General features: G+C 42.2%; 3 protein-coding genes across 6 annotated transcripts in view; 2 read left to right on the forward strand and 1 right to left on the reverse strand.

Annotated features, from left to right (window-relative positions):
• The first annotated feature begins 410 nt into the window (after positions 1-410).
• Positions 411-7,224, forward strand: myclb (MYCL proto-oncogene, bHLH transcription factor b). The gene is made up of 3 exons (XM_046417341.1): positions 411-664; positions 1,495-2,183; positions 3,822-7,224. The coding sequence occupies exons 2-3, from the start codon at positions 1,547-1,549 to the stop codon at positions 4,610-4,612; spliced, it is 1,428 nt and encodes a 475-aa protein (XP_046273297.1). The 5' UTR covers positions 411-664; positions 1,495-1,546; the 3' UTR covers positions 4,613-7,224.
• Positions 7,225-7,808: 584 nt separating this feature from the next.
• On the forward strand, positions 7,809-39,124 carry trit1 (tRNA isopentenyltransferase 1). Its single transcript, XM_046417340.1, has 11 exons — positions 7,809-8,026; positions 19,822-19,962; positions 22,597-22,695; positions 22,922-23,079; positions 24,560-24,702; positions 24,871-24,982; positions 28,449-28,561; positions 28,670-28,747; positions 36,684-36,793; positions 37,697-37,814; positions 38,579-39,124. Exons 1-11 carry the CDS (start codon positions 7,868-7,870, stop codon positions 38,806-38,808), a joined length of 1,461 nt encoding a protein of 486 aa, XP_046273296.1. The 5' UTR covers positions 7,809-7,867; the 3' UTR covers positions 38,809-39,124.
• An 8,754-nt stretch (positions 39,125-47,878) lies between these two features.
• Positions 47,879-67,824, reverse strand: part of fam49al (family with sequence similarity 49 member A, like) — a 31,390-nt gene continuing 11,444 nt past the window's right edge. Inside the window, exons 2-12 of one of the 4 annotated variants that reach the window (XM_046417873.1) lie at positions 65,630-65,720; positions 61,782-61,861; positions 57,000-57,121; positions 55,628-55,733; positions 53,334-53,470; positions 53,148-53,225; positions 52,734-52,850; positions 51,505-51,584; positions 51,022-51,148; positions 49,884-49,954; positions 47,879-49,788 (exon numbers count right to left, since the gene is read on the reverse strand). In XM_046417873.1, coding sequence (XP_046273829.1) covers positions 49,725-49,788; positions 49,884-49,954; positions 51,022-51,148; positions 51,505-51,584; positions 52,734-52,850; positions 53,148-53,225; positions 53,334-53,470; positions 55,628-55,733; positions 57,000-57,121; positions 61,782-61,851 — 972 coding nt within the window. In that variant the 5' untranslated portion in view covers positions 61,852-61,861; positions 65,630-65,720 and the 3' untranslated portion in view covers positions 47,879-49,724. The other 3 variants (XM_046417869.1, XM_046417870.1, XM_046417872.1) reach the window with 3 other exon arrangements.

Consider the following 67,824-nt stretch of genomic DNA (forward strand, 5'->3'; position numbering starts at 1 on the left):
TACAAAGACTATGAGATGCATGGGTGACATCAGATACTGCAGCCATATGTCCACATGAAGCCAGTGTGACTGTCACACACACACACACACACACACACACCAATAACTGCTTGTTTTAGATTATGCCCTTTTATGCAGCGTGATGATTACACACAGATGCTCGTGTGTTTGCACAAGTCTGTTTACACTCTCTCTTTCACTCTCTCTCTCTCTCACACACGCGCGCGCGCGTTGTTATTATGTTTGCATAATTACTGCAAAAGCAGAACAGTGTCTTGTGAAATCAGTGTCACATAACCCTCTGCTCTCATAAGATTCCCTCTGCAGAGTGTTTTGTGTGTACTGCGCCTTTAAATGGCAGGCGTGGCTCTCCTACTACGACCCGCCTTTTATGCATAATAGCCAACTCTCCTTCCCCCAGATCAAATATAGTGCAGTAGTCGGCAAAGAAAAGTGACCACAGCCAAAGCCCATCCAGCCCTTTGAGCAGCGCGAGCAAACGGACTCGTTTACTGTTTACAGCCTGGAAAGAGACGCCAAGCGGATCACATCCGAACCACATTCTCTACTCAAGGAAGCATTGGGACTGCTGCTTTTGTGGACAATTAAATCACACACGGCGGATCTATGAAGACGCAGGGAGGTTTTTTACTCTCAGCACCAGGTAAGACTTTTTTTTGCTTTTACTCTACAGCAACTGCTCTTATGAAGGCGTTCGCAGCAGGGAAAGATGTTTCCGGTTTAAAAAAAAAAAAAAAAGAACCACCTGGAGTTTGAGGGCTTCCAGCCGCGCCTGATGCTTAATTAACTGATCGGCGCTTCTTTTGCTTTTTTTGTTTTGTTTTGTTTTTTTTAGTCGCAGCTGAATTCTTTGAGCTTGATAAGGAGTTGAACCAAGGAGGAGTCGAGATAAACTACTTTACATACGACTCTCCAGTGTGACCATGGGTTCAGCGGGAGGCAGGACGGGTACCTGTCCATCCAATTAATCTATTTCAATCTAATTTAGTATGTGTGTGTTCTGCCGAGCAGTCAGCAGAAAATAGAAGCCCCCGCTCTCTGCCTCTCTGTCACAGTATACTACTAAAACAGTGTTATGTAATGAAACTGTTGCGAAACTTGAACTTCACAGCAGCAACACAGCAGTTTAACTTTGCGGAATTTAAACACAAGACGCTTTTTATTTATGCTTCAAAATCACCATAATTGTATTTTGCTCTGTGTATGGTACTCATCAGCTGACTCTGCTGTAGCCTAATTGGCACACTGTGTTCCGATACAGGTACTTTATGCGTTACATCTCCGTGGATGTTCTTTCTCTGAACAGTAGCACAATATTTTGCTCAACAAATAATATAATTAAACCAGTAATAGAAGTATTATGCAGTATCGCCCCCCCCCCCCCCCCCCAACATGTCTGCGGACAGGGCTGTGATTATTTTGATGAGAATACAGCTCAGTTCTCATACAACTGTTGGCTCTATGTCTCTGCAGACAGAGGGAACAGGGAGTGATTCACACCCCCCCGCGCGCGCCTGCACCCCCCATGCCGGGCATTAGCTCCACCGCGCCTCGTTATGAAAACTGGGACATGGACCACCTCGACCACTACCAACATTATTTCTACGACGATCACCACGACCCGGATGAGGATTTCTTCAAGTCCACGGCGCCCAGCGAGGACATATGGAAGAAATTCGAGCTGGTACCGACCCCGCCCATGTCCCCTATCCGGGCGGTGGAAGGGTCGGGCAGGGTCGGTCTGCTGTACCCGTCTCTGGGCGACAAACTGGAGTGGGTCTCTCAGTTCTTAGGGCAGGAGGATGAGCAACAGCAGCAGGACATGCCCTGCAAGCTCACCACGGCCAGTGACTCCTTCGGGAACCTGAGCTCCATCATCATCCAGGACTGTATGTGGAGTGGTTTCTCGGCCGGTCAACAGCTGGAGAGAGTTGTAGGGGAGCGCTGCGCCTCCTGTCCCGGGACGGGGGCCGCTGCCAAGGTCGCAGCCGGCTCTGCCCTCACATCCCCGGGGAGAGCGCAGAGTGCCCTCCCCGACGCGTCGGCCCTCAGCGGACTGGCGGCGGACTGTGTGGACCCGGCTGCGGTGCTCACTTTCCCGTCAACTGGTGCATGCAAGAAACAAGTGTCCTCTGGTTCAGAGTCTCACAGCGACTCATCAGGTCAGTAACTGACATAAAACAAACTGGACTTATCTCAGTACAGAAACATATTACTATAGTATATCTTGTAGTTTGCCTGTGGTGAATTGGGCGTTATGAATATTTTGCATGCCATGTTCGTATGTGTTTATATGTGCCCGCGATACTGTAGTTGAGTGGCCATAATCATTTATCTCATGGTGTTTCAATATTCCATTTAATTTTCTATAAAGGTTCCTACTAAATAGAAGCTCCTTAGGCTCAACGTCCTCAATTTTATGAAGATATTTTCAGGGTTTGACCTGCAATGTCACATTTCCCTCTCTTTCAGTTAATATTTAGCCTTTGATTATCCATTATCTGACAGTGAGGGTTGGCATGGCACATGACTGCATTGCGTTACCTTGGTGCATGCAACACATGCTTTAAGCCCAGAGAGCGACACGCCCATTGAAACATCTGCTGCCTGGCTAGGCTCCAGCAGACCAGCTGCTACCTCTCCCTGTTCCTCCAGTCTGACTTATGATAATATCCAATCCGCACCGCTGACACAGATTTGACACGAATTCAAGGAGTATTCTTAATTATTCAAACTTTATGAGGAGGAGGAGGTAGGAAAATCAGCCCTCTTTTAGTTATTCTGTCTAGCCAAGATTCTCCCTGACTCCAGACCTACTCTTTCCTTTTTCAACCCATATGATTGAGGTTGGTATGCAGGCAGCCATGTGATGTTGAGTGTGAACCATGCATAATGGTGTGTGGAATGTCACAAAGGGAACTTGTTGCTTCATTCCTCTACTCAACAGGCTGCAGCGCCAATTGTGTCAGTGGGTGGATTTGGTCCGAGCCAGCCTGGGCTGTGAATAGAGCGGGATTAGCCATTTAGGAGGTTAGCTAGGCCTGCAGAATTCTTTGACATGAGTTTCAGGCAGGATTTCACACCATTTCAGGGGATAATATGTGCTCAATGAGCAATCATAGGAAGTAAATGTATGATTATGCTCCAATAAAGTCATTTATGGGCTCCTTGAGGGAATTCATTCTGTGTGCCTTGTAATACGAGATGTCATCTTTTGTCACATAAAAGCTGTTGTAAATAATAGGCAGCCCCCCCCCCCCCAATTGCAAAGCCCTTCGTCCAGCTCTTTATGTGTAATTCATAGAGAGATTACTACTTCCTGAGAAGTCAAATCCACAAAGGTGCAATTATTTTAAAAGTGTGTTTCAATTTACAAGAGCACTGAAACTCTCCCAAGAGTCTAGTCAGTTGGCGGGAATCAAGTCGATAAGACCTTTCCTCATGTTTAATACCCCACTCCCGCTCTAGTAAACAGGGCAGCAAATGGTTTCTAATGACACTGAATGTCAGTGGTTGAAGCTGAAGAGTTGCTGATTTGCTTCTTCTCATCTTCACTGGATCCACATGAATGAAGAGAGACAGTTCCCACTCAGGGAGCTGACTTAATGCAGTGAATCATTGCAGAGTGTGTGTGGGAGCTAGAGATCATGGAGATTTCATGAGGTTCTGTGAAGAAAGTCTTTTCTGAAGCATTTTAATTAGTTTAAGGAGGCAGCTGAGTGTATCCAGTGTCGGCTGCAGCCGCCACCAAGTGTTTTGAATAAGCAAATGCATAATAACCTTCCTTCTTTACCTTTCAGATGATGAAGATGACAAGGATGAGGATGAAGAGGAGATTGACGTGGTGACGGTGGAGCACAAGCAGCAACGCAAACCTCGACGACTGGTCAACACTCGAAAACCAGTGACCATAACGGTGCGGGCCGACCCACTCGACCCCGGCATGAAGCGTTTCCACATCTCCATCCACCAACAGCAGCACAACTACGCTGCACCCTCCCCAGACACACTCCCTCCACCGACTGAGCCTCCTCGGAAGAGGGTCCGGCAGGAGGCCTCCACCCCGGCCACCCAGCCACACCAGAACTCTCATTACCACCAACCCCGACCCGGCCATGCCCCTCTGAACTTGGACAGCAGGAAGTCTCATGTGACTGTGGCTGGAGTCAGGTCAGAGTCCCCTAACCTCAGCGCCTCCTCTCCTACCTCCTCCACGTCACCTTCATCTCCTCCCTCCTCCTCTTCCTCCTCGAGCTCCCATCCCCAAAGCTCCCCATCAAAGGCCCACTTCCTCTCCCACCTCTCCAGTCCCCAGTCCTCTGACTGTGAGGACACAGACAAACGCAAGGCGCACAACTTCCTCGAACGCAAGCGAAGGAACGACCTGCGGTCGCGCTTCCTGTCGCTACGAGACGAGATCCCAGGCTTAGCAGACTGCCCCAAGACGCCAAAGGTGGCGATCTTGACGCGAGCCACAGAGTACCTGCAGCAGCTGCATGCCAGCGAGAGGCAGAAGGCTCAGGAGAGGAAACAGCTGAAAGCCAGGCAGCTACAGCTGCTGCAGAGGCTGGCACACCTCAAACGATCCTGAGCGACGGGTCGGCTGTCACCGCACACATACACTCACAGGACTGAACGGGACTACATGAAGGAGAAAAGACACTAATGTTCACTTTGAATTAGTCACATTGAAAAGGTGCAGTTGGAGTTTCTTTTTTTTTTCTTTTTCTTTTGTTTATTTTGTGGTTTGCACATTAGCTTCTGAGTGATTGACGAGGCCGTAAGCCGGTCAGGACAGCAAACTCGGGATTGATCTTACAGGGCATCTTACAGGCAGATTAATATGTCCATGGTTACTCAATATGAGTTTTTCAAACTGGTATATTTCCCTTTGCTAAAAGCTGTTGCTTTTGAATGCAGCATCCCCTCATTGAAAAACTGCTACAACTGAGCTGTTTAACTGCTGCATGGTCTGGTCAGGCATTATTGACAGGGCTTGGTGTGCTTGGACAGCCATAATGTTTCCACTCTCTTTGAAGTTTCTCTGCAGAATCTTCTACAAATGTAGAGTCCCCTGTTCCTGAGTATTGGCATACAACTTGTATGTTTTGTTTTTAAGTTGTGACTTTCTGTGCTGTGTTCTTTTCTGTTTTCTCTTCTGTTCTCTCATTATACCTTTTCCCTGTTTTGTCTTGATCTTTCCACTACTCTTCTTTTTTTTTTTTTTTTTCCTTGTCAACAGTTGAAGTTGCTGGCATTACGCTTACTGATATTAGGAATGTGAAGGGGGGGGGGCTGCACCAAGCCATGCAACAATAACATTACACCTGGAAGGGTACACTATGTTCTACACTTCCTGGACTAGCTCAGGTTAAGTCCTAACTTCTGTGCCTGCATGTTTCCATTCATAGCTTCTGTGTTTTTTTTCTCACGCCACAGATGTTTCCACAGCAGCACCATGCCCACAGTAACAGCCAGTTTTGTAGCATTATTTGGAAAAAATGAGAAAATATGTGGAGATTAATCCTTTTTCCAATCAACATCTGAAAAAACAAAAACATTTCGATTTCACTTTGTCTTTATTATTGTTGTGCCATGGAGACCAGCCAAAGGGTGAATGGTGGCTTCAAATGATCAGCCAAAAGAAACTTAGAGAATAGCTTAAATTCAGTTTCAGTTTGTCTGTCTAAGCAACATGAAAAATGCCAACTTTAACTTGGTTTTGATGAAGCCCATTGAGTTCCAACTACATTTCTTTCATCTTGCTGTCTGATATATTTGTATTATTTTTTTTTTTTTGCATTTAATGTAATGCCTATAGAAGCCTTTCAGTGTATGTTGACTATCCTGTTGGATGTTATGTATATAGCACCCTTACTGTACAGTCCCTTCCAAAGCAAAACCAGAGCTGTCTACTATACTCATCCTTGTTTTCATTTGGCCCTGTGTCCTAAACGGGGGCCAAGCTTGCTGGCTTTTCAAAGATAACTCAAAGCTTCTATTTTTGTTAATAAAATGATTATGAAAAAGAGTCAAAATAAAACACTTACTGAACATTGATCACACTAGCCACTTTGTCACCACATTTTATTATTATTATTATTTTTTTATTTTATTTTTTTGCAATGCCTACTTGTTTTCTTTCCTGGTAATTACTTCATTTGTCTCTGGGGTTTCTTTATTTGTACAAGTTAGAGTTGACAGAAGTTTTTATACTATATTTTCCTACCGAGTTGTGTTTCGGTGTGAGCTAATGACTGTTTTTGTTAACATAGTTGGCAGGGCTTTATTGGTGTTTATGTGCTGAAAATTGGCATGTGTGCTCTGCTTTCTCTCGACAGAGTGGAAAACACCTGAATGCTGCTGTATTCAAATCCAATCACTCTAGCTGTAACACTCTTAAATCTGGTGCGGGCGGTGGGTGGATCGGGAGGAGGAGGGGGTGGACTTAAGAGGATCTACCGATTAAACTTCGGGCTGTGTGTAGCCTTTAGTGACCTTAATGTTACTGCTTTCTCTCTGCTTTTTTTGCAAGCCTGGTGCTCCCCATTGTCCCATAAGCCATGCAACAGAGAGCACTGTAGCCCTGGAACTAGTACTGTAAACAACTTGATCATGACGAGTAGCATGCCCTGCTCTTACCAACACTCAGGAATCTCCCAAGTGTAGTCTGTAGCTCTTGTGAGGGCCATAGGCTGTGCTTACGGAAAACAACCCCTACTGTAATATGCTGTATGTATAACCTAACACCAACACAGACTGAAAGAGAGCATTACAACAGAAGAATCATCACATAATCGTTTGAATTTATACTTCAGGACATGAGTAATGTTTCCCTTTCCCCCCTTTCTTCTTCTGAATTATCTGTAGTATTTTATCTGCTAATTAATTCAGCACAAATCACCATTACTGCCCCGATACTTTTTTTTCAGTATGGTGGTGCACCCACAACAGTGGTTTGCCCCGTTTCTTTTTTTAATTTGTTTGACTTGTTTTGGTCACTGGTCTCTGCTGTTGGCACAGTTATGGTAGCAGTGGACGTTGCTTACTTACTTTGGGAGTTCAACTATGGTGATTTTGAAGCCTTGTCTCAGCACTTTGTTTTTTCTTTTTTTCTGTACCTCATAAGCCTCTATGTATGAAGAGTAAGTCAGAAAAATAATAAATTCATGGTTGGACATCATTAAAGGCCTGTTTAGCTTATCTGCTTGTCTCTTTTGCACACACATGCACACACACAAACATAAGAATAATGATCATCTAGCTCTATATTTGTTCTTCAATGATTGGCTAAATGTTATAGCTACACTAAAATCCAGTGTTTTCTGAACTGGATCAGAGTATTGCACACATTTTTTTCTCCATTCTAACCACCTGTATGAGTGCGCACACATCTCACATCCACCATTTGCGCTGAGGAGTTTCCATGGCAACGAGCATCTTTGCTCACTGCTGCAGAGCTCCCACAGTTTCCATAGAAACTATATACTACCCTCCCTGTAAAGGTATTTCATAAACATTGTAAATGCCAGCAACACATTGATCTGCTCGCCAGAGATGAGTAGAGGTGGGTTCAGACGTTCAGAGGCCTTATTGATCGGTGAATGTTTCATGTGAGCTGGCCATAGTTACCAGTCAGAGCGTTTCATTGACATCAGGAAGACTAAATTGTTAAAATAATTACATTTATTTAGCCACGAAAGTGAAAGTCCCTCCACATGAACTCTCATCAGTCAGTGTCGCCACAGTAACGGCTGCCTGTTGCCTGGTAACAGAGCCCGCCTCTCCGCTCTAAGCCCAGTGCGCATGCGCGCGACTGTCAGCTGGGCACCTTGGAAGCGACATCATGGCGGCGTCCGCTCCAGGCGTGCAGTCCGCCTTGCGGAGAGCAATGGTGCCATCTTTAGTGGTGATATTAGGAGCTACCGGTACGGGAAAGTCCAAGCTGGCGATCGAGATCGGAAAACGGCTTCAGGGAGAAATAATCAGCGCCGACTCCATGCAGGTAGGAAGACTGTCAGCGCGAGGAAATATGTAGGGAGACATGGCAGCCATAATGCTCGAGTACAGCAGAATAAAACGTTTGTTTAACCCAAGACGCACACAGACCCGAGTTCAAAGCAGTAAATTGGCTTTTACATCATCCATTCTTTATTCTTTCTGAATGTGGAGTTTATGTTTAGCTAATTGTTACTGCGCAGTATAGCGGACTGCGGAAGTCGGAAGATGCAAACCACCTAAATACGATGCTGTTGCATTTTAGTTTGGTTTGATATCACCATACAAGTTAGTGCAGAAATCCTGTCAACGATGATAACAGTAAGAGGAAATAAGAAAAAGATAAGGTATCATAAACTTGAAATGAAAGTATCATAGCATAAGGAAGTATGGGATAGACTGTAAAAAGAACTGGAACACATTATGAGCTACTGCTGTCATCTACTGTTTACAGTATAAAGCATAAAAAATGACAAATTAAAGGTATTCTATAAACAATACTTAATTAGTAACTACAATCCTGATTTTCAAAAAGCTGGTACCCTGTGGAAAACTTAAACACAGAATGCGATCATTTGCAAAGGAGCAGCAGTGTTACCTGGGGATGGTTCCAAACTGGTGTTGTTGGAGCAGTACACAGCTTTCCAAGTCTGCTGTTGCTCCTGTCTAAAATTGTTTGAAATGGACTTTTGAAATCAAATTCAGAATTAGCATCTATTTGCAAAAAAAATGAAGTTAATGAGGTAGAACATGAACTATGTTGTCTATGTGCTGTTTTTGATTGAGTATATGTGAGAAAGGATTCGCAAATGATTACGTTCTCTTTTGTTTTGGGAATCAAGCGGTAGAAATGACAAAGTAAATATCAATAACAAGTGGGAAAGCGGGTAAGATAAATTCCTTGTACTGTAAATTTTGGCAACTACAAAATAAATGTCTCTTTGCCAGGAGGATAAATGTGAAGCTGGTCATTAAATATACTATTTAGCATCCAGGTAGTTAAAAGGTTTTATTGAAACGGCCATTTATTTAGATACTGTAATATAGCAGCATGACTCCAAGCTGATTAAAGAAAGGGAAAAATCAGTGGAGGTCAGCCCTGTAAACTGAAATGTCATCATAAAAATATTCATAGGTTCATTCATGACTGTGTCTTCTATTGCTAATGTAGTTGCAGTATAAATAATCATGTTCTAGGGGAAGTAGTTTATATGAGAAGCACTAAGATCTTAGAGCTTCATTATGACCGATGATGTATTGAGATGATTTTGTGTGTGTGTGTTGTCAAAGCCACAGTTCTCAGGCCTGTGTCTCTTCTTTCCTCCCTCTCTCAGCCCTGCCCATGCCTGTAGTTCTCAAGCTGTGTACACACAAACACGCACAGTCACACTCTGACACACACACACTCCACTTTATCCAAATCTGCCAGTGTCCAGCAGTGATTCCTTTGACAACACAATAACAGTATGCAATCACATCGTGCTGACTGTTTGATCACCTTTTCTCCTGCTTCACCGCCACCTTTCTTCCCCCTCCTCCTTCCCACTTCATTGTCCTTGAGAGTGTGGGTCCCTGCAGGGAGCGCCTCTTCCAGCAGTCACCTGGTACTGGGTAAACTGGGTTACGCTAATAACACTTCATCCCAGAATATCTCAGCAACCAGCAGCCCTGGTGGAGAGAAACAGTGGCCTAGATACTGCAAGGCAGCCCCAGCCTATCCTCCACAATCCTTGGCCTTGTTGCTACCCTCCCGTTGGTGTGTGTGACAGTGAGGGAAAGCGAGAGAGAGAAAGAGATAGGGACATGCAGACATGGAGTGAGTGGGAGAGAGAGAGACTGCTTATGTGAGAATGAGGCTGTGTATAGGCTAGAACTGGCCTGTGTTGTCTTTGGGATAGGAAACAGTCTGGTCTTGTTTGGGAGAAAGCAGCATTGTGCTGAGCTGGTACTTATTCAGCGCCGTGCTACGCCGGCCCAGCAGCTGATAGTGAATGGGCACGCTGTGGCCACTGGGAAGTGTCTATTGTCCTGGGGAGAATTGGTTCCCACACTCCCTAACACTCCTATTGTGTTAATACCCCCCCCAACACACACACACACACACACACACACACACTCACACACACTCCTGCCTGTGGCCCACGCCCCCAACCCACAGTTCATTGGACATGCAGGGGGATATTATTCACTCATTAAATGAACATGCTAACTATGGCACACACACAAGTGCTCGGCTGTGCTGTCAATGAGTGTAAAACTGTGGTTCCCAAAGTGGGGTGGGGGGTGAACGGGTCCTTCAGCAAAAAATGCCACTGTTCTCTTGGAATTATGGGAAAAAATGGGAGTCTGATGTCAGGCTTTATAACCATCATTGTACTTATCAACTCAACTGTAAGCAAAACTGTTTCACTGGGCAGCTTGTGAAAATGAAGTCTTAAATTATCCAGTCATTAGCATTAGTCTTTTTATTTCATGCTGATAATAAAAGATTTCAGTGCACCATATTCACACTGAGATGAATCCAGAACTGAGTCAGTAGTGCGGCTCATTATGTGCTTTACTATATTTAACTCGGCTCTTTTGCACTCCATTTCCCGCCGTTTCTTTTCTTGTACTGCAGACATTTTTAGTTTATAGCATAGATTTTTTTTTTTTGCCTTTTTTCAAGTTTAACTTACTTGCTCAAAGTAAATTAATCATTAATTAAAGCAGATAACATTAAAGAGGTCTTGAGAGGATTGCACTTGGCTGTTTAAAATCATCTCACGCTTTCAAAGATCCCTATTCGATCTCTCAATGACTCACTCTGTAGATCGCCTACATCCACAGATTTAGTGTATATTGTAAATGTGGGTGATGTGTGGAAATGAAACTTTTCCAGCCAAAGTGGAGAACTGGACTGTGTTGATATGCACAAGTTGTAGAATTTAATTGGTGGAATCAGGCTTTTGATGAGCTGTAATGGATAGACAATTCATCCAGGCACTGCAGACTGACAGCGCTTCGCGACGCATTATTGGAAATCAGAAACGTTTGACATGGACAGTGACAGCGAGCTGACAGGCTGAGTGTACTTCAGAGGTGATTCATGTGAGGAGCGCCCAGACTGAAACATTAGAGCAGTTTACTGTGAGCTGTGATCATCGTTCAGACACTGCCTTGTTTACGCTCTGCTGCACATCAGTGAATCTGCTGTGGAATTCCTGTCTCGCTCTTCATTTTAAGGATATTGGCAGCTGCCGGGCTACGCCACTGACCGTGTTTTTACTCATCTGCCTGTGTGTCACTTCTTGTATTTTGTAACTACTGCTTGTGTTTCCTACTACTACATGATATGAAGCATCTGGGAAGGCCATTGTGAAGGCCTGTGTTTTAACTGCAGCAGGTACTTGCTTAAATATTACAACCACAGACAGGTGAAGTGAATAATATTCGTCTCTTTACATTGTGATATTCTGTCTCGAAACCTTTGGTCCTGGCTTTCATATGGATGTTACTTTGACATGTACCGGCCACCTAGACTTTACTGTAGTTTGTAGTCCACCAAGTTCAACCCCTTCAGAGCATTCCCTGATGACAGTGGCCATCCCAGCATTACAACGCACCCTGTCACGCTGCGACAACTGGACCTCATTCTGATCCCACGGAGGCCCAAGTTACACCAAACCACCAGTGTGACATGAAAGATTTTAATTACTCAATCAGCACAAACCTTATGTTTTGTTGTGGTGTGTGTGTGTGTGTGGGGGGGGGGGTGGGTCATACTGAAGGGCCATCAGAGGTCCTACGGGGCAATTTAACAGGTCATGCACATGCATGCACAATTGCTTCAGTTTGTGGATGTATTGGTGGTCGGTGACCCATTGCTTTATACATGCATGAATGGAAAAGCTGCCGTATTCTGTCAAAGTCAAATTGAGCCATGAAAACTGCGACACGGAAGAACAATTCATCAGGCTTGTGGTTTTCTGTTGAATGTGAGAAATGGGCCTGAACAACAGAAAAGATGTCATGTGTCATCTTGACCCTCACAGTCCCATAAAAGTGGAATGAAAGAGGTCTTTCTTAGGAAAAGCACCAAGGGCTCATTTGGCTTTTATGTCGTAAATTTGGAAATTAGATGCTTACGTCGCCAGCTGATTTGTCCGCTGTGAGTGGCGCTCATTCTTTCAAAGGTTATGCTTGTGATTGGCCAGAGGTTGTTATGAAGATACACACACATACACCAACACCAACTGCTTATCTACGTATGAAACACATCCCACACTCAAAAACTGTCCAGCTATGTGTTATATCCCTCCGGTTGACTCACAGTCATCCCTCCTCCTCTCCCTCTCTCTCCCTCTCTCTCCCTCCCTTCCTCCCCCTCCCACTGTCTCTCTGTCTGTCTGGTGTGGCTATGACCTGTCTGGGCTTTGACGTATCTGTTTGCATTGTAGCTGAGGCGATGCTGCCTCCCACATCCCAGTTATGATGCATCTTTTTAAGTAATCTAAGCCTGTGTAGGAGCAAGCCCAAAAAGCTGATTAACTTTTCATTCTGGTTGCGTGCTTGTGTGTAAATTGCAGTCTGCGGGCGTGGTGATGCGGCCACTGCTACAGTAAAGCAGTCAGGCAAAGAAGGATGGCAGGATGGAGGAGGAGGAGGAGAAGGAAGGGACGGGGGGGGCAACGACATGAATGATTTATTAGTCTGGCATTACTGGGCCATTCCCCATAGAGAGACAGAGAGAAGAGAGGAAGATAGAGGGATAAATTGTTGAAGGATGGTGCCTTGAGGGGGAAGGAAAGAAGAGGTAAAAAGAAAATAGGCCGATAGGTATTTTGTTGTGTATTGGAGGAAAGGATTCAGAGAGAGGGATAAAAATAAAGCAATGCAGCTCACAGTTGGCCGTTGAATGAGTAGGGCCACGTTCAGGGGTCAGAATAAGAATGAATTGTACTGTCTTCCTCTCTGGATCAGAGTCTGCTGATGCTGCTGTTGTCTTCGATCAAATCTTTCAACATTATTGCATTATGTCAGTACAATTGAAGTGAAGAACTGGCTTTTATTATTGAATAATTATATGGATGCAGTAGTCACTGATTGTCTCCGCTGATACTCTGCCAATACCGAGTACCAATATTTTGTTTCTCCTTAACTGAAAACATTTAAGCCTTTTATGTGTAGTATTTAATCATAGCCTAAGTCAGGGATCCATAACTGCATTTGTCCAAGAGTTGAATTTTTTAAAGCGGATAGTTTGTGGGCCAGACTTAAATAAAATATAAATAAATAAATAAATAGGCCTAATTAGCCTGTTATTGTTTAATATTTTCACTTTCTTACAAAATTAATGTTATTTTTATTTGCCTATGTGAGTATGAACAGGCTCCTAAAATCCATGGGAAATCCATATTGATAATCCAATACTTAAATAGAAAATGCAGGCAGTTAGTGCTCACTACAAAACAAAAACATTTGGCCAGTAAAAATAAACCCAAGTGGTGCCTTTTGCACTTAATAGGCAATCTTAGTAATTCCCCGACAGCCTGTTGTGCTGCTCTCAGCTCCAGGGATTGGTCAGACAGGGAGCTGGACGGTGTGATGGTGGGTCCATGAATAAGAGAGGGATGGACTCGGAGAATAATCAGATTCTATAGAAATTGTGAAATATGAATTATGGACAACTTAGCTTATTGTCAGGACACGCTGGACCTCCTCCCATGGATGCCTGTGTTAGATCGGCACGTTTTCGGAATAACTGTGTATATAAAAAATATTCTGCAGGCTTGATGAGAAGCAGGCCTTCAGCTGACGATCTCAGGCCTAAGCTTTTTGATACTCACTTTGATCGCTGGTTCGATTCCCCGTACCGGTGTCCATGGCTGAGGTACCCTTGAGCAAGGTACCTAATCCCCACTGCTCCCCGGGCGCTGCACGCGGGTGGGGTGGGTTAAATGCAGAGCACAAATTTCGTTGGAGTGAGTTCCCTCCAATGACAAAATATGTCACTTTCATCTTTTCTTTCTTTCATCTTTCATTAATCTGCATCAGGGTTACACCAGCCTTTAAAATGTTATCACTACATTTAGTGGAAAAAAATCCACTTCCAGTGTAATTTGGCCAACTTTGACCCACAGCTGAACAAAAGTAAGCCATCTTGACAGTGCTGAACTTTAAAGGAACAGAGAGAGAGAGAGAGAGAGTCTAAAATAAAGGAGGGTCCACTTTCATGTGAGTGCAACTTGAGTCAGGTGAAGCGTTCTTTTTGTACTTCAGTTTTTATATGGGAAGTAATCGATAATTTGTGTAATAAGTGTTCAACAAAGAAAAAATATCCTGTATCTGTTGGTCCATATTGAATGATTGGATGGCCTTACCTTCCTGGCTACCTGCGGACCTGTGTGTGACCGCAGTCTTCCACAGGGCAAGGCAGATACTTTGCTAAAGCAAGTAGTTGAAAGAGAAAGTGCAACCAAAATTTCCCAATGCTGACATGCTGTCTTGTTTATAGCCGTGTTCATTGTTTACGTTCATTATAATGTTATTAGGTGATTCCTTACATGGGAATGAGACGTGAGGTATTTGGATACAGTTAGCCATGACTGTAGTTCAGCGTCTAACCAAGTGACACAAAGAACACACCCACAGCAGAGAGCAGGAACTGCAGAGCCGGGTAGCTGATTTGGACTGAATGGTACAGACGTGATGAGCATTTTCTGTTTGTTTAAATGATTGTGGCGTTTAAATTAGTTGTTCATATATTTAATGAAAGAAGTGATCTTCTCATCAGTTCTCTCGTGGACTCTGGCAGTAGACCGTGTGTGTGTTCATGTGTTTTGGGGGAGGGGGTGCAGTACTTCAATTGGATAGTTTCAAAATCTTGCTCTTGCTGGTTTCTCCAACATTAGCAACCCCAACTTTAATAAAATGCTAATACTGGCAAACTGAAACACTGGTGTAACACTGCTCTGAAAGGTCTGCCTTATCCCCCCTTTATCCTTTTTTGGCTGCCTTTGAATCTTATTTTATGTCTCAATGAGTGTTTGTTCTCTGTGTTTCTTTCTTTTTTCCCTCACCCCTCACTGTCTCTCTTGCCCTCTTTCTTTCATTTAGCCATGCTCCCCCCTTATTTATGTGGCAGAGGAACAGCTGTCTCGTGCAGGGCGTAAGGTTGGCCAGGCAGGCTGGCTGCAGGCTCTGCAGAGCTCGAACACTGAGCTCATTGTCTTGCTCGCTCTCTCTCTCACACACACACATACACACACACACACATATTCCTTCCTCACTCACACACAAGCCACACGGTCACATCCATTCACATCCATTTAAAAGCGAGACAGGAAGGAGTAGACAGCTGAACCGACATTAGCTGGATTTCCATTTAAGTGTATTAGTGTGAACTGTGATGTTTGAAATCAGAAAATCTGAATTTAACAAGCACATATCTGAAACATTTCCTTAGCTGCTTCCCAGAAATGCTCCCTACACTTCCTGGAGTTGTTTTCAGTGATTTATAAAAAAAAAAAAAAAATGACACAACACATTTAGACCAGAGCATTTATGGAAAACAGATACAGCTCGTCAGACCATCATAATCCATCCACCCCCTAGAAACGTCATACATGCTGGCATTTCCATGTATACCCTGATGGATGTCATGAAATTTGACCAGGATTAGGGGAACACACAGAAAAACAGCTTGCTCAGTGCTAATAAATTCCTTCCTTTCTTTTTTTATTTATTTATTTTTTTAAAAATTGTTTTGTCTGGAAATAAGATTGTTCTACATCCTCTCTACAACCCACAAAATGTCACATTTTATTTTTTGAGTTATTTGTAATGTACTTGAAAATGTCACTCAGTCTTTTATTCTGAGACATTATTCTGATTTTATTATTTCAGTTTTCTCCTCCTCATGTGCAAACAGAGTTATGTTGATTTTTCTCTTTGGTTCAAACATTGCTGCAATTTGTAACTCATTTCCACTGCCTTAGCTGGAAGTCTTCATTTTGATTCTCATTTTCTCTCTCATTTACAACTCCCCCTCAAAGCATTTTTCTCTTCATATTTTCCACCCAAGTGGTGCTTTTCATTTTTCTCGTCTTCATCTGCCTGCTTGTGCACTTGGGTCTCCTTGTCCTCGTTAAGGAGATATTAAAATCATAGCAAAAACAGTGCTCTCAAATAAGAACACATAAGTGTTCGACGTGGAGTGGTTACGCAGCAGTTAGCTGTGCACTCTTAGTGGCGGGTAAGAATAAAAAATTTTTTTTTCTTTTTGCATTGTGGGCCATACTAGCTAACTAATACATTTTTTGGTGTTACCTTGCTCAAGGCTCCAAGTGAGATGAGACCATGCAAACAGCAGACATGAAAACACTACAGGCCAATCAATGGTCTGCAGTGCTCATAACTACTGTTATGAGAGTGAGAGCGACTCAGCTTGTGGTTGTGAGAGGGAGAGCAGCAGCAGACAGTGAATGCGAGCAGAGCAGAGGAAAAAGTTAGCAGTGAAGTAGTCACTTTAGGAGTAAATGTAGAGTGTAGGTAACAGTTTATCAGTGAATAAAGGCTGCAGTTTCTCCAGTCTAAACTGAAAGCTGTGTGTTATTTCCCAACTACTGGAAAATTAAGGGGTGTGGAGCTGCTATGAGCTAAGAATCAGCAAAGAATCCCGTCTTTGTTGAGGTTTTATTGTCTACAATGGAAAACAAAGCATGGAAAAGTTAAAGCAAGTACAGTCCAATGAAGCTGTGTGCTACAGTGGAGAAACATCACATTCAGTCTCTGCCTTTAAAACACTATTGGACAAAATTTCACCATGTGGTCCATTTAGTAGTTGTTTGGTTCAGTTGTATCTCATGATCTTCCTCAGCACATGCCCAGTTGTCAATAAATCTATAGTGTTAAGTAGTCCTTCAAATGTTCAGGAAGGGGAAAAAATAATGCATGTCTCTGATATACACACTCACTCCGACCCAATACCAACTGGATGCCAACATACATCTCTTTGCCTCTCCTCTCCATCATTCTGTCATCCACCTGCTATCATTCTGTCTTCGCTCTGTACAGTCTGTGTGTGTGACAGAGAGCAGTGAAGGGAAAGGAGGGGGTGCGGTGGATAATGTGTGCAAATTTGTCAGGGAGCATCCTGTTCTCTCTAACAAGTACATAGCGCTCTTCTGTCTCCTCTTATGTCTGTTCATCTCCTTTTCTCTCTCGTCCTCTGCAATCCCCTCAAACCCTCACCCTCCTTCACTTGCTCTCCATCTCCCTCAACTATGCATCTATCCATCTATGCATCTACCCATCCCTGCCTTGGCTGACAGTGGTGTCGTGCAGAGAAGCTGTGAATAATTTATCAGGCTGGGTTGTTCTGCCCTTCCCTTTTCGCCACTTTTGGCTTGCTGTGGTGCTGAAAAACATTTGGTGAAGTGCACGCAACCCACACATGCACTTTCACCGATATCCTGCGCAGTTGTATTGATTGTTCAGTGCATGTATGTTTGTTCAACAGTCTGTACCTTTGTTGCCTTGAAACATAAGATTTAGAGTACTGGAAAATTCTTGGTAAAAAAAAAACAAAAAAACAAAAACAAAACAAACAAAAACAAAGTTAGAAGGCAGTGAGGATGTGGGCATGCCTTGCACTTGAAAATACTTCCTTAATAGGAAAACAAAGTTGAGATGATATAAATTTGTCTGGTCCTCACAAACTAATTTCAAACTAACACAAACAAATTTCTTGGCACTGTTGTGACAAAGAGTCAAATTGAAGCAGCAGCCTTTGAAAGAATTTAAAATCCAAATACTAAAATTGGAAAGTACAACTGAAATAAAAGTACTATTACTATGGAGGAACAAACTCATTGTTCACTAAATCCCCCCCCAAGTTTTTGTTGCTACACCTTTTATATCAGACAGAGATGGACAAATTAAAGCAGGTTTCTCATTTCTAGCTGCATCCAGCAGATTTTGCTGGCAGAACTATTGCTGACAGATTTTTATGATCGGTAGCTCGCTAATGTTAGCTTCATTAGCTAATTTGTGGTTCCAGCAGACTTATTTTAAAAGGAGCACCCAGTAAGGAGGTCTTAGATGTGTTTTTGATTGCTACATACATGACATCATGCCAAGAGACTGAGGCTAAAGCAACAGGTCAAAAAGTTAGCATCTTCACCACAACCACCACTAACAGCATATAGCAAGTTAGTCCTTATATTGTGAATATGATAAGAGTATGTTTTCATTTTAGATTTTAAATACAAGAGAGAAAGCTCTTAGGGTGAGGACTAAACAATGTGATTGCCCAACAATCTTATCATCACTAGTTTCTGGACTATAAACTTTCCCAAATTCAATAAAGAGCATGTCAGAATGGGTAACGTTACCCACACATCCATTGCATCCAGCACTGACTTCAATGCAGTGAGGAAACACTACACAACTGATGTGCTAGTCAAGATAGTGTTAGTTAGCTGTGTGTCGCAATGGCAGTGAGTTAGCCAGACAGACATGATTTACAGTTACAATTTAGGATTGTAGCTTAGTTTAGAATTTCCTTATACTTTTGTTGAAACAGGCACCACTCTCTAATGTATTTGAATGCTGAGAGTCTCTTTTTACAGCCCCTACTTACAGACTACTTATGATTATTTATTTTCCTACTCTTAATTATTGAACAATAGAGTGCTTCATCAAGATTTTTTGTACTCAAATCAAGGATGACTCCAACCAGAAGTTTCAGCCTCATGGTAAAATTGTTAGGGAAGCTTTTGAAGTTTTCCTGGCAACTTCAGTCTGATTCACTTTCAGAACCGCACAGACATACTTTGAATGGTTGATGGTAGACTATACACAGATGCTGTGCAGAGGACAGGACATAGAGGTGTATTTAGGTGATAAATGGGAGGAGATTTTGCCATCTGCAATTTGATTATTTGCCCAGAAAATTATATGAGCTTCAGATTAAAGTTTAACTTCTCTTTCTTGGCAGAGAAAATATTATTGTGTGAGCATGGCGCAGAATTCACTGTGCTTCGTGTAGAGTACTCACCAGTTGATAGATGGATCGACACTACCATACGCATTCTCTTACGTATTTGTTGTGGAGTTCATGCTAACTAGATATTTACAGTATGACAAGACCTTGATCATGAGTTCGAAGTTGTAGATTCTCTCAGACCACAGTTACCGTCTGTCACCTGCAACCTGTTCAGATTTCTCTTTCAAACTGAGACCATTAGTGTAAATATGTCTGCAGCCAACATGACAAAGGTACCAAGGAACTTTATCAGAGTTAGATTTTCAGAATAATCAAGGATGTGTTAACCACAGAAAAAAACACTTATTTGAATTTAAACAATAGAAAAGGGCCTCTGCAAAGATGAACCCAGTTACAAAGTTCTATGCATCCCAAGGCATTTGTTGACAGCTCTTCACTCGTGAGTCTGTGTGTGTCTCTGAGAATGAGAATCATGTCAGGTTACTCACTGTAAGACACCCAGCTGTCAAATTCCACAAGGGAGCCCCCTCGCTGGGTGATGTAAAATGGACAGTAGAGGTGTGTATCATAATTTACAGGAATGGTCAGCGCCATTTCACATGGACGACTGATAGCGCTCCTCATTCCTTTCTCCATAACAGCCTGCTTACAGTGCTTCTGACACTGGCTTTGGCTTTATCTTTTCTCAGAGTAACCGCCTCCATATGTGTTCTTATACAGTATAACTGTAATTATACTAACCTGTAGAGCATTTGTTTTATGTGGTTGTTCCTATTTACAATATCTCTGTGGTTCTTTTGCATCCCCTTCAGGTGTACCGGGGCCTCGATATTATTACCAATAAGGTGACAGCTGAGGAGCGCGCCCAGTGCAGACATCACATGATCAGCTTTGTGGACCCATTAGTTACCAGCTACACGGTGGTGGACTTCAGGAACAAAGCCCTGGCTTTAATATCCTTTCTTGGAAACACGTGTAGGACACCTCTCGTGTTACTTGTTAACTGCTGTAAAAAAAATCATTCCATTTGACTTTTACTAATTGGTGTGGAGGGGTGTGTTTGTGTGTGGAAGATGATCTGTTATGTCCTTGTTTTGTCAGTGTGTCTCACTGCAGATGTTGCACTGAAAATGAGAAGAGAGAGAGAACACTAGAGATGGTATCTATAAAAGAGTCTGTGTCTGTAATGTTGCCTATACACACACACACACACACACACACACACACACACACTCACTCTCTGGGCAGTCACACCCTTCCGCAGACACTGCCCGACACACAGATGTGGTGAGAGGAGGCGATAACTAGAGACGGTATTAATAGATCAGGAAGGCATGCATACAGGCACACACACACACACACACACTCTTCTGTCACACACACACACTCACCAGTGCGGTGAGGGGATGCGGTAGCTCCAAGAATAGGCTCAGTGCAGCGCAAGATTGCTGGTGGGAAGAGGGAGAAATGGAAAGAGATGAATACAGATTAGAAGGGATAGAAGTGGTTTGGAGGATCTGAAACTGTAAAGCAGGAAAGAGAGAGGATGGAGGGGAAAAGAGGAAGGAAGGCGGGGAGCGTGTGTGTGGTAGTAGTTGGAGAAGGGTGACAGGCTTGAGAAGTTCAAAGACGCAGGACTTAATGATGCATCATCTGCTATCAATCTTCACTCAGCATGCCACTGGCGTAAACCCTCTCCATCCAAACCTCTCCTCTGTTTCTTTTATTGCTTTCAATCTTCCAGCCCTCTTTCTGTTTTTCCTCCCTCAGTTTTCCTCGCTGCTTGTCAGAGATCACCCTTGCTCTTTCTCCCATTTTGTCGTTCCTTCTTCTTCTGCAGTTACAGGGATGCAGCCCTCTCTGGTGTATTGTGTGTGTGTGAGTGTGTGAGAGAGAGGAGGTGAGTGACGATGGCTGATAGGCCTTTATCTTGTTTCAGCGGTTATTTGATTATCCCTGAGTAGAGAAGGAAGGCAGGGGAGGAGGAGAGTGAAGGAAAGGTGCAAAATGAGAGAAGATGCGACAGAAAAGGAGAGAGCAGGCCTAAGGGAAATAAGGTGTGGCTCTGTCTATGTGCCTAGAAACTCAAGCTTTTAAAAACATAATATTGATGTTTTTGCATTGATTTAGGAGGTGAATTAAACTGAATTATAATCTGATGTTAAGTTTGTCATTATCAACTCTTTTCAGACATTATTAACCAATTACTGGTTAATACATTACCTATGGACCTGCAAAACTATAGAAGAATATGAAATGTGTGCACCAAAATGTTCCTGTTGTCGAAGTTGTCCATTTTAGTTTTAGGTTGTTTTTTGTTTTTTAGTTTAGGTTAACCTTTAGGTCACAGGACAGATCCACAGTTTGGCCACTGTGTCAAATTGGCTTCAAAGCCCAACGCTCTCCTGACTTTGATCGTGACGCCACAATATGATTGCTGTGAAAGAAAAGAACAAAAAACATGGTGACCCTACACAAATTCAGATTCATTTTTTTCACATATCCTTCATCTTGAAATACTGCAAATGCTCTTTGTCTTGAACATTGAAGAGGTGAAAACTCTCAGCTAACAAACTTCTGACACGTTAGGTCTATTTTGAGTGGTCACATTATGAAAGTTACTTTTCTTCAGAAATAACTTGCATCATGAATCGAATCTCAGTATTGTAGCCGATCAGATTTCTCTGAGTCGGCTAAACACTCAGTTGCCTAATTTCTAAGGCTGAGTATTTACCTCATCCATACATTATATTAAATGGCCACTCTTAAAAGTGTATCATCATCATGTAAGCCACACTGCATTCAGTCACCAGAAATGCTGACAAGAAGAAGAAAGTCAACAAACTGATCTTAATGCTGCTGTTACAGTCCTCTTACAGTTACACTCTATCATTAAATTGAACTTAACTGTTATTATTTTTATTTATCTAGTATTCTGTGGAGGCTTTTCTTTTACGAAACCCCTACTGTGTGGATGCATGGAATCATTAGGACAGATCCAGCCTGTTGAGGTTTTTGCTTATTTTCAGCTGTTCCTGTTAAATTCCTGTTCACTGTTTTGCAACCCTTACATCATGAGATAATTCAGTTTTCTTTTTTAAACATGGTTGGGATGGCTCGTTTTTCTGTTTATTTTTTTGAGGAACTATCATTTGTAGAACTGCCACGTTCTGTGTGTCTGTTCACTTGAGTGTTTTTATTGTTGGACACTTTATTTCAAGCAGGACCGCTCTGAAGTCAGAGGTAAAAACACTCAAATTTCTGTCTCATCTGGATTCTCACTGTACTCCTGACTGTGCATATCATAGCACCATTTAACAAAAAATATTCAAGCAATAAACATTAATAGCCTGAAGAGTTCTGTGCAATTTAGCACAATGTGACTGGCAGTCTCTCACAGTGACTGCTTTAATTAGAACAAATCAGAACAATTTTCATGTCATTCAGGTATGAGTTACTTAAAATGAGCTCAAGAGGTTGTTTCAACATTGTTTTAATTGTTGCAGAAAACTGTGAGCAACAGGTGGGATCATACTGGAATTGTAGCTAAAATGTACATGGATAAGTTTCCGCCTTAACACTCCAACATAGAGGACATGCACAACAGAAACAAGCTGCCAATCATTGTTGGAGGAACAAACTATTACATTGAGTCTCTGCTGTGGAGAGTCCTGCTGGATACAGGGGTGAGTGCCAAACATGTACAACTCAAATACACCTCACACTACATATGTTGCTTCCAGCGCTTTGGTGATTAAAAAAAAATTATGACTTAAGTTTAATCCCTCAGTTTGCCAAGACCTGACTCTTGAGTCCAGTGTCTTCAAGCTCCATGATGGAAACCAAAGCAAGTTTTGAAAGTAGAAGTTTAAGCTTTAAGCTCTAAATCATCAACTGAATTGTGTCTCACAGCAGGAGAATGTGGAGATAGCAGACGGAGGAGATGGGGCTCAACAAAGGAAGTTGGAGCTAGAGAAACTGGGAGGAGCGGAGTTACATAAACGACTGGCGGAGGTGGACCCCAAGATGGCTGCCATGCTGCACCCCAACGACAAGCGCAAGATAGCCAGGTGATACAGCTGGTAATATTTGTGCTACACTGGATGGCTACTAACATATTTACCAGCTTTCTGTGATTGTTATCATATCGTTAGCCATAAAGACTGGGTAATAAGCTTATCCTGCTGCACCGTTATTAGCTTGTGTTAGCCATGTTGCCTGTTAATTAGTAGCTCTTGTTAGGTAGCTAATAGAAAAAGAAACAGTGTTAGAGAAAAATACCTCTCAGAATTATTCAGTCTGTTAAAACACATTGTTGTACCTAATTACCAACAAATAGTCTGTGGATTAGGTGCTAGCAAGCCAACTACCACCTTTATAAGTTGATTTTTTTTCTGGTTTTGATCTTTCTTTCCTTGATGCAATTTAGCAATTCATGAATTTCCTATATAATTTGATTTGTAATTGGATTGGATTAATTGGATTTGTAAAACTGTATTACTTCAAGCATCCAAACACATTGAAAAGTTAGGTAACACTGAGAGCTACCACCATCTGTGTTACTGCCACTGGCCTCCCCAAAAAACAAATTTCACTAAAATTAAAACAATGCGTAATGACTCTATTGTTTGATGTGAAACTATTTTGACTGTTTGCAGTGGAAACAATTCTGAATATTGCTAACGTTTTAGCACTGCAAAATGTTTTTTTTTTAAAGTTAGCACCTCTATACAGCTCTTAAACTCTATGTGGTGTATAGAGTTTGTGCGTGTGTCTCATGGTAACTTGTTTGTATGTATGTGAGTGGCTTGCAATATTTTTGCGTTTTCTCACGTTTTGTATGTCCTGAAATGCTCTTGCTGTGTCTTAGTCTGACAGTCAGTATATGGCCTCCACCCAGTCTATGCTGACAGCACTAGTGTCTGTTTACACACACACACACACACACACACACACACACACACACACATGCACACACACAAGGCTTGATGAGTAGCAGTAGGTGCACTCTGGTCTTTTGTGTTAGCAGGTTAGGTTACCCTGCTCTTCTGGATGACAGGAGATGACGGGAATCATATTTTCTTCATAACCTCAGAGTACAGCTATGCACGGCCTCAGAGTCGGGCTTGGATTGAATCTTGTCATCTCAAAAGTCTATTTAATGCTGGCTGAATTTTAACTGTAAGAAAAAGTGATTTCATACAATGGCTTTGTATCTTGTTTCATCATGATTTATATTTTCCCTTGTTTTTTAACTCCAGTCTGTTATTTTGAATTCATTGTTTCTGCTGTGTTAATGATTGGAGTTGGAGATTTTAATTTACGTTGGATTTAACGGATGAATGGATGGTTGACTTATCCCAGTTTACCCTCTGAGGCCTTATACACAGATACTGGGATGTAAACTCACAGTATGCTGGAGATCATAGGAGTTGGTTTCAAACTATAACAATTGATAATTATTTGTGTGTGGTTGTCTGCATAGAGTCCCAGTGGAAAACGTGTGTTTTATTTAATCTCAACATGTCTGCTTATGTGTTTGTTATACAGGAGTCTACAAATCCATGAGGAGACAGGCGTCCCTCATAGCAGCTGGCTGGAGGAGCAGAGGGGGCAGGAGGGAGGTGATGGGCTGGGGGGTCCGCTGAGATATCTAAACCCCTGCATCTTCTGGCTGCATGCTAAAATGGATGGTAGGAAGGGAAGATTGGATGGGTTTTCATTTTACTGTTATTGCTGTTTATCAAAACAACAGAAATGGGACATGTTGATATGGGAGCTCCACTGCAGCATGAAATAACAGTTTATATGCATCTTGTCTTATTTTGCTACTATATTTCTCTCTTTCTGCTCCCCTCCAGCTCTCGACAAGCGGTTGGATGCTCGTGTAGATGAGATGCTGTCTGCTGGACTCATAGAGGAGCTCAGAGACTTCCATGTCCTCTACAATCAACAGAAAGTCCAAGATGACAGGTAGAAAATCAGTAGCATAACATGTTTCTGTTCATCCTGAATTACTCATCTTTTAGTGCTGTCTAGTGTCATCATTGTCTCAGATTCTGTCTCAGTTGTTTTGCTAAAAGCTAAACACGTGGGATTTTAGCATCTTGTTTGGCTGTCATTCTTTAACAAGCCAAATCATGTCAAAAGAAGTTCCGTATAGTGCTAGGATTACATATATTTGATGCTATGTTTGTATGTTTTATTAAGAGTACTGAATTTAGCATTGCACTTTTATAACACCGTCAGGCTCATGGTGGACAGTTTTTTTTAAAAATCAATGCAGTAGATATATCATCTTTTTTGTATTCCATGCATGTCTTCCTTACTTACATTGTCCACAACACAACTCGACCACCAGCAATTCGGTCATAGGTTCATTTATGTTATGCTAGTCACAGCTTATGTAGCATTGAGCCGCTGGTAAACTCTCTTTTTTCTTCCTCCACATAACCAGATTTATTTCATTTTCAAACTTGAAGTCTTTTAGTCCACAAGACGCTGACTTAAGTGATGTCACTCAAAGACATTTATCAGCCTCTGTGCAGCTGCCTCTGGGACTTTGTACAGCTTTTTATAAAACATATGGAGTTGTTGTTGAGTTGTTTGATGTGTGAAAATCAGTCTTTAATGTCTGTGGGAATTGTTTTGTTCTCCTTTGTTCACAAAGTCAAGACACACTACTTGAGTTGTGTTTTATCTTTTTTTTGTCATCATTGCTGTTATTATGTAACATTACAAGGTGGTGTGAGGGTTCAGTGTCTGTGCAACTAGTTCAGAAACATGTTCTCATCCTCCTATCTAAATTAATGATCCAGACATTCAGTCTAGACTAAGACTTAACTCCTCTCTTCCATGTAACCAGGACAATAGGAGTGAAGTGAACTCAGTCAAGCAGCTATCCAGTTATTTATTTCTGCTTCCCCATCTGACAGGCCACTATGTTCTGTACATTGTCATCTCTCAAAGGCCTAGAGACCACTTTAGATCCAGCTCACACTGTGGCAAGTTTAGTTCAGATGGGACTGATACTTCTTTAGGATGTCCAGTGATTATTAAGAATGGCAGAGATAATCCCCCTCCGTAGGACGTTATCACCACCGAGGGAGTCTGGTGATTGGTACTTATTACCTTGAGGCCTCAGGAATTTTATCCCACACTGAATGCACATCCTGGCAAATTAATTACAGTCCTGTGCTGTCTATTAAAGATACTATTTGATGATAATATAGTCAAGAATCTTTGCTTGCTTTTCTCACAATTACTAAGTTTTCCTTGACATTTCCTTAACAATTTGGCGCTTCTTTGTTACCATGATGCTTAAAAAGTAGTATTTGATTAATGATAGTTACATCTACAAGACCAAATTTGCAGTAAAAGCGGTCCTATTTAAATAAGAATTTTGTATGTTCTGTATGTGACATGAAATGTGTGTGGGCTTCGCTAAGAGCTGAAACAGATGCAGTGTGTGAACACTGCTGTGGGTCTCTCTTGGCAGCAGATATTGATATTGTGTGTGACGGGGTGTGGCTGCGGAGAGTTGATGCATTGGTGGAATGGTGCCCAGGAGGCTGCCAATTCCATTCTTTCTACCCTCCTTTCATTACACCATCCCACCTCATCAACCAGCAGCCTCCTCCTCCCTCTTCCTCTTCCCTCTTCCTCCTCTCTCTCTCTCTCTCTCTCTCCATCTCCATCACCGCCACTATTGCCCTCTCAGCAATCTGATCACCCAAGCACTTTACCCCCCCTCCCCTCCTCTGTCCGTCTGTCTTCCTCTCCTTTACCCTCATGTCTCTGTCCCCGGCTGGCTGCTGTGGCCAGACATCAAGGTCAAATCTCTCCCTCCCTCTCTTCCTCTGTCTTTCTTTTTTCTCCCTCCATTGACTACATTTCCTGCGCCCTGTCGCTATTCTCAAATTTCTGTCTCTGCCCGTCTAGCCAGATTTATTTTTGTTATTTCCTCTTCTTGTTTAGGTTACAAGTGTAGGTTATGGGCCAAAAATAATTGTCATTTTTTTATTATAATCTTTGCAATGTGAATTAAAGTAAATAAATAAATAAAAACAAGTCTATAAACCAAAGTTTCCTTTCCATAACAAAAATCATTGACAGTTAAGAACTGTGATAAACTGTACAGGTCCTTGTAAAGTGTGAATTCTGTAATACCATCTGAAGAATTGCAACTAAATTACAATTTCAATCTGTGGTATTTTCTTTGAATCAGGTCTATGGGAACATGGCGGAAAGCTCTCTAAAATTACAGTTTAATTACAGATAGTCTGTTTTGAACATTTTCAGACAGCTTCCTGAGTTATGACCTCTCTTTACAAATCAGTTGGGAAATCACAGAAAAAAAACTTCTTTTTACAATCATAATCAGATTCAAACTTTTCCTCCAGTATAAAAGTAATCCAGCAAACAGGAGCTGCTGTTAGCCAAAGCAGGGTCTATAGGCTAAAAACACAGATTTTTGTGATCAGTGTGGCTGATCATCTGTAACCTTTTATCCTTTTTGAATGTTTTGCACCGGGTTTTGTTGGGGTAGGGCAGAATAAAGCCCGTCTTGTGTTTCACAGGAAATCTTTTTACTTCATGATGTGATACTGATAAAAATCAGGCAATAGGAAATTCTTTCTTCTGAATTTTTTCTTACCATTAAACCTCTGTTTTCGTCTCTGACCATTAACAGTTGTATACTTTCAAAAACAAACCTTGTTTAATTAGATGATTGCATTTAGGTAGAGAGTTAGAATGTTATTTCTCATACTTGTTTAAAATACTTATACTTAATACATGTTTATACTTGTCTGGTACTCCCTGCCTGGTTTGGGTAGAAATGACATTTTGTGAAGTAGGCAGATGCAGATAGCAGCTTTAAATCCCTAAGATTTATATGCACACAGTGCCATCCATTTTGCATAAGGTGAACGGTTTGGTGCAGTCTGTTGATTGTTTTATCTGTTCATAGGTTCATATCATTGAACTTAACATGTGTATCAATTGTGGACACTTACCATAATTTCCAAAGGTACAGTTCAGGTCAGGGAGCAGTGTTCACTTTGGGGTGATATAGTCTGATGTTGATGGAAATGTTCTGTCTTTTCTGACTGGCGAGGTAACCAGTGGGCCTCTGCCCCAGCTTGATGTCACTCAGGTCTGGCAACTGAGTCTGGGCACCCGTGGGTCCCTCTGCCAGTGCCATTCAGTTTTTTTAATGTCATTCTGTCACTTTGTACCCCGAAGGGCCTCCCATCTGCTCAGACTGATATTCTTTGTTCAGGGAGGGAAGGGAAGGAGAGATAGAGGAGGAGGAGAGGAGCAGAAGGTGAAATAAGTCACCACCGGGTATCTGGAAATGTCAGGTTAGAGACAGAAACTTTTTTTTTTTTTAAATTGATGGATAATGTTCCTTTTCCTCCTCTTCTCTCCTCTCCAGTCAGGACTATCAACATGGGATTTTCCAGTCAATAGGTTTTAAGGAGTTTCATGATTACCTGACTGTTCCTGAAAGCAGCACCCAGCAGGAGAAAGACAGACTGCGAGACAAAGGTCAGAGAAATACTTGGACTGTTTGACTTATCTGCCAGAAGAATCTATTTAAAGATTTTTCTCGTGCCTCTTCTTCATCTGTAACAGCTTCCTTTTAACTCTGTGCAGGTATAGAAGCTTTGAAGATTGCTACAAGGCGCTACGCCCGCAAACAGAATAAATGGGTCCTTCACCGCTTTCTTAAACGTGAGTACTGTTCACTCACCTGGTGCAGTGTGTGAGTGCGTGTGTTTGTGTGTGTTTGTCCTACACGGTCCTGTTCCTCAGCAATCAGAACTCTCTTTAACAAGATGAGAATCATGCAGTCCATTAGAAACACAAGAAGCCTCTCAGACACTGTATTGTGTTCCAGGATACACAGTGTAGTTGTGTGTGTGTGTATGTGTGTGTGTGTGTATATGTATGTCTGTGTGTGCATGTGCATGTCTGCATATGTGTTCTTGAGTTTGTGTTCACAGCAGAATTTGAGTGATGTTGCTTTCAAACAATCATTGCCCACTGTGTGATTTATTTATTAATTATGTTTGCAAACTAAGAACATCAGCATTTAGGCAATCTAAAAAGAGTTTTTAATTTACTCCTCACTCCTTATTTAGTTTAGTTGTTTTTTTTGTTTGTTTTAGATTGATTTAAATTTACCATTTTTAATTCCAAAGGCAAAATTTGCAATGCTTATCAGATCCAGTCCAGTCCAGTACATCCAAAATGGCTCGTTGGTGTGAACACATTACCATTTTTAAATTGTGTAATTCACAAGATTAATTCATTCACTGGCACGTCATTAAAGAAATAGTTTGACATTTTAAGTCGAAGTAATATGCTTGCTTTAGTTTTCTCACTGAGAATATCAGTACCACTGCCATGTCTCGTGTACATGTGAAATGTAAAGCTACAGCTGGGAGATGACTAGCTTAGCTTAGCTTAGCATAAAGACTGAAAGCAGGGGAAAACAGCTAGCCTGGTTCTGCCCAAAGGTAAATAAGAATCTGCCTGAGCACCTGAAGCTCACAGATTAACACGCTATATCTTGTTTGTTTGATGCAGAAACTAGAGTCTAAATTGTCTTTATTGTTATGTGCCCCAGTTAGCCAGGTTACAAAACAAAAAATGCTCATCACTTGTCTTTAAATTGCTTCCTTTGTAACACCAAACAATCCAAAACCCCAAAATGTTTCATTTACAAGCAGTAAATCTTTGCAAACCAGAAAATATTGGCCATTTTTGCTTTAAAAATAAATTAACACAATAAATTGGCATGATTAATAGACAATTTTCTTGTGACTGATTAATCAGTTAATTGACTAATTTTTGAATGTCTGCTTGTTTCCAGATTGTGAGCTTAGATAACCTCCTCCTGCCTACAGCTTCATATCCAACATACATTTAGGAGAGTGGTTCAAAGTGGCTCATTGGTTTGAAAACATTACCATTTTTAAATTGTGGAATTCACAAGACTAATTCATTCACTCACACAAAATTGGATTTGATTTTCAGCAGCGTGTGGGAGCTACTGTGATGTGATAGAGGGGATAATGTTTCATCCCCAGCAAACACCTGCAGTAAAGACTGTTCAGTTTTTTTGTCAGCTTTTTGGCACCAAATGCACAGAAAACACTGCAGTGGTTGATTCCTGAAGTGCAGAATGGATAAATGTACCCACAACAGCCAAAATCTACCAGCATTTGGTAGATTGCTGATTTCCCACCCTGGCCGCAACCCCTGAAAGTCAGATGTGTTTTAATACATGTGTTAAGCTGAGTGTGTTTCTTGGTCCCAAAATGGAAACCTGGCCTCCGTGTCCCACCAGCAGCATGCCCTGTAGTAACCCAGTCTCCTAATCCTGTTAGGCCCAAGTGGCTAAGCCATGGCAGGTTCTAAACCTCAATACCCCTCTTTCGGACTGCCTGCCTGCCTACCCGCTGCACTCACCATATGGTCTTCATCACATGCGTGTGTATGTATGTTCTGCGCTTTTACATATGCAGTAATCAATCTGTCTGTTGGAACAGTCAATGTAACCTGCCATGTAGACTCCTCTAAGACTCAGTACAAAGCAATTTACAGTGCAGTGACATACACTATATAGACAAAAACATTGGGATGGGGCTGTTTTCAGGGGTTGGGTTCAGCCCCTCACTTCCAGTGCTTCCAACTTTGTGGCTACAGTTTGGGGAAGGTCCTTTTCTATTCCAGCATGACTGTGCCCCAGTGCACAAAGCAAAGTCCATAAAGACATGGTTGGATGAGTTTGGTGTGCAAGAACTTGACTGGCCCACACAGAGCCCTGACCTCAACCCCATCCAACACCTTTGGGATGAACTGGAACGGAGATGACTTTTTATCTAACTTCAGTGTTTGACCTCATAAATGCTTTACTGCATAAATGGGAAAAATTCCCAGCGAAACACTCCAACATCTTGTTGAAAGCCTTCCCAGGAGAATGGAAGCTGTTGTAGCTGCAAAGCTGTATTGAAAATGATATGTCATTAAAGTCCCTGTTGGTGTAATGGTCAGGTGTCCCAGTACTAGCTACTGTGATCTCTGCACAGCACCATGAATGTGTCCATGAGAGCCTTCTTGTGTTTGTAGAAGCTACAAAAAAGGTTTTAGTGGGAGTTCAGTGCAAGGCATAGGTTCAATATGATGAATAGACTTAAGGTTTCGAGTTTGAAGGCATTTCAGCTCCCAAAACCTCTTAGAAATAATTTTAAATGTTCTGATGAAAGATTTAATCCTCTGAAAAATTCTCACGGCTGCAATAATTTTATTTTTCGTCGTCACACTTGCACACTAAACGGTATAAATATGGCTTGTACATATTTAACTTGTAAATGTTGGATGGCATTGCATCATGTTGCAGAAAAACGTGAGTTGGGTTCCGTTTCTTTGCACAACCACCCTGCATTTTTCTGATTGACTCCAGCGTGAATCACGTTCATGTGGGCAAGAACCATGAGCTCCTAAGATGTCACCAAATATGTCAGACATTTGTACCGAGTCTGTCTGAAACTGAATTCAGAAAATAGTCCCCTGGAAATCTGTGTCGCTAGAATAGTGAGTGTTTTGTAAAGTCTTAGAAGGTTTAGCTCCTTGGCCCCAACAGACATTATTCTTGGGTGAGTGGGTGAGTAAAATGTGAAGTGCCGTAATTTTCCAGTAAAAGATCTTTCTCATGTTCACACATGATCTTGCTCTTGTGTCCAGGCCTGGCAGGGATCGTCCTAACCCAAGGCTTTGCTCTTTAACCGCACTCTTCCCACCTCTCGCTCTGCGTCGTCTCTGTTCTCCTCACTGTGACTGCTGACCTCTTTTCTGTTTCATCTGAGCTCCACACACACAGCCACACACACACACACACAGATGCCAGCAGGCCTCAGCTGAGCAGGCTAATCTCTTGAAGCATTACAGAGCTGCCGGGAATTTGCCCTGACCACACAAACTCAGGCAACAGGGTCACCGGGGGCTACGTAGACCAACCCAATAGCGCACAGAGACTAGTGGGTCAAAGGGAAGGACAAATTGGAAATGACAGAGAGCCTCAGTCAGATAATGAAGGAGGTTAGAGAAGCAAGAAAATGACCTGAATGTTGTATATACCGTATATTTAAATACTCAGAAAGACGCACAATCACATGCTTCCAAGGCACAAGTTTAACCCACGTTTACGGTTCACAGTTTTTAGCAGTGACTGTCAACAAGGGAGCAGGTGGGCATTCAGTGTCTTAAATACTGTTCATCTGGATGCACTGCTCTTGGTGCACTCAGCTTTGGTTGCTGTGGGGATTTAAACACCAGGTCAGCCAGCTCAAATTAAACCAAGCTTAATTTGTCTTGCCTTTAGGTGCGTCTGTATGTGTGCGCATGCTTATAGGATGTGCGTGTGTGTGTGTGTTTGTGTGGTTATAGGGCAACGTTTAATTAGTGGATTTAATTACCCATAAAGAAAATGGTAATTTGAAGTCAGATTAATTTTAAGAAGTGCTACATTCTAGACGCAAGGTGCCAGTACCCTCAGAGGTTGTTTATTTTTAATTCCCCACAGACACAACTGCACACGTGCTCTACCTGTAACCAGGTTACACAGGTGTTGTTGGACTGAGGCCCTGTGAGTGTTAAGTAACAGGGGTGTAGGTATCTTTTAGTCCCACGAGAAAGAGTGAGTAAGTAAAGGGTGGATGGAGGGAGACAGGAAGGACACATGGATAGCTGGGTGGATAGAGAGTGAAGGTAATTTGAACTAGCTAGGGCAACAGGTGTGGAGCGAGTTTACACCCTTGTCTGTCTAGCAAGTGCAAAGCTTTCATGTATACACACACGCACTTTGCCACGTCTGCTGGGTGGAGAGAGACAAGAGAGGGCTGGTTGAGATGACAATGACACATAAGGGTTAGAAGGAGGAATCGAAAAATAAAAATCCAAAATAAAATTAAAAAAAAAGAAAAGGTGAGGTGTAAAAGCTGGTGCACGAAGAGAGAGGAAAAAAGGTTGTGACTCTAAGGGAGTCCTCCATAAATGAAGCATAAAAACAGCAGAGGTGATCTAGGGATACGTAACGTCTGTGGGGTCCAAAGGGGAGCCCTCATTGTTGGTGTCATCCCCACTCGCTATTATTGCCATGGCGACAGTATGATATCTATTTAAAACATGCACAGCTTTTTAATGGAGACAAATTTTCTGATTAAGTAGTGGCCTAAGTTACATTAGTATGTTACTTTTAGAGCCAGAATGAAAGAGAAGAACACAGAAATATCCCTGTCCTGTCCAGTCCGCTGCAGAGATGTCAAACATGAACAACAGAAGGAGGTAAGAGACACAAAAAGTGGAAGAGGAACTATGGGAAAGAGGAAGGAGGCTGTTGAGTGAACAGAGGCAGCTGTCATGTTCCAGTGTGAATGGGAGCCAAAGAAGCACAGCTGGGCTGAGGGGCTGGTGGTTCAGCTTTTATAGCAGAGCGCACACAGGCGCACATCCTCACTCAGCAAACATGAGGATAACGCAGCAAATGACTCCTGGCCCATTTGTTGCAACAGGTGGACTACTGTTTCAACACACACACACACACACTTGTACTCAACACTGGCAAGCAGCTGCCCGGCGACAGGAGATGCTCTTTCTTGTTGGCAAGACTCCCCTCTGTGCTTGAAAGGCAGCGTTTGCAGTGTGTGGTGTATCGCGTGTGTGTGTGTGTCCACCACCTTTTTTCTTTGTTCCAAGTTTCTTATCAACCCTCATTGACTACAGAGTGGATTAGCAGAGTTAAATTTCACCAGATCCCAAACAAGAATGCTGGAGGGGGGGTTCCATCCGGCATCTGGCAACCCACTATTCACTGTCTCTCTTTTATTTAGAGAGAGATAAAAGAACAAATTAAGGAGAGAGATAGCAGCAACAGGAGGGCGCAGGAGGTCACCTGGCAAGGTGGACTATTTACACCTGAGGGAGAGAGCTCTAGCTCTGCATCTGGTATGGGTATGCCAGATGATGGCTGCTAACACCACCTGTCTGCTATTGTGCCACAAACACAAAAGACCCCACACACACACCCACACAGAGTAACCATGTTATTGAAACCTGAAGCTTTGATTAACAGTCAGTGTTGTTTTTTTTTTGTTTGTTTGTTTTCAAACCACACTAACTTATTGACCTACTGTCTAACTGCATAAACACCTGTCTGGACAGAGTTTTGGGATTAGTAGTGTGCATTTATAAAAGAGAAAACACACACACACAGAAACCCAAATGATGCAGGTGCAGGGGTTCTTAGACGGTGCCATTAAGGTTCTTTGTGTTTGCTTTGCTTTTACGCCCTTTGTCAGCTATTCAATTAAGCAAAGCTGGCTTGGACAGGAAATGAATGAAATACATCACATGTATAAGTGGCTGACAGTAATTCTTGGCTTGTGCCAAGAGCCGGGCTAAAATGGAAGTTTATGGCTCTCAGGCATGGCTGCGTGAAGACACTCATTGTTCCCACACACTCATTCTTCTGACAGAGTCAATACAGTTTGTTGCACAGATGACCAGTTATACAGTTACCGCTCTGTTTTCCTCTGTAATAATGGAGTCCCAGACAGTTCTCAGCAGAGTCAGTAACTTCAGTCCATAGGGTGTCTGCTGCCCTCAACTCCACGGTTCACTCTGTGTGGAAAGGATTAAGTCATAATTGAGTTGGCTAACTGTGCCTCGCAGGTTAATGAGATTCATTTACATGAGTGTGTGTGCTTCACAGATTGATATTATATGGAAAAAAAATGCACCTGCCTAGATCCAGCTTTTTGAATTTTCTGACTTTTTAGAGATGCTAGTAGTGTGGCATTATAGATGACAGTGTCCAGATGAAAATATCTCAACAGCTGTTGGGTGGATTGCCGTGATGTTTTGTGTAGACATTGATGGTGCCCAGACTTTTGCTGGAGAACCGTCATCAGTTTCAGTTCTAGTTTTAGTTTCTCCAATGCTGCGGTTTATGTCAACACCAAGCTTAAATCATCATAAGATAAGATAAATCTTTATTAGTCCCGGGGGGAGGATTCTCAAAAAGCACACCTTGTTTGTTGAAATTATTTTGCGTATTCGCCCTTTATACTTCACTCTTTATTATTTTCCTTGTATTTTCAACTTACATATTGTATCTCTACATAATTCTTTCCTCATTCCTGCAGTGCTATTTCTGTCTAGATTGTTTTGGTGCGAGTGGCCAAGTTTTGGAGAGATCAGCCATAGAGATGCATGTCTTTTCTCAAATATCAGCAGCTGTTTTCCTTGTGCTGAACTACAGTCTATCACTGCGCACAAGGACACCTGCATCTACTCGAGATGGCCAAGACACTTGCTTGTGAGTGTGTGAGATGTAAACATTGATGTCCTTGTCCTCAGCTGTAACGTTGGCTGGCTTAGTTAGCTAGCATGTCGTCCATGAGATGCACACTTTCCTGTGTGGAGTGGTACTGAAAGAAAATAGTTCCTGCTGCTCACAGCAAGGTCTGTGGATTATCTTGAGTAACCAGGTCATGATTTCTGAAAACAGACATTCCGGTTGAGCATTTTCCAATTTTTATTTCTTTTTTTTGTGATGCTATGAGCAACCCAAGAAAAGTGTCATCTAGTTCCAGTATATTTCAGAGAAGGTAGACATCTCTGCTGCCAATATCTCCAAAACCTTGCAACTCCAGAACAATGTAGTTGCATTAACAGCATTAAAGGTAAGAGAAAAAATATCTAATTTTGATTTTGCAGTAAACTGTTTGTTTAAAATGCGAGTGTATTTACGTGCAGCTGCAGTTGTCTGAAGTCACTTTCTGCAGGTTGCAAACACATTCATTTTCTTTTGCATCCGTTTGTCCTCAGTCAGTGCGTGGCAGGGACTCTTGATGCATTCAGAGGGGCAGATAGACGAGCAGGGCATGGTTGGGGTGCTGCTGTTCGGTGCTGAAGCCTGGCCCGGAGACTGCTGACTGATGCAAAATAGAAACACGGGGGTGGAAGAGTTTGAGGGGGGGAGAGAGAGAGTGAGTGAAAGCCGAAGCCAGACTGATGGCAAGAGAGGGAGAGATGGTGCGCAAGAGAGAAGGGTGGGAGGAAGGAGGGAGAGACATTATCGAGCCAGTGTGAGTCAGCAGGTTGACAGAGCTTCAGGGTGCGGCCCCGGCACATCGCTGAGCTAAATTTCCCAGCTTGTGTGGGATCTATCCTTAAGTCCATCTCATGCCTTCTGATATAACGTCAACCGCTTTGGAGTTTGTTTGTTTCTCGTTAGATGTAAAATAATCATTTACATGAATCAGTTCGGAATCAAACATGCACGTCAGTGTCAACCTCTTTAATGTGATGAATGTTTTTTATGACATTTTGAGTCATAAAAAAACATAGTGGTTAGCGGTTTTGTCACTAACCCAACTTAGTAGTGGCCCGAGGTAGTAGTGGATATGTTGGAGTCCGAGTCTTTTCCTTAAATCCAGTTAAAATGAATGGTGGAAAGACTGAATCAAAATCTGGGCTTTAAAAAAACTTAATTACATTCATTGGAAGCCTGTGTTGACCTTGTAAAATGCATGATGTGCACTAACTGTCTGCATTTGACGTGTGTGTGTGTGTGTGTGTGTGCGCGCGCACGTGTGTGTAGGACCAGGAGACAACGTGCCGGCGGTGTACGGCCTGGATGTGACAGACGTGTCCAGGTGGGAGGAGACGGTGCTGAGCCCTTCACTGCAGATACTGGACAGTCTCAGAAAGGTGACGACTCGGTTATGTAAAGCACCTGCTCCTGTTAGCAGCTTTCATCTGCTGAGGAGATAAAATGATATGTTGCTCAGTCCTTTCATCTTTTCATTGTTTGCTTTGTTTTCTCTCATAGTTTCCCTTTATTTCCTCCCTTTTCCATCACTTTCCTTTTTTACCCGAATTTGTTCCCTTCTTCCTGAATCCTAATTTGTTCCCCACCCTGTGAAATTTTCCTTCCTCCGCTCTTTCTTTTTACCTGCTGTAACTTTTTCTTTTTTATCGCTATACTGTACTTTTATTTCTTTCTTCCTTTCATTTACACATTTCTCTCTTTTTTCCTTCCATTTCCATCTAAGCATCATACTAGCGTATCCAAATCTTCCAACTTTTGTTGTTAATTTCCCTTTTCTTCCTTCTTTTTCCTCTCATTCTGTTAATTTCAACTTCCCTTTTTCCCTTTGTTTCCTCTTTCCTTTCACACCTGAGTCTGACTTCCTTCATTTTGCTTTTACATCCTACTCTGTAAGTATTACTAAATGACTAATCCCAGTATTTCATAAACACATCAATAAAGAAACCCTGTAGAGTCTGGGACTACCAATAGGAGCAAATTGGTTTGTGTGTATTGTGAACACAGGAGCGCACGTGCACGTGTTATTCACATCCTGCTGTCGGTTTTATCCTGTTTTGCTGATAGACAGCTTGTAGCAGTAACATGTCAACAAATGTACCAGTGCACAAGAAAACAAAAATAAATGCACAGCTTACTTTTGTTTTATGGGAAAGGAAACGCCTTCAATATGTTTGTCAGACCTCAAGGATACACACAATGTCATTTTGTGAGTAAGAAAACTGAAAACTTTTCAGTGCTAAACCCTGACACTAAAAACTTTTTTTTTTCGCTATTTCGATAAGGGTGAGGAGCCATCTATTGCACCAATCAGAGTGCAGGGGTCGGAGCAGAAAAACAAACGGAGCCGCCATTCATGTGATCTATGTGACAAAGTGATCATTGGTGACCTGGAGTGGACAGGTGAGCCTATCACATCATACAGTACAGAATCACGTGGCATTCCTTTCTGTTTTTAGCCATTAAAATGTAGAGACTAAAGTCTCTTCAAATTTTAGTCATTTCAGTAAGTCACCCATCCCTCTAGTATTAATTAAATAACATATCAGCTAAAAAACAAATACATACAATACATAGCCTTCAGAATTCCAATTATAACAACCTGTCATGTTTGTCCTTGTAATTTCTGATGTGTATTGCATGTATGTTTCTCTCTCTCTCTCTCTCTCGCTTTCTCTCGCATTGTCTACCCCCCCCCCCCTTCACCCGGCCGACTATCAGCAGGATGGTTCTCCCTTGCAAGCCGGGTCCTGCTCAAGGTTTCTTCCTGTTAAAAGGGAGTTTTTCCTTGCCACTGTCTGCTTGCTCAGGGTTCAGGCTCTGGGTCTCTGTAAAGCATCTAGAGACAATTTTGACTGTATGAGGTGCTATATAAATAAATTGAAATGAAATAAAATAAAAAAATGCCACAACAAACCCTTTCTACTTGTTGCTTTCTATCTATCCAACCATCCATCTGAGTCCATACAGATCATTTTAGTTTCCAAAAGGCTTCAGAATGCCATAGAGTGCCATAAAGAGTGCTGACAAACTGGCTCTTGACAAGTTTCTGCTTATTTCTTTGACTCGTAACTCATTTTGGATACACGGATTCACTGCGATGAAAACATGTTGTTTCATGCCACATGTATCCAACTGTACCTTCTCTTTATTTTGTTTACTTGTAGCTCACTTGAAGTCCAAAAAGCATCACCATCATGTGAGGAAGAAGAGGAAGTTGGATTCCGCCTGTGGCCAATCCCAGCTTAGCACTGCACCTCCTGCCTCTGCTGCAGAGACTGCAGACAGCCTCTCAAAGGACTCTTGTGCTACTGTTGCCCCGGGCTGCGGTGAACCCTCTGAGGAGTCGTCCCCAGACACCGTAACAACACACAAGGAAGTACCTGTGACATTTTAATGGGAGGCTCTGACATCTTCATTCAGGTTCCCACCACTTTTCTGCACTAAGAACTGATCCTCACTGAATTGTGTAACAAAGAGCATATTGTCCACGAGTAGTGAATATGGATCCTTGTGCTGTAAATTTTTTCAGTAGACGTGTCAATGGTCAGGTCAGTTCAACGCTGTGGAATCAAAAGGATAAATGAGATGTTCTATGGCATTTGCAAGCAAGGAAATGTAAATTCTAAGGACTCCTTTTTTAACCTGAAAATCTATAAGGGCTGTATTTTTTCTCTTTTAGCCAAATGTGCCTTAAATGAAGAGACGATTGCTACATTCTGTTAGCATTTCAAGGTTTCAGTTTCAATGGCTCGTCTTTAGTTTAACCACAGACACTTTGGAAAATGGATCAATAAACCAAAGGATCTTAAATTTTTTCAAGCAATTGAGGAGCTTTGTGAGGTGAAAAAGGAAAAGCCCCAAAATTGGATTTGAGAAGTTTTCACATGACATCAGCAGTTGTTTTACTTTTATCTCTGCATTTCACTGGCATGCTTACACAGCCCTCACCACTGTGCACTGTTTGCCCACTGCCATCTTGTTTTACTGTCATTAAATACGTTTTTCTAGCTCTCTGTTTGATGATGATCGGTCACCTGATTAGTGCTGTTGTCCTTCAGTGGAGCTTCAGCTAAGCTCACTTCTGTTCTGTGTTTTCACAGCTCTGATTGCAGGTCTCTGTTTATCCAGCAGCGTGTTGTACCGTTTCAAACCAAGGTGTGCCCTCCTGCTGTAAAACCGTTTACACAATACCTGGAATCTCTCCAAAGGCCTGTTTTGGCGCTCCCTTTCCCTCTCCTCACCTGCCACTTTTTCTTCTCAGCAGGACAGGGCAACCCCCCCCCCCCCCCCACACACACACACACACACACACCCACACACCTCCCTGTCCCTGAGGATCAGACAATCGTTCTACACTCCCGGCAAACACTCCATCATCTCTTTCTTTAAGCTTTCAGACCAAGTTGAAGACGTATTCTTTCAGTACAAGTTTAGTTCACAGGCTCCCAGTGTTTGACCTCATCTACATGACTAAAAATATTTCCAGCCACATAATAGCTGGAAATGTGTGTGTGTGTGTGTGTGTGTGTGTCCCACATTCTCTCTTTCCAAACTGGGTCAGTCCTCAAGCTCACTGGGGGCTTACCATACAGTATGGGAGTCACACCGATAGCAAAGGTCGCTGTGCAACTGGTGTCTGGTTTTTATAACCCTTAACCCTGTGTTTGCACGCTTTGTTTTTCTTTCCTTCTGTGTAATTTTTACATACACTTTCCTTTTCCCTCTAGTCATTTTTTTTCACCTCTATCATCGCTGTAATTACCAAAACAAAAAGGGTAATCTTTGAATAAGAGCATTATCAGTCATCTGCTACACTTTGGCAACTTTATGTGTGGTATGTTCTTATCTTGAGTGTCTCAGCCAGTCTTGCCTGGCACCTCCAGGCACTGCTGAATCATTCCACATTTAAAGAGGGAAGCTTGTGCAATTCAATGACATAAGGCTTCAGCCTCTTGACCCACACATACACACGCTCTTAGAAGTGGAGAACTGGGGCAGCGTCCACGGTCACAAGGCTAATTAGTGATTTGCGCAGAGCGATGCAGTGGATCATCTATGGACACATGCACACGCGCATACGTGCGCTGAGTGAACTCATTAGCTGCGGATAGTGAGCACAAAGAATCAACACACCAAATCAGCTTTGAAACGGGAAGCCTGCAACTATGGCCTCCCACACACACACACACACACACACACACACACACACACACACATTCATACAAATTTTTCTTCCTTCTGGAGTATTTGATTGGACGACTGCTGCTACTGGAGCACGTTCACAGCTTGTGCATGTGTATGTGTACGCACACACGTGTCTGTTTATGTATCTGCATCAGCTCAAGAGCAGCACAATAATTTACTCAGTTTGAGCGCTCCATTTCTGTCTCTCCCTCTCTCAGTCCAGTCCTGCCCTGTAGCAGCTCAGTTAGCTGTATATGTTCACAGAGCACACACTGTCCTATACATGAGGCCGTCTGTGGGGGAACTGCAGGCAGGCTTATGTAACACAGGCTGCAGCCTATAGGTGCTTGTTGTCTGCGTCTGGCCTGTTTGCCATGGAGTTTTGGCCTCTGGTGCTGGCTTTACTGCATATGATGTGTGCTGCAGATGAATACTTTTAGTTAGACATCGGTTTTTCTCTGCATCGCTTTGACGTGGACTTGTGGGACATTATGACAGATATCAGAATGATGTGTTTTTAACTTGTTAGGGATGTTAGGTCATTTCTGTAATTGATAGTAATTGATTTGGAGCTGTAAGTTGAACAGTTTGAAGAAGTCTTTTACCCATTCATTTACATATTAAAGGGAAATATACACGTTTGCTACATACATTTGCCTTCTTGCCAGAAGTTAGAGGATCGATTCCACTTTCTTGGGTGCATGATGAATATGAAGCTACAGATTAAACAGAATAGCAATATTTTTTTAATAAGTGAGTTTTAGGGGGATCTGTAGGAGTTGTTTGTCACTGTGATCCCTCAAAATGCTTTTTTTTTTAAAAGCCGTAACTCTAGTTCATAAGCTAGTTATGACAAAATTGTGTCTAATAGGATTAAATGATGAAGCGGTGACATTTTATATCTAAAAAAATCATGAGTCAACTTCACACATAACTCAGGAACAGAAGGGGAGATTGTGACCGTATTTCACATTTGGTCAGATACTGAATTGGTTGCGCTAATCTGGGACCTTGTGTACAACCGAGGTGAGCTGATAATTCTATTTTTCCCTGAATTTAATTATTTTCCAAATTTGTGCTAATGATGATTAGCAGTCTGTGTTGTTGAACTTGTCTAAGCCTCAGAGCTCTGCCGTAGTAATGTGTCATCCAGTGACTGTGCGTCTAGGTAAACTGAAGTCCACTTAATCCTAATCTCTAATCCCATTTGACTAAACATTCTCTGCCATCTGGCTCTGGCTAGACAAAAAAAACACACTCACGCACAGGCAGGCAGACAGGCAGGTGGGCAGGCGGGCGAGTAGGCGGGCGAGCAGACACGCAAGCAGCTAATCAGCTGTAGTCAAAGACGCTGTTGACTTGGCTACCAAGAAGGACCTTTTATTTCAGAGAAATATCAGTTCTGCTATTGTGCTTGATAATACAGAAGGTCAAATCTTTGATGGCATACTAGACGCCACACAGTCTTGAAGTTTTGGAACGTGAAGGACTTGGTTAAGAATGTGAAATTTTTTGTCACTGGCGGCAAGATGGTCAACTATCTGGCTGCCAGCTGCTGGGTCTATGAATTTACTTGAGCTGGATCCTGAGTTCAGAGTATAGAGTGTGTGTTATTTTCTCATTTATAGAAGATTGGGGTGTGTGTGTGTGTGTGTGTCTCTCTGCATGCGAGCTTCCTCTGTTCAGGGTCAGTGTTTTGTGGCCTGTCAGGAAGAGGACAAAGACTTTCAAAACTTGGGTGTTGCATAACCAAGTGAGAAACACAACACTGTCAGGTGTGACTCAATCAGATAAAAGAGCATTGTGTGTGTGTGTGTGTGTGCGCCACATGTGAGAAGTATGCTTTTTTGTGTGTGTTTGCATGTTTCAGTATAATGTAATAAGAAACACACACACAACCCCTCTATCTGCTTTAGTGTTTATGTGTGCTCACCTTAAGTTTAGTGTGTGTTTGCACCCCTCTTTGCATTATGGATTACACACACACACACACACACACACAGTCAAAGCTGCACAATGAGTGTGTTGCAGCCTAAATCAGAGACGATTTTTGCTAATGTTTCAACGCGATATGACCTGTGCATCCAGAGTCAAGTGCATGGCATCATTTATTGTCGTGTGTGTGTGTCTCTATAGGGACACATGAGGTTCAGTGAGTTCGTGAAGCTCCTCCTGTCTGTTTTGTCACAGTGTCTGACTCCTGTAGTGGCAGCGACAGAAGGCTGAGGATGCAAGAGATGTGATTAGATGTGAAAAGCCTGTAAGGAAAGTGTCATAGGTACCTTGTAATGTCTTCCTATAGTTTCTCTGTCTCCCTTCTCTCTCTCTCTCTCTCCCTCTCCCTCTCCCTCTCTCTCTCTCTACTGCATATTTCCTGCCTGGTTATGTAATGCGGGGGCCGCTCGGTACTTTCCCCCCCTTCTCCTTCTTCTTCTGCCCTCCCCAATCCAGAGCATGACATGCCTTCCTGTTTTCTCCAGCAACCCAGTGAACTCCTTTTCCCAGGACAACACTTAGCGGGCGCACACGCACGCACACACACACACACACACACACAGACACAGCATTGTTGGCACATATTGTAAGTAATGTGCTTATTTTAGACAAAGCTGCTTACACTTGATGTATTGTGTCTGGTGGGCTACATAAATGTCATTGTCTAACTCCTCACTTCATGTGTTTGTGTGCCTCATCTGCCTTCATATCAGAGCATATCCTCTCCTCACTCCTCCTGTTCATTTCTTCTCTCATATGTCTGACTGTCCACTTGTTTTCACCTTTGCTCTCAGGCAGGAAATGGGTGTGCCAGCCCATCAAGGACCAACACTGTAGAGTGTGTATGTGTGTTCATTCTATTGCAGTGTGTGTGCACAGAGCAATGTGCTCTCTGCAGTGTGCTGTGTGTGAGACAAAGAGTGTGTGTGTGTGTGTGTGTCTGGGTTTCTCCATTGTCAGTGGCTTAAGCGCTGGAGCCGGCTTTTTCCCGCCAGTGCAGTGTTTTGTGGGAGGGGTTTTGGCTGGGCTCAGCAGCAACAAAGAGCCAGAGCTTCCCGCCCGATATGCAAATAGGTTGAGAGTGGGCGGGGCAGGGAGCCTCCCCTACTGCAGAGCTTAACGCTTTCATTGCCAAGGTGGAAGTCAGCAAAGTGCAGGCGTGCCGTGTGTGTTTTCTTTTTGAACTTCAGTCCTCAGAACAATGAGGCAAGTCTAAATGAAGGGCAGTTTAGGCTCTGGGTTTATAGTTGGAAATTTGTGTTTATAGTGTTAGGATGGGTTAAGATTAATAGAAGAATAGTGCAAGATGTGTCACAGTTGAACATGATACCACCTTATATCATAAAGTATATACTATGTGCAAATGTTCACAGTATTTTGACTGTTATTATGCAAAAATCAATCCGTGGTCAGATTAACCTGATAGGAGGCCCTGGAGAAAACATAAGCTGCTGGATCCCTATGAACCCTGTGTTCTCCTCACTCTCTGTGCAACGCGTACAGTCATCCTGTGCTGGAATATAATCTGGCATGTGAAAATGTATGCATAAATGAACTGAGTGTCTTTCAGCTCCTTGCATTGTTTGCGGACCGAACAGTACGCACCGAACAGTACCCGCTCTGGGGGGAGGGGATCAGATCAGCACCGTGGAGAGGTCCTTTTGGGCTGTCTGACAGGTGCGCTAATATAACGTATAAAACACATCTTTCTTAATTAATGTATATTCAGTTAGTGCAGATTGACTCTTGATCTGTACACGTATGTACATGTTACTCACCATATGTGAACATTGACATTTGTACTACATTCATTGCATTACAATTTGTCATTACCAAAAGCTAAAAAAAATCCCAAAAAAAGTCCCAGTCAAAATCTGACCGACTTAATTTATAATATAAAACTCCTGGGCTGCCATGTGTGGAATACTGTACTGGAAATACTGTGAAGGCCCCATAGAGCAAAAAACATGTAGCTGCTCACCTTAAGTTGATATAAAAATTGAACCTACTTAAGTTTCAAAGTGCTACTGATACTTCACTAAAAATTACAGCACTCTGCTTGCTCTTTACAGGTATTGTTAAACAAGTGTGTGTGTGTGTGTGTGTGTGTGTGTGTGTGTGTGTGGACTTGTGCGCAACAGCCCATGACTCACTCATGTGTTTAGCATGTTATGCAACCCAGCATAATATTGGATGGCATGTAGACCAATGGCAGCTGTTACATGCACATATGCGCTCGCACACACATCCTCTTCACCCCATTTTGAACAAAGGGCCCTATTATAGGAATAGGTTGTGTGCTTCATCATGCTAAGCAGCAGACCAGACTGGTACTCCACATACACTGTTTGATATATGAGATATTCACGCTCCATTTGTGCATTTCTTTATTACAAAGTGTGTTATTTGTAGCTTATCTCATATCTGCTGCAGTATCGTAACAGCGTAGCCAGCTGATGTGTGAGAAACATTGTGCTTGTGAAAGAACCCCTGTTCCATAGAGTGCATTACATAACTTCAGTCTTAGGTCAAATATCACATGTGTTTTATGTCTGCTGCTGACTGTAGTACTGCAGTAGTTTCATGTATGGAGGACATCTGAAGAGATCAAAACTGTAGCAACACTCAGACTATAAAGAACAGCTTGAGTGAGGTCACGGTTTATTGAACTGTTGCTGGAGCTTTGTCCTCCCCTGCAGACATATAGTACCAGTCTTGTGATTACAGACTAAAATAAAATGAGTGAAAACATTCTTTTGTTTTCCTACTTGAAACCCAGCCAACTCTCAAAGAAAAAAAAAAGTGACAAAATGAATTACATCCACCCTGAATTCTTCATTTTAGATAAATACAAAACCCTATGCAAACACACACAAGCAGACTCTTACAGAGGTGTTACATGCACACAGAAATGTTGCCCAGCACAGAGGGTTGGCACATTTGTAGGTGCAGGTTGTGCAGAGCAGCAGTTGGTAACCAGCCCTAACGACACCCGGGCTGATTTACATTGTGGCTGGTGAGCACAATGACTTTCTGCTGACATGAAGCCAATCAGAAGTGGTGTGTTCATCAGTTAGGTGTGTGAGAGGAACGCAAAGAGGGAAAAAGACTGTGTGTGTGTGTATGAGTGAGTAAAGCGACAGTTCCCCAAAAGGCGGGAAGGGAAGCAACGGAGTGAAACCACTGCTGAATGTGTATCAGACACACACACACACACACACAGTTTGGCTGATAATATGTTCCCTCCTCAGGGCAGTTAACGGTTAATAGATGATACGTTTGGGCCAAGCCCTCCTGCAGCCGCACGACTTTCAGAGGGAAAGGAGGGGAATTTCAACATTTCAGGGGAAGTTTTGGATCATCTGACCTACCTTTGTTGGAAGAAAAGTAAAAAAAATAAATATTATCTCCTCCCTTGCTCACTGCTGTTGTGGTGGAGGTTCCACTAATATGGCAATAGGCTGAAACCTACAATAATGTTTTGTAGGCTATTTGCGTATTTTACTGCTTCATGTCATAGTGAAAATTGTTGTAAATGACTTTTTTATTGAAAGACCCAGTGTGTCCCAGACTACTGAATAAGTTTGGGTAAGGTCCTAACCCTTAAATAATTCCACTGGTCTGGGTTTTAATGAGTTTTAATGTCCCGTGATGGAGGCTTAACCACCCTGACAAGAATTAAGGTCCAGAGAAAACACTTGTAACATATCGTTTTTGGCACCAAAGTGAAAATTTACAGTTCATTCACTTAAAAAAAAAATTCCTGCACCTTCAGTGTCTTTCAGTTCAGGTCACTTGCACAGAGCAACGCTCACCTGCTTATCCGACTTAACTGTCTGTTATTTTGTGCTTTATTTATTGTCCATTGAATGGCAGTAAATAAGTGATATTTGTCAGTTGTGACACGTGTTTTGAATTTGAATGCATTCCATTGGGGAAGTAAAGTGAGATCTTGGTTCCTTATTTATTACGTGACAGTTAGGGCACATAGCCAAATCCGTGGTTACTGGTCTGCACCACACACACACACACAGTTCACAATTCCCTCCCATTTCCAAACTACCATATTTGCCTGCTATCTTTTTTATTTTACATCCAAGTGTGTCTGTGTTTCTTTCCATGTAAGAAGGTACAGTATCTGCCTGCTGCTCTCTCTCCCATATATAACTTGTAACAGGCTCTCCAGTGTCCCCCTGCCCTACTTTAGACCTTCCAGTACCCACACTGTACGCTGCAGCCACACAGACCTCACAGCTGAGTGCACTGTGTGTCTCAAGCTAATGCCTCAATTAAAACCCCTCTTTGTAACAGGCATCCTGGCAGGTAGCGATGATGTCTAAATACTGGATGTTTTTTGTTTGCACAACATTATTTCTTATTTGGAGATCAATTAAATAAGAGGTATTTCATTAGAGTGATAGATGTCAGAAGGTGGGGCGAAGCGGTCCTGTACTGTTTTGATCCCAATAAAGCAGGATACTCATGTGTATTTATCTCAGTTGGTTCGTTTTGGCCTCTTTCATAGATCAATCTTTTGCTGCCCCCTTGTGGTAAGAGTGGGCGCATCGCTGAGGTACGCCCTGAAACCAGAGAGCAAACTGCACCTAAACTGTGCTGATACTTTAGGAGGTTAGTGTTTCAGGCGGGTTGGAAATTAACCAAGTGAGTTAAAAATGATGCTTTAGTGTTGCAAACATGAACTGTTTCCTTCTACTCCAGTGGTTCCTGACTCTTCCTGCATGTGATGTATGAATGTGTGTGCCGCTTATTGATTTCCTGTTGATCGAATCCAGTGTGATGGGAGACAAAACCCAGCCACCTGTTTGTGCAAAAAGTGGATTCTAAAGTTCACCTTAAGATATGATAATGTTTTCAAATCAAGTGAGTATCTACCAGGTGTATAGTCCTTTTAATATAGAATTTCCAGTGTGTCCTTGTCGAGCTAGCACAGTGACAGAAAGAGGGAGTGTGTGTAGATTTTATCTCCTGTCTCTTACATGTAAAATGTTGTTCAGTGTTCATGTGGGCACCTAATTATATGTTTTAAGAAGGCTTTGATAAATTGTGTGTGTATGTCCCCAGTGTGAGTGTTAGTTAACTAAATACAGTTGTGTCGGGTTGTGCTGATGCCCATAAACAAGGCAGCACAAAGAAGCTGAAGCTGAAGCTCTACAGACACAGAACATCAGGGTGAATGTAATAAATGAAAGTTTATTGTTGCACAAAATGTACAAAATAACAAGCAAATGGACATCCCCCCACCCCCACCCCGTTAGCGTCCCTCCCCTCCCTCTAGTTCATTCGCCATAATGAAGCTGAATTTCTGAAACCTATGACTACGGCAAATCCGATGGTCCAAGCCAAAACGCATGGTAATTCTGAATGACAACACATACCGAATTTCAGCATCACTGAACAATTAAAAATGAATAAAAACACCTTATTTACACATTTCTGTCAGAACTTTTACAACATGCCATCTATTTATACAGAATATGCTTGTGCACATACCCCTGTATAGAAAATATATTATAAGATCAAATTAAATTAGACTAAGGGCTATAGACATCCAAAGTACAGCACTTCTTTTTAATCTCCTTTTGAGCTTTTTTAAGTTTTATTTCCCACTTATTCAGTTACTTAGTTCTTTAACAACCTCGTACTAAAAGAAAGAACTCTAGGTGTATGCAGATATCGATGTGTTTTTCCTTCAGGACCCACGCGGACCATGTAGATGCCTGCTGAGAAAAGCCTCATATATTTACACTGGAGCACTCAGAGCTCTCCCTTAAGATGCATGTGTGTAAATTTGACCGCCCTCTGACTTGTGCGTGTCATCTCATCCTCGTATGCACTTAAAATGGTCATCAGTGATGTTTCGAAAGACTGCAAGATTTCATGATGATGTAATAAAAGCAAAAACCAATCAGCTTTGGCACTGGGTGAAGACATAAGTGTGCTGTGGTTTCCTAGAATGCCTTTCTTGGATCTTAATGGGTCATTCATCCATGTTTTGTGCACTGATGTGAAATCACAGAAAAGCTGAAAGCAGATCCGCTGATTGCTGCTTTTGAGATTTAACATGTTAGTGCAAAAAAAGTGATGGATAAGCCCCCTTTTTAATTTAATTTCTAACAAGCTAGTACTGTGATATCTAAACCAGATTAGCACCATGGAGAGAGAGAGGGAGAGAGAGATAGAGAAGAGAGAGAGAGAGAGAGAGAGAGAGTGAACAACGTTGTTCAAGTAAAGCCAGACAACTCACAAGATGATTTGTGCTGGGGCATACACAGCGTTGGGGCGCACAATATGGATGGACTTTTTCTTTTCTTTTTTTGTGCCAAGGAAAAATCACATATCCCATGAATGGATGGGAACAGGGATGAGGGTGATTGGAATGAGGAAGAAATCAGGGCGAAGACGTCCCATTAAAGACTTTCTTGCCTCCTCTCCTTCAGCTACACCAATGCAAAAGAGAAGCTAAACAGGCAGAAGCAAATCTCCGGAGTGTATCCTTCACATTGCTTCATAAGTCGCCTGCAGGCTGAGATCGGTGCAGCTGAAGGCGACAACCACTGCATCTGCTTAAACCCCCCCTCCGATCGAACTGGGTGTGTGAGGGGGGCACAGGGAAAGGCTCCGGGATCAGTTTGGGATCAGATTTTAGGGGAAAGGAGATGGCGTTGTTTTCAAAGTGTGTGCAAAAATACTCCGACTACTGCTGGAACATGAACCCTTTTTTTTAAACTTTTTTTTGTACATTTTCAGTTTGCCTCAGTTCTGACCTTAAAGTTTGCAATATAGCTTCCTCTTTAATCCTACTTGTTTTTCATCTGCTGCTTGTGTTTCACTTGTTTTAATATATATCTATATTTTCTTTTCTGGCTTTTTTTCTCTTTTCTTACTTTACAAAATGAGAGACAGAATGATGGACAGCTGACAATATATATAATTATTTTCCTCTTCTTAATATCAGCAGGTTACTCTTAACCTGGAGATGATTTTCTTTGTTCGTTGTAAACAAACAGGTTTATCAGCAATTGGCGTTTGTTTCCTCCTCCTCTTTTTTTTCCTCCTCCTTCAAGTGCACTCCTTCCTTCCTCCCTCCCTCCCACCGCTCTCCCCTCTCTCTCATTGCAGGAGGGCCCTGATTTGTTTGGAGGTGCTGTCATCGTTTAGATGCCGTGTCGTATACCTGAAGAACAAGGCGATAACGAGAAATGGGTTGAAAACCTCGCCTCTGTATACAGTATCTTTCTCTGCTGCTGGAACACACATGTCCATACACACCTCAGTGCGTTCAGAAGTCCCTCCACACTGTTGGACGGCTGCTCTTTCAGCACCTTGATGCAGCCCTTCATCTGCCCGACACAAAGACAACAGCGAGGTGTTAGAGAAAGGTCAGCAGCCTCAGATCCACCTCGTCTCCTGCTGCCGTTGCAGCAGTCACGCACTGACTCAAAAACACACATCTGTAACGGCGGGTGACCTCATCTACCAGTCTGATGTTGAGGATGCATCATGCATGATGTCTTTATGAGGTTAAACCTGCAGTTCCTAACCTTGGCTTGCCACTGAACATGAGCTGTGAGCAGTTGAATCAAATTTTCGATTAAAAGGATTTTTACAGCATATCACAAGAGAACATCTGAGTTACAGAAAACAACAAATATTACATTGTTCTATCATTCTCAGATTATCTTGTGACCGCTTAGATTTACGGTTCTTGATGTCAGAGAACCAGTTTTTTTATGCTGATTATTAAGGGATTACCAAAGATTTCTCGAGACTAAAATTTGCATAATTCACTTTTCTCCCTTCAAATCTCAAGGTAGCAGGCATCTGAAACAGCATTTAAAAGTTAGAACACATTCATTTTGGTGGGTTAGTAGTTTCCAAAGGCAGCACTGGACAACTTTTAGTGCAGTTTTTATAGACTGTAAAATTTAATCACCCCTGCCATACTGTGATGATGTATTATCAGAATCTAAATACTGATGAAACCACACCATGCATACCTTGGGTGCAGGCTAGTCACAATGCACAGGAAACAGGTGATCGTATCACCTCAAGGGGCATCCTCGAAAGACTCGGTTGACAGGCAGTTTACAAGCGAGGATGTGGTGTACCATGACGGTATAAAGGATATTACTACATGGGCTCAGCGGATGCAGTTTGCAAATGAATGCATTCTGTTTGTATTTAGGTTTTACACAGGTTCCCAACATTTTTCAGAATCTGGGTTTTATCCAACAGATCTCAAAACGATAGATTGTGTGTACTCCTGGGAATCAGAAGGATACCTGACAGAGAGCCAGTGGCTCAAAATGTTGGACAGTTTCTAATGGACAGAAAATTCACAGGGACAGTTTAACTGTTGTTGGAAGTCCTAGCAAGGCAAAAACAACAGAGATTGTGGTTTACTCACATCAATTTTGGATGTCTTGGCAAAAGCTCCGACAGGGTGAACGTGGTCGTAGAGAATGATGACTCCCACCATCACCCTCATGCAGAACAGCATGGTGTCTGTGTTGGTGAAGCGACAACGGTACTCCCTGCCGCAGGGACAGTTACAGTAGAAAAGAGTTTAATAAGATGAAAATTGTTAAATAATGACCAGAGGACAGGACGGGACATGGAGTCAGGGTGACCTCACATTGACAAAATATTGCTGCTGCTATTTGAAGCACTTTTTATTCACACGAAGACTAATAAAAAAAGATTAAACATTTTAAATTTACCATGACAGACTCTATGAATGATTTACTCTATTGAATTAGTTGCTCAAACTTGACTTCTGTATTCACAGTGAAAGGGCTTGTTAATTAAAATCTATGGTTCTGACCTCTGGAGAGAAGGACAAGAAGAGAAGGAGATTTATTGACGGAGGGATGACAGGGAAAGTACTCACGGAGTCTCCAGCATGACACGGCACACACAGGCCATGGTGCTCAGGCAGTCTGTGGTGTCCTCAATGGGCAGGGTCTTATTCTGATTGACAGAAAAAAGAGAAATTAGTACAAAACTGACTGAAAATGACATTTAAATTTTGGAAAATTAGATTCCTCCACAAGGAGGAGACAAAGTACATGTGCAGAGTTTAGTACAAGTCTGAGGTCAGTGAAGAAACTTTACGAAAAGGCAACCACGGCCACCATGGTCTAAATTTTACATGAGTCTCAAAAGTATTGTGGTGTAACGTTAGGAAAAGACTGCTGCTACACTAAAACACTGTTTTGACAGAAAAGGAAAGGGGAAGGTGTCACGCAACAGCAGAGCACATGAGGTGAGGACTCAAGGGTGCAAGAACAATGAATGACTAAAGCCTACAGTTTACAACTTATATATATAAAGATATATATATATATATATTTTACAATGCCAATTCAATAATCTCAGAAAGTTACACAGTGATTTGGTTTTAAAAAAAATTCTCATGGAGGTATATTCACTACTGTCTTCTGTGCTCTGTATGTTTTTAATAACAGACTGTTTGCTCTGTTATGAACGTACTCTCTGCTCATTAATGCAGGCTGTAGGTTGGTCAGTGGTCAGTAGAGTCATGTAGTTACTGGTCAGTCCCTAATTAATGTTTGATTTAAAAATAGTGGATGTGTGAGTTCAGAAAATGGCCTCAGAAACCCTCCCAGGTTTGTTCAAACTCACACCAAATATGGGCTTAAAAGTGGCTTTAAAAAAGCATGTAAACAACATTTTTTCAAATCTTTTTGGGATCCCAGGGTTGTCAGAGACTTTTATTACATGAGACAAGCTGTGTGGAGCCATTTTATATTTTTATTTTTCCATTGTTTTTTAATGTAGCTCCAGAAATGTTTTGTGGACTAAGAAACTTCCCCTGACTCTCCATCTGCACTGGGGTGAGTAACTGAATTTTCATTTTTGGGTGCACTGTGACTTTAAGAGTGAAGATTACCTCTCTACCCACTTGATTTATTTTTTTGGATGCCTTCTAAATCTATTTCATGTGACTTATACTTAGGGCTTGTTTTTCAGGCCGATAATTAAAACTCTGAGAGTTAAAACTAAACTGCAGCTCAGTTGTGAAAGTGCACACACTTTCCAAGTCTTGATAGAGTAGATGGATGTGTGGGTCTGACTTGGCAAAAATTGGAAATCTACCTCTGAAACAAACTTGGTGGTGGCGTTACTCAGAGTCTTGAGCATTGGTGTTGCTTCAGCATAGAACAGGGACATCCGATTGGCCATCTCATTGTTAACCTCGTTCTCCGCCTCCAGCTGTGTGCCAATATAAAACACAAATCACATAAACAGCATCTATAAAGCATTCATAATAATGTCCAATGATCATGTCATCTAGTAACAGTGAAACCAGCGTTGGTTCTAATTTGTGTAACTGAATGGCAAATGAAATGTTGCTTCTACATGTCATTGTGTAGTTAGGCGGAGAGGGACACCTCCTCTTTAGTCATCAATGATTAAAGAGAGCAAGTGAAACCATGCAGCTCTGGCCAAACATTTGATCATGTATGCAACATAAACAGCCTGAGTCAGATCACATCTCCAAGGCCTCACCTGCTGGTTGTTCAGCCTGTTCCTGCTTATAGTCCTCCTGTAGTAACTGAAGTCATTCTGAATGGCTGGATTTGTCATCTGCATGGTGACAGAGGAGGTGATTTTGGTCTTCAAAAGGCAATTAAGTAAAGACAGTAAAGGTCAGTCTCTGAGGGCTGTAATTGGAACAAGAATGATGCCCTTCACCTTTAGCTCGTCAAAGCTGAGTGTGAAATGAAGGATCTCAGCAAACTGTTTGGCCAGGGCCTGTTCTCTCTCCAGGTGCTGCATGGGAGCGTACGGCGGGCTGGTCAACGCCTCCAGCAGGCTGCGCAAGGCATTTTCTGCAAACATACTTAGATGTCAAAAATATATCTGCGTAAACTGGAATTGCATGTCACATTTCTGCTGCTGTACAGGCTTTTATCTGCTCATGTTCAGACTGCTGTAAGAGTCTCTAGGTTTTAACAGCAAAATGCAACACCAGCAAGAGGATTTGAACTGGTTTAGGCAGATGAAATCACTTCACTCCAGTTCTGTCACCTCCTCACTGGATATCACTGGATACCTGTTGGGCTTTTAGAAATGGGCCCAGCAATGTTTAAGCACAGTGGGATCTGCCCTCAGGCAGTATGACAGACCTTTGAATCTCTCGTGAGAGCAGGTCTTCAAACAGGGCCCTTCTGGCTGGGATTTAACATTTAATGTGACCAGAAATTTACCATCAAAGCAGAACAAAAGCCAGGCTAACAACATGGTTCTGAGGGTGGCGATGCTGCTATGTTTGTCACTGCAACTTTTTAAATTTCTATGGCAATTGGTACAGTCCCTTCAAAATTAATCCTTAAGACTTTGGTGGTCCTTTAAAGAGTACTCAGAAGATAAAAAATCTTCCATATGGTCTTCCTCCTGGTGGCCTACATTACCCATAATGTACTGTACCACTGACAGATCAGGCATTTGTGATGTTTTATGGTAGCATCCAATGTAGCCTCAACTAGTTATCAAGTATTAACATGCTAATATGCCAAAGTAAGATGTGAATATGGTCAAAATTAATTGTATTTGTAAGGTTGTTAACATTAACATTTAAGTTGCAGCTTATTCTTTTTTCTCATTTTATAATGTTTAACTTAACTTACAGAAGACTCACCAACTTGTTTCACAATCTTTCTCTTTTTCTTTATCAGTGTTAATCTCTCACACATTATTTAGCAATATGCAGCTTCACAGAGTCACAGGCATGGCTGTTGTCTTGTTATGACACACCGGGCTGGGCCTGTGCGCCAGATCAGCAGCTCTGTTTGTACCCTCTATGACCACAGGCAATAACAATAAACTTCTGTCTACAAGACAAACTAAATGGACATATCCTGTACAGCGATATTCCATAGAGATCTCACTGTGATCTGGACATCCCTGTGGACACCATATCAGTGACCATACATCCATCCATCCATTGTGTCACATATGCTATTGAACCCAAGCTTTTTCATTGCTTTGCTGCCTCTAACAAATCAGACAGTGGCAGTAATACCCCAGAAGCAAAGTCTCCAGAGCCCCCATCCCTTCCTCTGCATTAAAAATGTAAAAGGGCCTTCTATAAATACAGCACCGAAGTGTTTCATCTAAAGGGCCTGGGCAGAAACCCCACTCTCCTCCACCCTCCTGCTGTTAGCTCATGGTCCCTTTCCTGAGTGAGCACTGATTCCTGAGGGTATGTACTGACAGATTGGATGGAGAAACACTCCAGCTGTTTGTTTACTGTACATGGGACATTTTAACCTCTTATTTACTGCTTTGATCAAATTTATAACTGTGGTGCTTGGGGCAAAAACTGGGAGGATCTTCAAGTTTATACTCTAATCATTAAGATTTTATCCTTCCTGTCTATAAGAAGGGCTGGAAGGTAGTGTCCATATGATATCTGTTGTGCTGTATCTTCCAGATACATTAGTGCTGATGCATTATCATTAATTATTAGTTAGCCCTCTTCCCATGGTAAGCTGAGAACACAATGTCCATGAGATCGAAGTATTATTGGAAGGCAGAGCAGAGGCGGCAGACAAACTCTATTCCTCTGCTCGTACTTCTCTCTCTCTCTCTCTCTCTCTCTCTCTCACTCTCTCTCTCTCTCTCTCTCTCTCTCTCTCTCTCTCTCTCTATTCTCCCCATCTCTCTCTCTCCATGCTGGACAACCGTGTACCACTGTTTCCGTAGCAACGGCTGCCTGGCTGCTAGGTCAGGATACTGCAGAGATGGCTAAGAGGACATCATAGTTGTGTGTGTGTGTGTGTGTGTGTGTGTGTGAGATGGTGGTACATGGCAACATGGAGTGGAGCTGTGAGTCAAGTTTCTCTCTATTGCTAGTGATGATAAGAATCTCCCTGTTCACCACCTTATTTCAGATTTAGGCTATTAGATCTCAAATACGGTGCCCACAGAACGTGTTACATCACCTGAACTCACTCTACAGACTGTATGTTAATAGTCATGCTCACCCAGTCGGAGGGAAAACTCATAGAACCGCTTAAGTTTGGCCACTAGGGGGCAGACTGCGTTCCAGGCCTTCTCCTGAAGAGCGAGGTCGCCCGGGTTCTGGATGGCCTGTGGGCAAGAAACACAGGCAGGGGCACAGATGTTACTTCGCAAAAATGATTTAAAAACCTCTGCATCTCCTCTATCCTCTCTTCCTCAAAGCGATGTTTTACTTTAGTAACATTTTTACCTTCAAATTGCGTGCTATTGTAATTTCAGTTCAGCAACAACACACACTCAAGAGCCTAATTTAGGTTTTATCGACATGCCATTTTATATCTACCTAATGATATATTATTACTATTGTAATAAATGATTAGACATAGTTAACCAAGCTGTCCAGCAGGCATATACAACAAAGTAGGAACATAATTCCTGACAGAATAAGACTGTTCTTCTGTATTTGTAGTTTTTCAAGAGTAGGTACAGTAGGTGTACCTTAGTTCATCTCTCACACCGACACCCAAACCCATCTGTTCCTGGTGCAGATGTAAAATTTTAAAAATGGGTCACAAATGTATAGTTTAGTTTTTAAAAACTCAAACAGGAACACACTGACTGGGGACTACTTTGAGCAAAGGCATTATAAACATTTGCCACATTTTACAGGAGGAGAGTGTGTGTGAGTGTGTGTGTCATATTTTCTCAAGATAAACTACAGTGCTCACATTAATCGTAATGAAGGAACATGCCACCCACTGCAGAGCTGTAACAACAATGGAGACACAAATAATCTACTGTACGTTAGACTCTGGCTGCAATGCAATATTTGTTAGTGGGATGAATTCGTTGTTGTTTTTGGTTTTTTCATGGTCTTTTATTGACAATAGGAAGACTACAGAATATTGCCAGACGTTCGCTTTGATGATCCCCTGACAATGACATATTTTTGTAATAATATACATGTATGCCATATTTTGTTTTCTCCCTGGTGGAATAACTGAACATAAGATATTCCTAAGCGTCAGTTGTGTCCTCACAGACCTGCAGCAACTAAGACATGTTAAAGAAAATGATCAAGCTTAGTGAAATATAAAAATGCATCTGAAGGTTCTGGTTTGCATTAATGTGTCACTGATCAAAAGCTGAACCTGAACACACTAATGCTGGTGTTCATCAAGACCAGCGTAACAGCTTTCTAAGGGATGATGTTTATGCCTCTACTACACCGCCATCAAAAACAGCATATTGCGTGGAATGTTAAAAAAAATACTTTCACACGTTTCTGTCACTGCCTATATTTACTGTGTGGCAGGCCATATGAATCACTCATGACTGTTCCGCACTGCACTGCATTTATCGATGTTCAGCCCTTATTGACTGTTTCGTGCTCACTTCTCGTATCTCCTGGCCCGCGCCATTATAGGACTGCAGCTCGGCAAGGATCCCATGAGCTTCCTCCAGCACAGCGCTGACCTGGTTCCACACGGCTGTCTCTGCCTCCGTGGGCTGGGCATCTGGGAGGGGAGGAAGGAAGGATGGAAAGAAAAGAGGGAGGGAAGAAGGGAGAGAGAGGGAAGTGAAAGTGTGATGTAATGTATGGGTAGAGATGAGGGGAGGTGGCAGAAAATGGAGAAGGATAAGATGGAGGGGAAGGTGAAGTGGATGAGAGAAGATTTAAGAAGGGAAGGAAGTTAGTGGGAAAGGAAGATCTGAAAAGATGATATCCTATAAACATAGAAGTCTGAGAATACTAATTAATCACTACATGACTGCAATAAAAGCAAAACATCTCTACAAGTGAAAATTACTGCATTTCATCATGTTAGTGGACAAGGCAGCCATTCACATCTGAGGTCAAAATCTAACCAGCGAATGGATGATCCAATTTAGATCTATAACAAGAGACCTGCAAGCCTCGTTCTGTCACACAATGAGGTTTGATTACAGTGTGTGGTCGCTTGATAAGGACCAGATGATGACAAGGCAGTTTCACTTCAGGGAGCTATTTTGAGGAGGATGTTACAGCTGATGGTTAAACACTTTGATGGTTTTCAGTTGCTGTAAAAGTACCTAAATTGGACAATGAGTCTGACTCCTGAACTGCAATCGTCTCAGCTGTTCATTCAATGGGGATTTATTCATGCTTGGATAGGTGTAATTGGGCCATCAAATGGATCTAACAGCCTTATCCATCTTTTTCTCACTTTCTATTTTCCGCTCAACATCTACGAATGGGTGTGAGACAACTTTTTTGCCCTTGAGGTTTAATTGTGGGAAATGTAAAAAAAATAAAAAAACAAACGACAACCTCTGGACATGCTCACTCCCCCCCCCCCCCTTTACTTCACGCACACACAGCAGTGCACACACTGTAAACTCTGTGGTTTTGCCGCAGGACACCTCCCAGTCACAGTTGTGGTTTGTTTGCCCATGTGGAGTCACGTATGCATGCAGGAGGGATTAAGTGTTAGAGCGACACAATTTAGGATGCGTCCTCTTGAGTCATCATAGTGTGTAGTTTTCTTCACTTCAAGCTACCCGTCTCGATGTGTGACTCAGTTATAAAGTGAGAGTGGGAGTGTGCTCAGGCAGCTCACTACATGCGGTAGCACTGCTGATTATTTTTGCACCCTGAGGCATTGTCTCCCTGCAGAGAAATAGTAATCATGGAATATTTGCTGTCCTATGTGCACACTGGCTGCCATAATCAGCACAGCAAGCACTGCTATTTTAGTGATGACTTCTCACTAATGTGCTCCTAAACAACCTATTTTGTTTATGAGGGACAGTAATAATTAAATGAGCACAGCTTATCCTCATACACTATATAGACAAAAGTATCCTGACACACCTCTTTATGGGGCTGCTTCTCAGGGATTAGGATCAGCCCCTTACTTCCAGTGAAGCATACCAAGACATTTTGGTCAATGCTATGCTTCCTACTTTGTGGCAACAGTTTGGTGAAGACCCTTTTCTATTCCAGCCTGACTGTGTCCCAGTGCACAAAGCAAAGTCCATAAAGACATGGTTGGATGAGTTTGGTGTGGAAGAACTTGACTGGCCTGCACAGAGCCCTGTCCTCAACCTCATCCAACACTTTTTGAATGAACTGGAACGGAGACTGTGAGCCAGACCTTATCGACCTTACCAACATCAGTCCCTGACAATGGTCTACTGCACTATCATTCATGTCTCTGGCGGGAAGGAGAGGGAACCACCTAGCCTGCTTCTTTGCAAAAAATTGTTTTGTAAATTAGTTCACCAGTTGCAGTTCCTGAAAGATTATAATAGAAATTAAATGCTGGATTATTTCTTGAATGGGTGCAGTGACTCCTACTTTTAACACCCTGCTTTTTGTACCGATTAAACAAATTAGATATAAAACATATAATGGCCTTTAATAGGTGTTGGTAGGTGGAATTTTTTAATCCTGCCTTTGGGCAGAGCCAGGCTAGCTGTTTTAGTCTTTATGCTATGCTAAGACTCCTATAGTCAGCCTCAAAAGCGAGCTGTAAAAAAGTAAAGAAAGAAAGTTTTAACCTGCGAGAAGTACATTTTAAATGAGAAATTATGCACATTTTTCTATTTTGTCATCAGATTTGCTCCTGATCCTTTTAACACGGTATAATAATTAGTATCCGGCCATAGCTGCAGGAGAGCTCCGTATAGAGTTTCATCCAAACTTCGAGTTGTGTGACAGACGAGACCGTGTCTCTGGGTTGAGAAAGAGAGCTCACAGAGGTGGCTGGGGAGGGGGGAGCATGTCTAAAGCTGCAGTGAGTCTGACTCACTCCACTTGCTTTTGAAGTAAAGTGAATCACGGGCATAATAAATGAAGCCAGCAGTGAGCTCTCCCACTCCAACTGTAACATTCTGTCAGTAAAGGCGGAGGAGGAAGCCAGCTGTTAACGGGGGAAAGTGGTTGAGGAGGGGCAGAATATGTTGGGATACACTGCAAAATATCTCCATTTTAACAATCCATTTAGTCTCAAAATCAGCCTTAAAATCTTCTGTGTCTTCTGCGCCATTTTTCAGCGCTAGTTAGCAAATATTAGCACGTACGCTAAGCCAAGATAGTGAACATGGTAAACCTTTGCTACTAAACATCAGCATGTTAGCTTTGTCACTGTGCACATGTTAGCCTGCTAATGTTAGCATTTAGCTCAACTAGCACAGCCTCACAGAGCTGCTAACCCTTGTTTACCATTCTGGGAAAATGTTATATTTGTTGCTAAACTACAGAAGATTTTGACACTGAGTACTGAAATGAACTGTCTTGTTAAGATGGACAGTTTCACACTGCAAAGTTTAGAATTCACTGACTGGGAAGATGAGGAAAAGTTCAATAGAGGTGGATTTATTTTCCAGTCTTTTTCGCAGTCTTTCTCTCTTTCTTTATTCTTTATCAATCTCACGCACACATTATTTAATGAGCACACACATACACACACGGACGGGTGAGACATACAAAAGGTCACACAATAGAGGATGAGGAGATGAAGAGGTGGAGGGATGACAACAGAATTGTTGTTAGCCATCATCATCCCTGAGCAACAGAAACCCACACAGAACTGGCATTCGGTTTGTTTCTCCTCAGTATTTGTCACATATGAGCCGAGATCAAAGCATTATTGTTGTCATTTTGTTAGAGCGTCACCATGCCATTGTGCATCTGTCTGCGTCTAATAAGATGTGGCACATGTGAATAAGACCCTTTAGAAAGAAGCCATATGACTTTGGAATGCCAGTCCCTGGAGCAGAAATCAAGAGATAAAGCAGAGGGTGAGGAGGAGAAGAGCTGCAGAGGGAGCAAGGGGTAAATAAGGACATGAAGATGCCACAATGGTCAGCTAAGTTGGGTGGAATGAGGAAAGCAAAGCAAAGGCAACAAAGAGAAAGGGATAACTAAAAAAAATAAGAAGCGGATGGTCTCACGTTCAAAGTCAAGGAAAACTATTGGGCCATGCTCAAGTTCGGCGCAAGCCAGCACTTTCAGGAGGTTTCCCATGAGCCCCCTGGAACAGAGAGAGGGGAGAAGTCTGTGGGTGATGAGGGGACGGGTGTCGGGGTTGTGCTCGTGTTTCCATGTGTACGTGTGTGCGAGCTATATGTGTGTGTGGTGTGTGACAAGTGTTGAGGTGTGGGGCTGGACTGGAGAGAGGGTTGTTGGAATGGCATGGTGGAAGTATGTCCTGGGTGAAGCATGGCAACATGGAAACAGAGATTCTTTAATCCCACTCCTATAGTATTCTTTAGTGTGCTTAACATAGAAACAGTCATTTAGGGTCACTGAGGATGGCAAATGCTAAAAAAAAAAGTCAATTTATTCCATAAAGCACAAAGTTTAAAGTACAAAAAGATTCAAATATAATAATAATAATAATAGCAACAATAACTGAGAGAGAATAAAAACAATTGAAAAAACTGGCAAAAAATCCTGAATTATGTGAGATTATATTTATTAAACAAAATCATCCCAGAATCAAATACAGAAAAATTTAAGTGAGAGATTTTCTTTAAAAAATTAAACAAAGAAAGACCTCAAAAGCAAAACGTATAATGAAACTATACAGAAGTGCCCCATTTGATTAGAATGCCATCATTTGTGGATGGATGTCAACCCACTGATGACTGGACTGTGTTAGCTGAAAACTGGAGCAAAAATGATCAAATAGACTCTCTTTAATTGCTTTTTTTATAGGTTTTACTTTTAAAGTCTTTTTTTTTTTTTGGTTTCACATCATTTTGATTCCTTCTCAGTTAATTTATTTCAACTTAATTATTAAAACTGATATGAATCTAACCCCATTAAATTACTTTATACAAAAGTGCACACTTGCATGTATTAAGTCAAAGCTGTATATAAGTTATAAAAGTCAGACTACTTATATTTACTTAAACCATTTTATTTAAACCTACGCACCATATATTTATACCATTGTTGGATATAAGAGCATCAAACAGCACTGAGAGTGGGACTAGAGAGCGTCTGATAATGACAAACCACACCCACAATACCACTCCGTCACACCATCAACAACTCAGCAGCTCACATCCAGATAAATACCTCCGTTGACTCCACCCAGACACCTCCCACTGAACACCTCCGCTGCACACATGTGCTCTCACTTTTCAAGCACACAGACACGTGCACACACCCCGGCGCTCACTTACTTTCAAAGTCCAGGAAAAAATGTGGACAGTTCTCTAAATCCTTGCCAAGGACCTTAATGAGGTTCCCCATGGCTGGCGACCTGGACGGGAGGAAACAACAAAATGCATACAGTACACAGAACCTGGAAACGCGCATGAAAACACACAGCATGCACATGGACAACACAGCAGGTTGTGACTGTTTTATTTTATGTTTTTACCCCTCTGCACTTTTTAAATTATCCCTTCTTCATCTCCTCTTCCATCCCTGTGTATAAACATTATGTCCAGAGCACAGTCAGCCATTCCAGTCATTAATGACACTGATCACCGTTTGCATCCCATGCACAGCCTATGCTGAATCCGATTAGAAGGGGGATAAATCCAGTCGTGAATCATTTAGCTAACTCATTGGGAGTCACTAGTGCTCAGCTGTGGTTTTAATCCATTTACATCACTATTGTAACCTAATAAAAGCCTGCTATGTACAGCCTACTTTCTCCTAATGCCCTTCATGTACACCAGTCTATGGATACTTTATGACAAGCTCTTTATACTTCATAGCCAAAGACCAGATGCCAGCACTTAATGAAACCACTGATATAAGCTTTATCAGATTATACTGTAGGTCCCGTGTGCAGGATGTAAAATGTCTACATGCTTGTATGTCCCTAAATAGCAGCAGGCAAAACAACATATTTCAGGTATTTTACAAGAACATGACAGCCATCCCTGGTTTGAACCTGTTCATTCCCACTCAGGCCAGACAGCATAAACTCACACCATAGTGCCAAATATTGTTCAAAGTGTGTGGGCCATACCACAACATTTGGTTTTGATGCAATACCAAGTATGACCAAGGCCTGAATGACTTCTGTTTCATCTTGCAGGGGAGAGCTGTGTGTCAGGTAAATTCATCATTAATAGGCTACGTCTGAATTCATTTTCGTCACCATTAAATAATTTCCAAAATATGAAGAAGCATTTCTTTTTGCTACTCTCACAGGTATAGATGCTACTGGCCCTAGTATCTATGCTCAAAACAGGGCTTAGTGGTTTAATATCGGTACTAACAACATTTATGATAACAAACCAGCCAATCCTATAGCTCAAACCCATTCTGAATTAGTGGTCCATGATTTTAATATTTCAATCATTGTAAACAGCTTCAATAAAGAACTGGAACAAACCGGTATAAAATATATGTGCAATATTGTCAGACAGTGTGAAAAAACATGATTTTCAAAACCTCAAAGCTAATTAAACAGGGAATTGAAGGAAAATTGATGCGTAGGGATAAAAGAGAGACGACTGAGAGGCCACATGTGCACTTTTGTGTATTTCACATAAAAATAACACAATAAACGCAAAAACCAAATGGAATCCAATATACCAAAATGACTCTCAGCTGTGCGAGTATGAAAGCCTCTTCTCGATCATAGAGGGATTTCGGCAGCAGAACGTGAGCAGCTGCCAAGTTTCACTTCCGTTGCCGTGCCCTCTCTGTTTATGCGCTATGCTAGCACACAGCGGAGTGCTATCAGTCCCCCACCCTCCCTGCAAGACTGATTTATGGCCAGCATTAGCATGTTTATGAGATTCAACCGTCCTGCAAAAAGCTCTTTGCTTTCACTGTTACTCAGCAAGAACTGGTGTTGCAATGCAGCACTGAGGTACAGATAGACAGGTGATTGAGTTACACTGTCCAGTCGCTGATACAGCTTGCTGTCCAAAGTGGCGACATCTGTTTCAGAGGAGTACTGTATCCACTGCACTATATATGTTTACTCGATCTAAAAAATCTACAGGGAGCCAGAGAAAGAGAGCTGAGTCACTGCAGCAACCTGCGAGCAACAGTCCCAACATGTAAAACGCATCCCATCTCATCCTGACTTTTAGACCACCTGCTCCAAGATAGCCGAACACTATGAATAAATGAATAACAGATTCATATAGTCAGCCTGACAAGGTGATCGCAAAGGCGAAGCGAAGCTGAGGTTCACATTGGAGCTAAAGCGATGAAAACCCCTCTGACTTGTGAATAGGTGAGTTTGTGTTAGTTAGGTAGCCGTAAACCAGCCTCACACACACACACTGAGTCTGGAACAGCATGTGGTCCAGAGCTCGGCTGATGGTTGCCAGGATACTGTTGGCCTGGTGATATCGTCTGCTCGTCTCAGCAGAAGATGTGGGAGAAAAAAAGCATCCAGTTTCCTCACACACCAGGTCAGTTACAACAGTGATCTGATGCACCAATTCTTACTACCTGCACAGCAATCCAGTCTTTGTGTTAGTTGTAGAACATATATGATAAACACAAAAATTTGCCAAGACAGGAAATCAACAAATTCACCAAAGGCTTCTCATGTCCCTCTCTTCTTACCCTTTTTTTGAGTGGTTCCTTTATCTTAAGCCCTCAGTTTCTTCTCCCCCTTCCTGTCTTTGTCCTCCCTGCTTTGTGAAATCTTTGCTGTGAGTAAATCCCAGGTTAGAGCCGCTCAGAGCAATGACTGCAGTCCCACAGCGGCACTGTTTGCCAGTTCTTAGAGACTGATAGAAACTTCTGCTCTCACTCTTTCTTTCACCTTCTGTCTCTGTGTATCTCTGTCCACTTCACACTTCTCTTTTTCCGCCATCTATTTAAAGGCCTGTGGTTTTCTCTATTTGGTCTGTGTGCTAGATACTGCTTTTTTTTCTTTTTTTTCAATTTGTTTATAGACCAGGGTACTCTTCTGCTGGGTGAGGATGTTGGTATAAAGAGCATGAAATATGTTCAAATTATTTACATTCCTGTCTTTTCCTCTGGCTACTTTGCAATTCATACACAAGCATAGAAGAATCCTTTTCTCTTTCGTTTCTGACGTCAGACTGGGTTCCTCAAAAATATCCCCTCCAGCTCTCCTCCCTGCGCAACTTCTCCATTTTACCACTCAGCAGCACTCTCCTGGATCCTCCGGACTTGTCTTGTCACAGCACATATCTGTCATGGTGCCATTCAGACTCACTGGTGGCCCTTAGGTGCAAACAAATCTAAGTGGCATTATGGGATTGTCGTCCATAATGTACGTTACATAAACGCCACTGGATGTATCAGCGGGACACTGTCTGAAAGTTAAGACGTGGAATTCTGTGAATTAGGAAGTGTGTTTGGTGGCCACTGGTTGCAGTTTCTCTTACACTAAAACACACAGTGTTTGCAGTCAGCCAGCATGAAAGTGGAGCAAAGTGCTTCTCTTATGCAACTGCACAGCACACACAGCTCTCATCTGTAGTCCAGCAGGAGAAACCAAACCGAGGGGCTCCTCGAGTCTTAATAAAGACACGACTCGACTCCCACATGGCGTCTGAAAAGCAAACCTGGTACATACTGGAAGCCAAGCAGCAGAGCGAGGCCTCCCAGCTTCTTTTCAGCTCGTACTGAAAGATTCCTCCTGTTACAGACCAGGAGCTTCATCAGTGTGGATTTACTGAGCACAGAAGCAGCACTGCCAAGTCTAACCTCTATTAACTCACCAATAATACCATCTGAACTCCCTTTCTCCATCTGTGTCTCTTTCTCTAAAACCCACAATGATCTGTCTTTCTGTGGCACACTGGCTGACTGGGTATTCAGCAGGGGGTGTGTCAAACCCGTCGAGCAGCTGTACTGTATACAGCGTATGCAGCGACGGTACTCTTCCCGCTCTCATCTTTCATCTCTACCAATCACCCTTTCCTCATTCCTAAATTGTCCATCCGTCTCCTTCCTCTCCGATGCGCCCATATGGTGTTTCTCGGCCGTGTCCTTATTTCTCAGCTGTTGTTCTTATTTTTTTTCTTTCTGTTTTTTCCTCTCTGCATTTTTGCACTCCTCATTTTTCATTTCCTACCTTCGCTTGTGTTTATCCCTCTGGAACACTTCACTGCATCAACCAGGGCTTGTCAGCTCCACACAGTGGTTACAGCATCAGCACCCACCACCTGACAAAGACAGCAGAGAGACAGACAAAGAGAAGGCGAAATTAACATAAAATTCAACACGCATTGTAAGGAAAAGCAGAAAAACAGAAGTCCAGAAAGTCTTTCGATTTAAAGAAGCACTGAGTCAACAAAGGCAAAGAAAAGCATGGACACAGAGAGAGGCATAAAGGGCCAATTAACACAAGAGCAAAAATAATGCTGTAATTATATAATTAGGATCGTGACAGTTTTCCTTCATAGGCTTTTTGAAAGGGATATGAAACAGCACATCCCAGATTTACCCTGATGTCGTTAGTATAGAGTTTAAACTGCAATAGCTGTTATTTCCCCACTTAGTGACGGCAGAAACAAGCTGTGATCATTGTATTAATATGTCATCAGCTAGGTTGATAGAGCGAACATGTTAGCATACAGTCCTCTAATCACACTTCTGGTAGATACAGAGCAATTGTTTGTGCCCAACCAATGAATACAGATTTCAGTCTCCTTTTGGTCTCTGCCAACTCCTGAGGTTAATATCTGGCACTTCCTCTGATAAATGCTTCTCTATGTTCACTAGCTTGCTGCTAGCTGCAGTTTTGGCTGACCAGAAAATTTAAACAACGAGCTAAAAAAAGGTAAAATGTTCAACAGCACTGAGAGAAATTACAGAGTTGAGTGATGATTCTGTGAGTTTGTCACTACAAGCCATTGCAAGCCCTTTCACATGTAGTCATTTGATCTGTTGTTATTCGAAGAAAATATTATAGCTTTATAGCGTTAAGTGTCTCATGATGGTCTTGATAGAGTGATACCATTTGATCTATAAAGGTTATACACAGCAGTTATATAAGCACACATGGAACACAGTCACAAACAAAAGATTTATATCTTCAACCCAAAATCATCAGCATTATGCCTACCAAGGTGCTTCTTTCTTGCCTATTTTAACATTTCAATATCAGATTATGCTTGTTAAGCTCGTCTCATTCATGGTGCATCTGTCACAACTCCAGTGCTGCCTTGCCTGCTGACTGTTGTAACTACTGACACTACTGCTGCTGCCCTTGCATCACTGAATCTCATCAAGAGAGAGTGCAGACAGGAGAGAGGCGGGGGCCTTTGAAGAATAGTTGCCAGGGAAACACAGCCTCTCATTCTGCTGGCAACACACAGTCAGGTACTGTTCAGTGTTACCAATCAGGTCGATGGATGGATGGACTTTATACTCCATAATCCCCAGAATGTGTGGGACACCAAAGCATTTCCTTTCCTACTTGTGGGGGTTGTAAACTGCACCTCTGTACATATCCACATCTGGAATTACATGTCCTCTGCTTTACATAGGGACCTTTATTTTAACTGTATGTTCTCTTCAAGAAAATTCCCTAATGCTTATTGATCTCTCCTTTCAGTGAAAGGGCAAAGGCCAAGCACCGCACAGGATGCTGAGGTCAAAAGAGGTGACAACTTGAACTTTGCAAAGTTAAATTTGCAAAGTTAAACTTCATCTCTTGCTCAAGTCTTCTACGTCTCAACCGATAAAACAGATATGAGTTTGTACCTAAACTTTTTCATATGTCAGCAAGGCTTTTGAAAAACTGGTATCATGCACTTTTCATCATGTTTCAAACCACAGAAAAGCAGCTGTTTCAGGTACATTGTCTCAAAAATGGAAAAACAGCTCTCTGCAGCCGTTGTCATGACAACTAATGACCTTATTAGATCAAACTGAGAGCAGAAACATAATTTTACTCCAGCTTCGGGACCCTGACTACACATTTTGATAGATTACTATTTTCACTTCTGTTAATTAGTTGAGTGCTTTAGTTTACTGTTTAAGCTCCATGCCACCTGGCTGCATTCTCAGCAATCTCAATCTCTCTACAGCATGTGGGTTTGGGATACAGCTGCACACACTTTGATAGACCATCTATGTCACATTTATACTGGATGCCAAGCAATAATATAAGATAATCATTTATTAGTCCCACAGTGGGGAATTCAGATAAATGTGTTGGTTTAGTAAGTTACTTTATTTAGTTTGTTTATGGTACAGATGAGTTATAAATGACAGGAAACACAAGATAACGTGTCTCAGCATGGGGGATACTCTTGTTAGGAC

Source organism: Scatophagus argus, chromosome 17, assembly GCF_020382885.2.
Source record: "Scatophagus argus isolate fScaArg1 chromosome 17, fScaArg1.pri, whole genome shotgun sequence".
NCBI classification, from domain to species: domain Eukaryota; kingdom Metazoa; phylum Chordata; class Actinopteri; family Scatophagidae; genus Scatophagus; species Scatophagus argus.

What these genes read in the sequence shown, in the direction of transcription:
- trit1 (XM_046417340.1), top strand. Translation starts at nt 7,868, where the DNA reads ATGGCGGCGTCCGCTCCAGGCGTGCAGTCCGCCTTGCGGAGAGCAATG. An exon ending in CAGAAAGTCCAAGATGACAG is followed by an intron (nt 24,983 to 28,448) that starts GTAGAAAATCAG and finishes TCTCCTCTCCAG; the next exon opens with TCAGGACTATCAACATGGGA. An exon ending in TGGTGACCTGGAGTGGACAG is followed by an intron (nt 37,815 to 38,578) that starts GTGAGCCTATCA and finishes GTTTACTTGTAG; the next exon opens with CTCACTTGAAGTCCAAAAAG.
- myclb (XM_046417341.1), top strand. Translation starts at nt 1,547, where the DNA reads ATGCCGGGCATTAGCTCCACCGCGCCTCGTTATGAAAACTGGGACATG. An exon ending in GTCTCACAGCGACTCATCAG is followed by an intron (nt 2,184 to 3,821) that starts GTCAGTAACTGA and finishes TTTACCTTTCAG; the next exon opens with ATGATGAAGATGACAAGGAT.